The sequence below is a fragment of the Triticum urartu genome, chromosome 5 (assembly GCF_003073215.2).
Source record: "Triticum urartu cultivar G1812 chromosome 5, Tu2.1, whole genome shotgun sequence".
Classification (NCBI taxonomy): Eukaryota; Viridiplantae; Streptophyta; class Magnoliopsida; order Poales; family Poaceae; genus Triticum; species Triticum urartu.
In genome coordinates, this window is record NC_053026.1 from 289638649 (window position 1) to 289710737 (window position 72089).

The following is a 72089-nucleotide window of genomic DNA, read 5'->3' on the forward strand; positions in this document are numbered from 1 at the left end:
GGCCTTTGCGAAGCCTGCGGAATGCGGGCGATGCCTGTGGTGATGGAGTTGTCTGGACCATGTAGTCGTCGTCAAGTACCAGAGTGGTGACTTGAGGTGGTGGAGTACTGGGTGTGTCTTCATTACTTGGGGTCTCTTGTTGAGGGTGATCAGCCCACGAAGCATCCTGAACAATTGGTGTCATGGGACGACCAATGCTGATGAGTTCGCTGTTCATGAGAACAGGCGATGATACCAGTTGGTGCTCGATCTGAGGAAAGACTTCATCATCTTCTACATTGTCTTCAGCTGTGATGGGGTCAACAGCTAGTACTTCTTCATTTTCAAGAGCCTCTGTGGTAGTAGGCTCGTGAACTACAAGTTGACGCTCTTGGTTGGAGGAGGCAGGACGTGCAACTGAGATGGGCTCAACAATAAGTGGCTCTATGGCAGCAACACGCTCTTTCCGCGAAGACTTTGTCTTCGGCTTCTTCTTGGATGGAGCATCATCAGAAGCATCTTTGTGCTTGTGCTTCCTGGCATCAGCTTCAGCTGCCCTAGTCTTCTTCAGTTCTGAAGCTGCTGAGGGGACCTTAGGCTTCGAGCCTGTCATGCTGACAGGGAAGACAATGCTAGGTGCTTCCTGCCTTGGTGCTTCAGTGCGGGCCGCAGCAGACTTCTTCTTCTGTTTGGCAGCTATTCTGGGGTCGATACCAGGACGCCCCAGAGCCTTGTGCTTCTCATCCTCATTGTGTTCTTGAACACATTTCTCAGCGAAGTATTTCATCCGCTCTCTTGAACCTTCAGCTTCCTCGCGCTTCTTGTGAAACTGCTCCTTGAGCTCATTCATCATCACCTTGAAGCTTTGAACTTCTGCCACATAGAGCTTTGCTATGTTCTTGTTGAACTGCACCTTTTCATAATCAAGGCTAGTTCATTTGCAATGGCTCCATGAAATGTGACGCTAATGTCCACTGGCAGCTTAAGATCATCGATGCTTATGCTCTGGTCGTTGAACCATTCATCAATGAAGTTGTTCAAAATGTCAACGTCAAAGAGGGGCAGATCATTGAAGATCTCTGCCTCTTTCTTGCTCTTGGTCAGAAGATCAAGGCATCATCACCGAGCTTGTCATCGCTGGACAGATCAATGGTTTCATCTTCATTCGGCATAACGGCAACAGGTGTAAGTTCATGCCCAGAAATCTTCAGGGCCTTTTTCTTGGGCTTCTCCGTCTTCTTGGAGACACAAGAAAGATCTTCAGATTGCACACTGGGTTTAAGAGGTGGAGTGGCCAATGGCTTCATGCGTGAAGCTTTTGGTGCAGCAGAGGGCTTCGAAGCTTTTGACTTCTTTGGCTTCTACGACTTAGGTGGAGCTGGCGCTTCATCAGAATCTACTTAAGCTGTGTGATCCACAGTAGCCCCTGTATAGCAATATGAGTGATGAGGCCTTCGAGGTTGTAGAAGGGGCCGATTTCATTGGGATTGGCATCACGTGTGCCATCATCCCTTGGAGTAGATGGACCAGGGTTGAAATTGAGTCCCAGATCCTTCTTGTTCTTTGCAGCAGACTCCTTTGCAAACTGGAAATTGCGCTTGAAGAGATTGTCTTCACGACACCAGAACAAAGATGATGGGTCGGCATTTCCAGGCTGTGGCCCTTGGAGCATGCACGTATAGAAACCTTGATCAATGGCTTCGGGCTTGGACTTGGGCTGAAGACCTTTGTACACAATATCTCCCCAGGGGCCCTTGATGGCGTTCTTTTCAGCATATTCAAAAGTTACAAATCTGTATTTGTACCATTCCTCTGCCCAATATCTTTGAATCCATTGGATTCGGTTCTTGCATTCTCCATAGGTTTCCTCAGGATCTGTCTTGTACATTTCAAGGAGATATGGTGGCAGGTCCTTGGCTATATTCCCACGGCGTTGTCTGCCGCCCTTCTTAGTTGATTTCTTAGTGGTCATTGTATTCAAGCTGAAAGGCTTCAAGACTGTGAATGGCTTCCGTCTGCTAGTCAAACAGGAACAGGCTTCAGGAGAATGGATGCGTCACTGTAAGAATCCTAAAAACGAATGCAGACTATGAGAACCAAGGGATTCTCCCATGGACATGTACATGTGACAGCATTAGAGGTGCGAGGGAAGGGGAAGAGGTCATATGCATTCTTAGAAGATTTTGAAGATAAATCAGTTTGAAGACATTGACCTCATAGTGCGAAGACATTCACTTATTTGATGAGAGTTGGGTCCAGATTTGTACGAATCCAAGAATAAGCACGTGTGAGGAATCTAACTAGTTGTGAAGCATAAGTGAATATACTTGGCATGATATGAGATGCAGAACAAGATAGATCCAGATTTGCAAGTTTAGAAACCACTTCTGGTTGAAGTGGATGGTTCTGACGGATCAAAAGGGTAGTAAAAGTAAGATTTAATTACCACACGAAGAACTGCTAGACGAAGTTGAGAGGGAGGCCGAGCAGTTCAATCTCCCGTGCTTTAACTTGGTGGTGGAAGACACCTACGGCGGCGGTGGAGAGGACGAGGTCCGCGGCTGGCGTGAGGACGGCGTCGAAGAAGTCGCAACAGCTAAGCGCTTCATCTCCGGCGTCGTCGCGAGCTAGTGGAGGCGCTAGGGTTTATGCGAGGTGGCGAGGTGGAAGAAGAGATAATGGCCGCGGTGAGTTGAGTATTTATAAGGAAAGGAACAACACGACATAATTACGCAGGTCCCCTTGGCGGTTCACATCTGAAGGACACATGGCATGCATGCAACACATTGGAAGTTGTCCATGTTCCCACACACGCCTGGATTGTCGGGTGGTTGTTCCGGCTTCTCCGGGTTTCAGGCAATAAGGATATAGCATCAAATCAGATTCAATTTTTGTCTCTGTGTCTTCTGCTGACAAGGACCCAGAGAAGACAATCGACAGTTTCAATAGAATGCATATTATTTGGATAGATAGAATCTGAGGTAGAAGCATAGAGGGGGTTAGGGTCCAATCACAGTCACTTAGATCAAAAGATTCAAGCAAGAAGACATGGCTATAATTGAATGTTGTAGAGGACAGAACACAAATATATGTATATACCAGTATGAGACCAAATCAACATTGTGAAGATAAACATGACATCAAGTCAGTGTTGAAGACAAATCAAATGCGAAGACTATGCAAATGTGACGCCAATAAAAATACTTCAAGCAAGATTTTGGTGGTGGCGTTACCCACCGTATAGGAAGTATTAGACCCAGACACGACGCACAATTATCGTGGCGCTCTGAACTCAAATTCCATGTTAATGTATTCACACTTAGAGTGTATGTCTTCATTGATTGAAGATATACATTACTTCGTGTGTTGCCCATCTAAGTCATCAACCTGCATAAGCGTTAGGATGTGTCTCCAATCACAGGACATTTGAGGATTCTAAGATATTTAGCTCACACCGCAACTTGCAAAACCTTTTCTCATCCAAGGGCTTTGTGAAGATATCTGCCAATTGCTCTTCAGTGTTGACATGAATGATATCAATATCTTCCTTCATGACATGGTCTCTGAGAAAGTGATGACGAATTCCAATGTGCTTTGTCTTTGAGTGCTAAACTAGGTTGTTGGCAATCTTGATGGCGCTTTCATTGTCTGTAACATCCCAAATTTTCAATTTGGAATGTTATACATTAGATCATCATTGCTGTAACGCCCTCGATGCGGCTATATCTCCCACGTGTCGAAGCACGACTTAGAGGCATAACCGCATTGAAAGCAATGTCGCAAGTGAGGTAATCTTCACACAACCCGGGTAATACATAAGGGAAAGAGATGCATACTTGGCTTACAATCGCCACTTCACACAATACATGAATAAAGCATTACAACATCCAAATACAATCAAGGTCCGACTACGGAAACCAAATTAAAGAAGAATCCCCAAATGCGACAAGGTCCCCGATCGACCCCAACTGGGCTCCACTACTGATCAACTAGAACGAAACAACACAAAGGACAAGATCTTCATCGAGCTCCCCCTTGAACTTGGTTGCGTCACCTGCTCGGGAACATCGGCACCTGCAAACTGGTTTTGGAAGTATCTGTGAGTCACGGGGACTCAGCAATCTCACACCCTCGTGATCAATACTATTTAAGCTTATGGGTAAGGTAAAGGTATGAGGTGGAGCTGCAGCAAGCGACTAGCATATATGGTGGCTACATATGCAAATGAAAGCGAGAAGAGAAAGCAAAGCACGATCGAGAAACTATGATCAAGAAGTGATCCTAGAACAACCTACGTCAAGCATAACTCCAACACCGTGTTCACTTCCCGGACTCCGCCGGAAAGAGACCATCACGGCTACACATGCGGTTGATGTATTTTAATTAAGGTCAACTTCAGGTTTTCTACAACCAGATGTTAACAAATTCCCATCTGCCCATAACCACGGGCACGGCTTTCGAAAGTTCAAATCCTTGCAGGGGTGTCCCAACTTAGCCCATGACAAGCTCTCACGGTCAACGAAGGATATACCTTCTAGCGGGAAGACCCGATCAGCCTCGGAATCCCGGTTACAAGACATTTTGACAAGGTAAAACTAAACCAGCAACACCGCCCGAATGTGCCGACAAATCCCGATAGGAGCTGCACATATCTTTTTCTCAGGGCACACTCAGATTGTCTTAGGTACGGGTAGGCCAGCCCAGAGTTGCCCCTGGTGGCCACCGGCAGCTGACAGGTTGCACCAACACTCAGAGGAGCACTGGCCCGGGGGGTTTAAAATAAAGATGACCCTTGAGTCTGCAGAACCCAAGGGAAAGAAAAGGGGTAGGTGGCGAATGGTAAAACCAATGTTGGGCATTGCTGGAGGAGTTTTACTCAAGGCGAACTGTCAAGGGGTTCCCATTATTACCCAACCGCGTAAGGAACGCAAAATCCGGGAACCTAACACCGATATGACGGAAACTAGGGCGGCAAGAGTGGAACAAAACACCAGGCATAAGGCCGAGCCTTCCACCCTTTACCAAGTATATAGATACATTAAATTAATAAAAGGTATTGTGATATCCCAACAAGTAAACATGTTCCAACAAGGAACAAACTTCAATCTTCACCTGCAACTAACAACGCTACAAGAGGGGCTGAGCAAAGCGGTAGCATAGCCAAACAACGGTTTGCTAGGACAAGGTGGGTTAGAGGCTTGGTTTAACAACATGGGAGGCATGATAAGCAAGTGGTAGGCATCGTAGCATAGGCATAGCAAAAGAGCGAGCAACTAGCAAGCAAAGATAGAAGTGATTTCGAGGGTATGGTCATCTTGCCTGAAATCCCGCAAGGAAGAAGAACGAGTCCATGAAGAAGACAAACGGACGTAGACGAATAGATCCTCACAAACGCGACGTTACCGGAACCAACCCGAAGAAGCAACACCGGAAAAGAAGCACACACCATAGTAAACAACCACCACATAGACATGGCATGATGCGCAACCAAGTATGATGCATGTCCGGTTTAATGAAGCATGGCATGGCAGAAATGCACATACAATTCTACAAATTAAGTGGAGCACAATATGCAACGGAGTTGCATATTGAAGAAAACACCACATGACTTATTTAGTTCTCTCTCGTTTATGTACCCAACAAGATTAAATGTTGTTAGCATGGCAAGAGATGAACCATAAAGAAACTATCTAATCTAGGCAAGTTTAAATGAGGCCGGAACAACAAAACAACAAGTCCGGAAACTCCTCATATGCATATATTAGGTTTGGTACTGTTCTGCCCTAAACATAATTTTAGAGTTATTAAACATGAAAAACAAGTGCACCATGTTAAACTAGGCATTTTCCCACCCCATTTACATATAAAGTTTGTTACAAACCGAGTTACGGTTAAATAGTTATGAATTAAATCATTTTAGCATGGCATTTAACAAATTAATGCAAACAGCAAGTTAAACATTTTTAACATGGTTGAAAGTTGCATATTATGAAACTACACAAAATTCTAAGCATTTTTCATATATAATTTATTTAATTCTGATGCATGGTTAATTAGTTATTGAATGAATGAACATGAGGGGTTTTTCTGCAAATCTGTCACCCTCAGGATAAATAGACAAATCGTTCGTAGGAAAAAAATAGTGACTCGGGCCAAAACTGCGAGGGGCTGGGGAGCTGCTCACATCGGGCTTGACTGGGCCAGCTCGGATCTGGAAGGAAGCAGGCCGGCTTGGGGCGGTTGCTGGTGGCCCAGGAGGCGAAGGAGCTGGGCAGGCCACGGTCAACGCTCGAACGAGCGAGCCGCTGCTGCTCTCGTTTCGTTTCTGAAGAATAGAAACAACAGCAGGCCATGGCGATGCAGAAGACGAACGGCACGGCAACGGGGCTCCGGCTAGCTGAGGAGTCCGGCAACGAAGGGGATGGTCGGGACCCGATGGATCCGAGGAGACGAGGTGGCCGGAGTTGGAGCTCCATGGCGGCAGTTTCTTGAGACGGCGACGGTGGAGATGCCCGGGACCCTCCTGGTCCAGAACGAGCGAGGCAGGAGGACTCGGGCGCGCTTGGGGTCGAGCTCGTGCGCGAAGTCCTTGGCCACCGGAAGCTGTGTACGTTACAGGCTCGGGGAGGCATCGGGCGAGCTCCATCTCGTTGCAGGGGATGCAGGGGAGAGGTGGAGGCGTGGATTTGGTGAGGCGGCGAAGTTCCTTCGGCGGCCATGGCGCCTGGGTGCTCCCTGTTGCAGCAGTACGAGAGAAAGAGAGAGATGAGAGAGGGGAAAATGGGAGGAGCAAGGGAATAACTAAGCAGAGGGGAAGGGAGGTGCTCATCTCTTCCATGGAGCTCGGCTCGGGAACGAGGCCCTTGGCTGGCTCGGGCGATGGGTGATGCGGAGGCATTCGTCTGCGGGGTGGATCTGGTTGGTGGAGGTTTGGATCGAGAGAGATGCAGGGATTGGTTTGGCATGGAATCCGAGGAAGTGAGTGGCGGCGGTGGGATGGATCCCTAGGAATTAGGGATTTGGTCTTGGTTAGGCTAATATATATAGCAAGTGGGTTTGGTTAGGGGCTATATCGTCCCTCCGATCGCAATCGGACGATCACGAATGGAATAGCTAGGGGTTCCAAATAAGAAAATGGTGATGTTTTGTAGATGTTTGGGGATGATCCGGACACAACGATAACGACTGTCCGGTTCGGGTCCGGGGCAACTTCTCGGACGCGCGCGCGAGGAGGGTTGCGGGCTGATGAGAGAGGTTCGGTTGGGTCTGGCGGATTGTGAAGGGCGGGTTGGTCTGAGAGAAGAGGGGAGAGATGCAGCCCGGCACGGTTTTCGGAGACCGAAAACGTCCAACGATTGGCCGGCTATACTGCCACTATAGTTTAACGGTTGGGCTATCAGACGAACTCTGAATGTGATGAAACTTGACAGGCGGTCTATCTACACTATAATAAGACCGCACGCCAACTTTCAACCCAATCCGAGAACATCTTCCGGCCACTTATAAAATACTATTTCGGACATGCCGCGGGCGCGTGCAAGTGTGGTTGGGCTCAGAACGGACAACGGATGGCACTGGGGGAACCCGGACGGATGCAAGTTTTGAAAACATGATGATGCAATGCACATGATGGCATGACAAGATGCAACACGCAAGCAAAAGACAAGGCAACAACAGCAAATAAGCGGAGGACACCTGGCACATCGGTCTCGGGGCGTTACAACACTCCACCACTACGAGAGGATCTCGTCCCGAGATCTAGAATGGCAACGAAGGAACAAACGGAAGAGAAAAGAGGAGAGGTAAAACTAAGTTGCTTCATTGACAAACGAGTGAAACCAAAGAACCTTGAGAGGTTAAGCCACTTTGAGAGAATAATACAACTGAGATGAACGAAGTTGAAAGCACTCCGTTAAGCAAGAGGGACAAGAAGTGCAACTTTGAGCAGCACTCCGATTGAAAAGAGATGCAAGAAAAAGATAAGTAGAAAGAACTTTAAAAGGGGCACGACACTCTGGTTAAACGGATAAGGACGAAAAGAACACGATCCTGACAAAACAAGAAGATGGGATGCAGAGAGCAACATCACAATGCCTCCGGAACACAGGGAAACAAGATCTTGAGAGAGCACGGTTACAACAAATGCTAGAACGGAGTTGTTGGAAAACCAACAACGAAAAGAATAAATTTGATATGGTCTTATGGAATACATCTCAAATTATGAGGTGACAACCTGCCACTCACGGGAAAAAGAATTGGATTGATATGAACAAGGAGACGAGAAAATATTTCACCGGGAGGGTAAAAGAAGAACTTGGGTCCTTTATAAGCACCATGGATAGCAACAATCCTCAGGGAAGGCTTTTGGTGAAATATAACCCAAGATAATTCCAACGAAGAGGTTGATGGATTTAAAATATCTCATACTTGATAACTTGTGAAACATGAAATCATGAACTCAAATTGTCAAGAATGACATAATACCACCTCCGATGATACGCTAGAACGAATTGCACTCTGGATTGCAAAATGAAGAAACTTGAGCTCCTCTGAAAGGAAAGTTGATGAATGCTTCGAGAAGAAATTAAACCCTTGATGAACCATCATGTAGAACCTCCATGAAGAACTCCGGTAATAAAAGGATGATCAGAACGGAAAGAGAAGTTGAAAACACAAGCAAAGCCTTGCGACGATTTAGATGAATCTCCGTGGTGATATAATTGAAATAGCTTGGAGCTCCGGAAAAGAAAGATGAACAAAAGAAATCAAGAATTTTGATGAACCTCCAAAATAAGGAATTGAATTTACCCGATGGAACAAGAATAAGAATTACATTATGCTTAACCTTCACCAATTAAATTGATGACGAGCAAATGGATTTGGCATACTACTTATTCTCTTTGAAAATGATTAAGATAGATATAGCGTCAACTTGAGAAAGTCTTCAACGAACCACCGGTAGGATTGGAACATCGAATTAAATTGTTACGATAACAAAGGAAGAGAAAATCTTGAATGAACCACCGTAAGAATTGGAGATGAACGAAATAAATGGATGAATCACCGGGTAAGAATTGACAAATGAACGAAGATACATGAGAGAATTCAGATCCATGAGAACGGAGGGATCACGAACTGATTAGAGATCACTTGAATGAAGCACTGGTAAGATTAGGAGAACGATAACTAAAAGCTGGGAATGAATAATTATGAGATGATGGGCTCCGGAGAATCAAACTGAAAATACTCTGAATTACTCCGGATGGGTGAAAAGAATTATCACAAACGAAAACAATTATGAGAGGAAGGCAACAAGCTAGAATCACGAGTCTCTGAGAGTACGGACAAGATTTAGAGGTAAAACTCTTCTTCGGTCTTCAAATGTTGGGAATGACAACGAGAAACACCACCATGAAATGTTGAGACACTCCGGGATGAAAAATTAGAAATGTTGAAACAACGATGAAAAGAATTTGAGAGATTTTGGAGGAAAACACATTTGACCGATGATAAATCATACTTACGTCAAACTTTGACAAGAATTTAGGATAGCTCCGGGAAAATAAGAAGAGTCAGGTAAGATCCTGGAAAATGACCTGTGGGTTAGGGCCCACTCAAAAGGAACATCGTTGAAAAGATTTGAAGAGAGAAAGCACCGGTTGAATTAAATGACTTGAATGAGATAACAACCTCGAAAGATCTTGAATGAATGCAGAGTGGAAAACACAAATCTTCGAGATATCTTGAGCACTCCGGAACAAATGAATAGCGAGAAATGACTGAATATGAGGTGCACCGGCATGAGAAGGTATTTGCAATGAGGAAAGGATATAATTGGCAAAGCTTGAATTGAATTCATCAGATAAAAGAGAACGAAGAATGATGAACTAGAAGCTCCGTTAGCATCTTCCTGAGAATCACCGGATAAGAACATTGATGGAAAAGAATGGAGAGACTTCATATGAATAAAAGGATACTTGATTAAGAATTCCGAGTCCTCGAAGAAAAAGGGGTGGGTGGGCGGGAAAAACAAAGGCAGCTTGGGACGAATGAAACAAACAACGTCGAGAAGAAATGATAATTGATCTTGCTGATGGGGAGAAAGATGGGATCATCTCGAAGAGAAGCGCATCGGTTGGAAAAAAGGATTGACATGACAATCTTGATTATCAAGAAGGATTAGTATTCACATCGGGGTATGAGAACACCACTTAGGAACAGGTATGGAATCAACATTTGACTTCGAAACAACTCGAATACCACAACTCAAAACAAAATAAGGATTGGCTTGCGGAATAAGCCAGAACAAACATATGATAGAGATTTCGTCTGAAGTTTTCGTGGTGGGGCCTACACAGGCTCGATTGTACAACACCATCATGTATAAGGCAGTGCACATGACATACGAAGCGTCCCTGAGTCGGCATAGCCAAGGACTCTTTAAGACACAACGAGACCACTGTAAAACCAACCGTGAATAGGCGGACCACTAGACGTCGAACCCCAATTTCATATCATACATCTGCCGGAAAGATATCCTAAGAGCTACTTGAATTCCCACTTATAAACTCCCGAAATTTTCCGGTTATGCAATCAGGTGTTGGGGATACAGGGGAAGCATAATATCTCACCCAAAACTAGCAAATCCTACATCCAGCTGTATCCATCCTTCAACACATAACCAAGAAACCTTCAGAAATCGTCTACCTCAACCTTCGAAAAGCATCCGTTATACGAGTTATGGCAATACTCCCGAACTCCCGCCCCAGTACTGGGTGGCGTCGAGGTTATCTCACCAACAACTGCATAAAAGAGATTTTCGATGTCGGCAAAACTAAACTCAGGTATTCCAGAACTGCAACGATAAAATTGTGACGACAACACCTCGGAGCTCAACTCCCCGGGACACTGCCACAACCCCTAAATGTCAGGAGGCACCAAGAACAATGTTCTCGTCACAAAACCATCGGAACGATTCCAAGATACCCGCGTGATCCTAAATTTTTTTTGTGAAAATTTGAGAAGAGAAGAGTCAAAACTCTACGTCAGGATGCCTTACCAGAGCGATGAAGGGACTGGGGAGTAAAAAGAATTCCTAAACTCTCCGATATATAATTCCTAAATGACTCAAAACATTTTTCTAGACTCAACAACGGCTGCTAAAAACGATCAATCAGTGGGGGCTCCTAAGGTCGGGGAAGGCTCTGATTACCAACTTGTAACGCCCTCAATGCGGCTATATCTCCCACGTGTCGAAGCACGACTTAGAGGCATAACTGCATTGAAAGCAATGTCGCAAGTGAGGTAATCTTCACACAACCCATGTAATACATAAGGGAAAGAGATGCATAGTTGGCTTACAATCGCCACTTCACACAATACATGAATAAAGCATTACAACATCCAAATACAATCAAGGTCCGACTACGGAACCAAAATAAAAGAAGAACCCCCAAATGCGACAAGGTCCCCGATCGACCCCAACTGGGCTCCACTACTGATCAACTAGAACGAAACAACACAAAGGACAAGATCTTCATCGAGCTCCCCCTTGAACTTGGTTGCGTCACCTGCTCGGGAACATCGGCACCTGCAAACTGGTTTTGGAAGTATCTGTGAGTCACGGGGACTCAGCAATCTCACACCCTCGTGATCAATACTATTTAAGCTTATGGGTAAGGTAAAGGTATGAGGTGGAGCTGCAGCAAGCGACTAGCATATATGGTGGCTAACATACGCAAATGAAAGCGAGAAGAGAAAGCAAAGCACGATCGAGAAACTATGATCAAGAAGTGATCCTAGAACAACCTACGTCAAGCATAACTCCAACACCGTGTTCACTTCTCGGACTCCGTCGGAAAGAGACCATCACGGCTACACATGCGGTTGATGTATTTTAATGAAGGTCAACTTCAGGTTTTCTACAACCAAACGTTAACAAATTCCCATCTGCCCATAACCGTGGGCACGACTTTCGAAAGTTCAAATCCTTGCAGGGGTGTCCCAACTTAGCCCATGACAAGCTCTCACGGTCAACGAATGATATACCTTCTAGCAGGAAGACCCGATCAGCCTCGGAATCCTGGTTACAAGACATTTCGACAAGGTAAAACTAAACCAGCAACACCGCTCGAATGTGCCGACAAATCCCGATAGGAGCTGCACATATCTCTTTCTCAGGGCACACTCAGATTGTCTTAGGTACGGGTAGGCCAGCCCAGAGTTGCCCCTGGTGGCCACCGGCAGCTGACAGGTTGGACCAACACTCAAAGGAGCACTGGCCCGGGGGGGTTAAAATAAAGATGACCCTTGAGTCTGCAGAACCCAAGGGAAAGAAAAGGGGTAGGTGGCGAATGGTAAAACCAATGTTGGGCATTGCTGGAGGAGTTTTACTCAAGGCGAACTGTCAAGGGGTTCCCATTATTACCCAACCGCGTAAGGAACGCAAAATCCGGGAACCTAACACCGATATGATGGAAACTAGGGCGGCAAGAGTGGAACAAAACACCAGGCATAAGGCCGAGCCTTCCACCATTTACCAAGTATATAGATGCATTAAATTAATAAAAGGTATTGTGATATCCCAACAAGTAAACATGTTCCAACAAGGAACAACATCTCCATGTTCCAACAAGGAACAAACTTCAATCTTCACCTGCAACTAACAATGCTATAAGAGGGGCTGAGCAAAGCGGTAACATAGCCAAACAATGGTTTACTAGGACAAGGTGGGTTAGAGGCTTGGTTTAACAACATGGGAGGCATGATAAGCAAGTGGTAGGCATCGTAGCATAGGCATAGCAAAAGAGTGAGCAACTAGCAAGCAAAGATAGAAGTCATTTCGAGGGTATGGTCATCTTGCCCGAAATCCCACAAGGAAGAAGAACGAGTCCATGAAGAAGACAAACGGACGTAGACGAATAGATCCTCACAAACGTGACGTTACCGGAACCAACCCGAAGAAGCAACACCGAAAAAGAAGCACACAACATAGTAAACAACCACCACATAGACATGGCATGATGCGCAACCAAGTATGATGCATGTCCGGTTTAATGAAGCATGGCATGGCAGAAATGCACAAACAATTCTACAAATTAAGTGGAGCACAATATGCAACGGAGTTGCATATTGAAGAAAACACCACATGACTTATTTAGTTCTCTCTCGTTTATGTACCCAACAAGATTAAATGTTGTTAGCATGGTAAGAGATGAACCATAAAGAAACTATCTAATCTAGGCAAGTTTAAATGAGGCCGGAACAACAAAGCAACAAGTCCGGAAACTCCTCATATGCATATATTAGGTTTGGTACTGTTCTGTCCCAAACATAATTTTAGAGTTATTAAACATGAAAAACAAGTGCACCATGTTAAACTAGGCATTTTTCCACCCCATTTACATATAAAGTTTGTTACAAACCGAGTTACGGTTAAATAGTTATGAATTAAATCATTTTAGCATGGCATTTAACAAATTAATGCAAACAGCAAGTTAAACATTTTTAACATGGATGAAAGTTGCATATTATGAAACTACACAAAATTCTAAGCATTTTTCATATATAATTTATTTAATTCTGATGCATGGTTAATTAGTTATTGAATGAATGAACATGAGGGGTTTTTCTGCAAATCTGTCACCCTCAGGATAAATAGACAAATAGTTCGCAGGAAAAAAAATAGTGACTCGGGCCGAAACTGCGAGGGGCTGGGGAGCTGCTCACATCGGACTTGACTGGGCCAGCTCGGATCTGGAAGGAAGCAGGCCGGCTTGGGGCGGTTGCTGGTGGCCCAGGAGGCGAAGGAGCTGGGCAGGCCACGGTCAATGCTCGAACGAGCGAGCCGCTGCTGCTCTCGTTTCGTTTCTGAAGAACAGAAACAGCAGCAGGCCATGGCGATGCAGAAGACGGACGGCGCGGCAACGGGGCTCCGGCTAGCTGAGGAGTCCGGCAACGAAGGGGATGGTCGGGACCCGACGGATCTGAGGAGACGAGGTGGCCGGAGTTGGAGCTCCATGGCGGCAGTTTCTTGAGACGGCGACGGTGGAGATTCCTGGGACCCTCCTGGTCCAGAACGAGCAAGGCAGGAGGACTCGGGCGCGCTTGGGGTCGAGCTCGTGCGCGAAGTCCTTGGCCACCGGAAGCTGGGTACGTCACAGGCTCGGGGAGGCATCGGGCGAGCTCCATCTCGTTGCAGGGGATGCAGGGGAGAGGTGGAGGCGTGGATTTGGTGAGGCGGCGAAGTTCCTTCAGCGGCCATGGCGCCTGGGTGCTCCCTGTTGCAGCAGTACGAGAGAAAGAGAGAGATGAGAGAGGGGAAAATGGGAGGAGCAAGGGAATAACGAAGCTGAGGGGAAGGGAGGTGCTCATCTCTTCCATGGAGCTTGGCTCGGGAACGAGGCCCTCGGCTGGCTCGGGCGATGGGTGATGCGGAGGCATTCGTCTGCGGGGTGGATCTAGTTGGTGGAGGTTTGGATCGAGAGAGATGCAGGGATTGGTTTGGCATGGAATCCGAGGAAGTGAGTGGCGGCGGTGGGATGGATCCCTAGGAATTAGGGATTTGGTCTAGGTTAGGCTAATATATATAGCAAGTGGGTTTGGTTAGGGGCTATTTTGTCCCTCCAATCGCAATCGGACGATCGCGAATAAAATAGCTAGGGGGTTCCAAATAAGAAAATGGTGATGTTTTGTAGATGTTTGGGGATGATCCGGACACAACGATAACGACTGTCCGGTTCGGGTCCGGGGCAACTTTTCGGACGCGCGTGCGAGGAGGGTCGCGGGCTGATGAGAGAGGTTCGGTTGGGTCTGGCGGATTGTGAAGAGCGGGTTGGTCTGAGAGAAGAGGGAAGAGATGCAGCCCGGCACGGTTTTCGGAGACTGAAAACGTCCGACGATTGGCCGGCTATACTGCCACTATAGTTTAACGGTTGGGCTATCAGACGAACTCTGAATGCGATGAAACTTGACAGGCGGTCTATCTACACTATAATAAGACCGCACGCCAACTTTCAACCCAATCCGAGAACATCTTCCGGTCACTTATAAAATACTATTTCAGACATGCCGCGGGTGCGTGCAAGTGTGGTTGGGCTCAGAACGGACAACGTATGGCACTGGGGGAACCCGGACGGATGCAAGTTTTGAAAACATGATGATGCAATGCACATGATGGCATGACAAGATGCAACACGCAAGCAAAAGACAAGGTAAGAACAGCAAATAAGCGGAGGACACCTGGCACATCGGTCTCGGGGCGTTACAATTGCATATCATAATTTATTTGTTTTTGGTTTTGATCCTAGAAATTCTACGCAACTCAAGGACCCACGGAGAGAGTTGGGGATTTCGTTATTTTCATATTTGAGTTTTCTCAAATTTTGAGAATAAGATCATTTGATTTTAATTATTTTATCGTCAATTATTTCTATTACAAAAATATGAGAGAGGGAATAAAATAACTTTCCCAAAATAAAAAAATATTGAGGATTTATTAATAAAATCAAATAAGATTTTATTTCGGAGTTTTTCGTTATTTTATTTGAATTTAGGAAAAATATGCGTTTTTCAAAATTGCATTTAGGTCCCAAATAAATGTTCACCTGGTGCGGCTTGATTTTAGAAGCCCAGGAAAATTTATTTCGGGATTTTTGGAGTCCGCTTAGTATTTGTTTTTCTGCGCGGAATAATTTAAAAAAAACGAAACCGACCTACGGGCTGTGTTAGGCCCAGACTCCTCTGGGGCCGGCCTTTAAAAGCCGGGGTACCCGACCCCGCAGCCCACCGACCGCCGCCACCGCCCGAACCCTAGCGCCGCCCGCCGCCACGCCGCCGCCGCCGCTGCGTCGCCGTGCCGCCGACCGCCGCCGCCGCCGGAGTTCTCGCCGAAGTTGCCGGTAGATTTTTTTTAGACGCCGGTTTTTTTCCTGAAAAACCGTTCGGTTTTTCCGGCGGTTTTGTCGTTTTTTTAGTTTTGGTTTTTTTAAAATAGATCAGTTTTTCCGATTTATTTAATTAGCGAGCGTTCATTCGTTCGTTCTAGCGAACGTTCGTCGTTTTTCTTTTTCTCGGATTAAATCCGCGATTTTTCTGATCGCGATTCCTGATCCGATTTTCATTTTAGTATAACTTTTCGCTCGTTTATCAGAATCAGGCGATTCAAGCGCCTGGAGTTTCGTCTCGAAACTCTCTATCCGTTTAACCAACTTACACAAGTTTTCTCCACTGTAAAATTTCCCTAGATCCAGAATAGTAAATGAAGCCTGTTTCTTTTGCCGTTTGACTTTCGTTGCTTCGTTTGATTTGATTCTTTTTGCAAACCGGAGTTCTTAAGTTGAACCTTCTGGTTAGATCTCTTCTTTGAGTTTTACCCGTCCATTAGATGAATACTTATTTTATGCTTGTTTGTTTGTCTGCGATAGAATACCCGGAGTGTGCCGCCTGTTACTTCGAATCTCTAGGTTTCGCGGATCATCAGCAAGGCAAGTAACACTTTGATCATACCTTCTACTACCCAGTTTTATTGCATTAGATCAATCCTCAAACATTGCATGATTAGGATCTAATTAAATTGTGGGATGGGAAGTAGTTGAGGTAGTACCTATTACCTGTTTATTATTAAACCTTTGGGAGTTACTTCTACGTTTGCCTATTGTGCCATGCTATGCTAGTAGGCGTGGATTGGGTGAGTGATATCCATGACAGATGTGAGTTTGTTAATTAATGGTTTATCTAAGGTGACAACTTAAACACACATCTGGGTGGATTGAGGTACCTGGGTATTCCAGGATTTCCTGTTTTTTATGGACCGCCACCCAGGCCCAAAGGGATCATGAGATTTTTCATACTAGAAACTTCCGTGTGCAGCCACAAGCTATTATGGGCTCTAGCATAGTTGATTAAGTCGTGCGAACTCTTACAGGGTAGACTAGCAGATGTAGGGGAAAGTAGGTGTAACGGTCTATCCATTGTAAGGTGTTAGCGCTTCTGAAAGACTGTGTCTCGGTCATCCGTCTTCTCAAACACCAAGTAGTGCGAGAAACCAAACGGAGGCGATCAAGTCTTGTGGGGAAAAGTGCGCAAACCTCTGCAGAGTGTATAAACTAATCATGGTTAGTCGTGTCCCCGGTTATGGACATCTTGAGTATCTAGTACTTGGATTATCATGTGAATCTCAACATGTTACTCTAAAATTTAAGTTGTTGGGTTTTGTTTAATGATGATGCTTAATTGGGATTGAGGATGTTGTCAACCATTCTCAATGTTTAACAACTACCATGATAGTTAAATAAAATTTATTCCTTTACAGTAGGGAAAAATTGGCTTTACGCAAAACTGTAACCATAGAGCTTTCCACCAGCCAAATATGCATATAGTATAGCTGTTTCATTCCATTACTCTCTATGTGTTACCTTGCCAACATATTCCATGTGCTGACCCGTTTCGGGCTGCAACGTTAATGTTGCAGACTTTTCAGACGACGATTAAGGAGTTTTTAGGTCGTGGTTCTATAGTCAGTGATGCCGTTGGAGTTGATGGACTCACTTATCTTCCAAGCCTTCCGCTGTTATCGTTATTAGATGGCCTTAAGCCATATTTATTGTAATAAGTTCTCTATTGAGACACTCGATGTAATAAGTGTGTGATTGCTACTCTATTATAAATCCTTCAAGTACTGTGTGGTGTCAGCATTACTGATCAAAGGATGACACCTGAGCACAGAGATCAGACTGTTTGAGGTCTGGTCGCTACATTGTCGCAGTAGAGTGGTACTTGCTTCAGATGGATGCCATAGTCCTTGAGAGTTTGCTTCATCCATAGAAGCTGAGCGCAGCAAGATCCAGAAGCAATGTATTCAGATTCAGCAGTGGAGAGAGACACACAGTTCCGCTTCTTTGAAGACCAACAGACAAGAGATCGTACGAGAAAGTGACATGTGCCTGATTTAGACTTGCGATCAACCTTGTCACCAGCATAATCAGCATCTGAGAATCCAACTAGATCAAACTCTGAGCCCTTTGGATACCATAATCCTAGTGTTGGGGTGTAAGCCAAATATCGAAGAATTCGCTTCACAGCTAAGTGATGCGACTCCTTTGGTGCCGCTTGGAATCGGGCACACATGCAAACGCTAAGCATGATATCTGGCCTAGATGCACATAAATAGAATAAAGAACCAATCATGGAGTGGTATACCTTTTGATCGAACTCTTTACCATTGTCGTCGGGGCCCAGATGACTTTTGGTTGGCATTGGCGTCGTGTACCCCTTGCAGTCTTGCATTTCAAACTTCTTCAGGCAATCCTTGAGGTATTTCTCTTGAGAAATGAAGATGTCGTTGCTCTGATAACGAATTTGAAGACCAAGGAAGAACTTCAGCTCACCCATCATGGACATCTGATATTGCTCTTGCATCATGTGTCCAAATTCATCATTGTATCTTTTGTCGGTGCAGCCGAAGATAATGTCATCGACATAGATCTGGCACACAAACAGTTCACCATCGTATGTCTTCGTGAAGAGAGTGGGATCCAAGGAACCAGGTTTGAAGCCTTTGCTCTTCGGGAAGTCTTTGAGTGTGTCATACCAAGCACGAGGGGCTTGTTTGAGGCCATACAGTGCCTTGTTGAGCTTGTATACCATATCAGGATGTTTTGGATCTTCAATCCTAGGTGGTTGTGCAACATACACTTCTTCTTCAATCTTGCCGTTGAGAAAGGCAGTCTTTACACCCATTTGATCCAGAAGGATGTTGTGATGGTTGGCATAGGCTAGTAGTATGCGAATGGCTTCAAGCCTAGCCACCGGAGCAAATGTTTCATCAAAGTCAATCCCTTCAACTTGAGTGTGTCCTTAAGCAACGAGACGAGCTTTGTTTCTGACAACTTGACCATGCTCATCTTGTTTGTTGTGATAGATCCATTTGGTGCCTATGATATTATGCTTCTGTGGGTCAGGACGCTTAACCAATTCCCACAAATTGTTCAGCTCGAAATGTTGAAGCTCTTATTGCATCGCTTGAATCCATTCAGGTTCCATGAAGGCTTCAGCAACTTTCTTGGGTTCAGATATAGAGACAAATGCAAAGTACCCATAGAAATTTGCTAACTGTGTTGCTCTTGAATGAGTGAGTGGACCAGGTGCATTGATGCTATCAACTATCTTCTCAATATGTACTTCATTTGCAATATGAGGATGAACTGGACGAAGATTTTGCCCTTGCTGATCATTGTCTTCATCTTCAGCATTGGCTTCAGGCTGAGCAGAGTCTTCTGGTTGATTTGGTGCAGAAATGATAAGTTCCTCTTCAGCCTGTGCCTCTGAAGGTATGATTTCTCCAGTACCCATAAGCTTGATGGATTCACTTGGTGATACTTCATCTAGCACATTTGGCAGGTGCTCTCTTTGCGAGCAGTTAGTTTCATCAAACCGCACATCCACAGTTTCAACCACTTTATAGTGAAAGAGGTTGAAGACTCTGTAGGAGTGCGAATCCTTTCCACAACCAAGCATAAAACCTTTATGTGCTTTTGGTGCAAATTTTGAAGTGTGATGTGGATCCTTGATCCAGCACCTGGCACCAAATACTCTGAAGTAACTGACATTTAGCTTCTTACCAGTTGGTAGCTCATATGATGTCTTCTTTAGAAGTTTGTGAAGATAAACACGGTTGATGACATGGCATGCAGTATCAATAGCTTCAGGACAGAACTTCCTTGGAGTCTTGTACTCATCAAGCATCGTCCAAGCCATCTCAATGAGTGTCCTGTTCTTGCGCTCCACGATGCCATTCTGCTGAGGTGTGTATGGAGAAGAGAACTCATGAGTGATGCCCAATGTATCAAGATAGGTGTCGAGGCCGATGTTCTTGAACTCTGTGCCATTGTCACTTCTGATGTGCTTGATCTTGATGCCATAGTTCGTCATGGCACGATTGGCAAATCGTCTGAAGACATCCTGCACTTCAGTCTTGTAGAGAATTATATGCACCCAGGTGTATCTTGAATAATAATCAACAATGACGAAGCCATAGAGACAAGCAGTGGTAGTAAGAGTGGAGTAATGAGTAGGGTCGAATAGGTCCATGTGAAGCAGCTCGAATGGACGTGATGTCATCATGATTGTCTTCGAGGGATGCTTGGACCTAGTCATCTTCCTAGCTTCGCAGGCACCGCACAGATGATCCTTTTTGAACTTGACGCCCTCGATGCCTATGACATGCTTCTTCTTCGCGAGAGTGTACAAGTTCCTCTTGCCAGCATGCCCTAGCCTCCGATGCCAGAGCCAGCACTCTGAAGCTTTTGCTAGAAGACATACGGCCAACTATGGTCCTGCTGAGAAATCTACCATGTACAACTCATCTTTTCGGTACCCTTAAAAGACTAGAGATTTGTCAGACTCCATAAGCACAAGGCAACGATATTTGCCAAAAATCACAATCATGTTCAAGTCACAAAGCATTGAGACAGACATTAAGTTGAAACCAAGGGATTCAACAAGCATCACTTTATCCATGTGCTGATCCTTTGAGATTGCAACTCTACCTAGACCCAATACCTTGCTTTTACTAGTGTCAGCAAATGTGATGTGACTCTTGTCATATGGATGTAAGGTTGAGTCCATGAGAAGACTTCGATCACCAGTCATGTGGTTAGTGCATCCACTGTCCATAATCCATTCTGAAGCCTGTGGTGTCATACCCTACAGTGCAGTTAGGGGGATAGGCTTCACCAAGGGTATTGTGAAGCATAAACATTTGACAAATGAGTGGATTATGAAATCTAGATCCAGGTTAGGACTGATAGGATGATTGGCAAGCGATTCGGGAACAAAATACATAGTAAGACCATTTGGGCATTTTATCTTGCGCTCCACAAGATGCTTTAGGTCCCCAGCAATAACATCTGACGCCTTTGATTTCCGGCTTGAGACCCTTCCCTGCAAAAGAGAGTTAAGTTTTCTTAACCACCCACATTTTCAGGGGTGGCTTCGGAGCAATGAGTCTAAGTGCAGCATCTGAGAACTTTGGCTTTGGAGCCCTAGAAAATAGTCTTGCAGGAGGTGAATAATACTCATAAGAATAAGCAGAGTAGTTCTTGGTCTTATGAACATGGCGGTTTGATGAAACACGCTCATATTCATAGGCCTGAGTATGGTTTCCCTACAAAACATTTGTGTTAGGGTGACTCTGGTGAGTCCTCTGTCTGTATGAAGCCTTTGGACCATATGAAGCCTTTGGTCTGGGGTTTGTCTTCTTCCCAGGTGGTGTCATGATGACATTCACCTGAAGATTTTCAAGACAACTCTTGGGCACCCAGATCTTCTTCAAAGGTGGTCTATTCCTGCAGTTAGTACCAATATACCTGGCAAACACTTCACCATTCTGATTCTTAAACAGTTTATAGTTTGCATCAAAGAATTCATCAATGATAATCGGGTTAGCACAAGTGAAGCCAGATAAGGTAGATGGATCCACTAAAGGTCCCTTTGCAGCAACCCATGTGGTTTTGGGGTACTGCTCAGGCTTCCAGTAAGAACCATCAACATTCATTGTCCTCTCGAACCCAACTCCCTCTTTCCTAGGGTTTCGGTTCAGAATCTGTTTCTTGAGGACATCACATAGTGTCTGATGCCCTTTGAGACTTTTGTACATTCCTGTCTCAAGCAATGTCTTCAACCTGGCATTCTCATCATCAATAGTAGTGGTATCCTTAGCAGAGGGGTTAGTTACCACATCAGTAGTTGAAGATATTGCAACAGTAGCAGCAGTAGAACATTCAGCAACAGAAGTAGCGTTATCACGCTCAAGGCATTTTAGACATGGTGGTTCAAATCCTTCCTGAGCGGAACTGATCTATTGAGCGTGGAGTGAGTCATTCTCTTTTTGAAGATCTTCATGAGCCGTGCTCAAGTTCTCAAGCTCTTGCTTCCTTTGAACATAATCATAGGAGGGCTTTTCATGAGTAGTTGAGATCGTTTCATGACGACTTTCAAGTTCTTCGTACTTAACATGAAGATTTTTAATGTCTTCGATTAAGGACTAAGATCGGGTCATTTCCGTGTCCAGCAGGTCATCGCTTTTATCCAGCAATTTTTGAATATGTTCATAGCATTCTGTTGCTGTGTTGCAATTTTAGCAAGTGTTTTGTAGCTAGGTTTAGATTCACATTCATAGTCATCTTCACTTGATGTTTGCTACCTCTTGAGCACTGCGTTGGTTTCCCTTGAAGAGGAAAGGGTGATGCAGTAAAGCAGCGTAAGTATTTCCCTCAGTTTTTGAGAACCAAGGTATCAATCCAGTAGGAGACCACGCGCGAGTCGCCTCGTACCTACACAAACAAATAAGAACCTCGCAACCAATGCGATAAAGGGGTTGTCAATCCCTTCACGGCCACTTGCAAGAGTGAGATCTAATAGAGATAATAATAATAATAATAAGATAATATTTTTGGTATTTTTATGATATAGATTGAAAGTAAAGATTGCAAAATAAAATAGATTGGAAACTTATATGATGGAGAATAGACTCGGGGGCCATAGGTTTCACTAGTGGCTTCTCTCAAGATAGCATAAGTATTTTGGTGGGTGAACAAATTACTATCGAGCAATTGATAGAAAAGCGAATAATTATGAGAATATCTAGGTATGATCATGTATATAGGCATCACGTCCGTGACAAGTAGACGGACTCCTGCCTGCATCTACTACGATTACTCCACACATCGACCGCTATCCAGCATGCATCTAGAGTATTAAGTTCATAAGAATAGAGTAACGCCTTAAGCAAGATGACATGATGTAGAGGGATAAACTCATGCAATATGATATAAACCCCATCTTTTTATCCTCGATGGCAACAATACAATACGTGTCATTTCCCTTTCTGTCACTAGGATCGAGCACCGCAAGATTGAACCCAAAGCTAAGCACTTCTCCCATTGCAAGAAAGATTAATCTAGTAGGCCAAACCAAACTAATAATTCAAAGAGGCTTGCAAAGATAAACCAATCATACATAAAATAATTCAGAGAAGATTCAAATATTGTTCATGGATAAACTTGATCGTAAACCCACAATTCATTGGATCTCGACAAACACACCGCAAAAGAACATTACATCGAATAGATCTCTAAGAGAATCGAGGAGAACTTTGTATTGACATCCAAAGAGAGAGAAGAAGCCATCTAGCTACTAGCTATGGACCCGAAGGTCTGAAGTAAACTACTCACACATCATCGGAGGGGCCATGGAGTTGATGTAGAGGCCCTCCATGATCAATGCCTCCTCCGGCGGAGCTCCGGAAAAGGCCCCAAGATGGGATCGCTTGGGTACAGAAGGTTGCAGCGGTGGAAATAGGGTTTCGTGGTGCTCCTGGATGTTTGCGGGGTATATGGATATATATAGGAGGAAGAAGTACGTCGGTGGAGCAATGAGGGGCCCACGAGGGTGGAGGGCGCGCCCCCCTACCTCATGGCCTCCTCGATTGTTTCTTGATGTCCACTCCAAGTCTCCTGGATCATGTTTGTTCCAAAAATAATGCTCCCGAAGGTTTCATTCCGTTTGGACTCCATTTGATATTCCTTTTCTGTGAAACACTAAAATAGGCAAAAAATACCAATTTGGGCTGGGCCTCCGATTAATAGGTTAGTCCCAAAAATAATATAAAAGTGTAAAATAAAGCCCGTTATCATCCAAAACAGATAATGTAATAGCATGGAATAATAAAATATTATAGATACGTTGGAGATGTATCAATGTTTCATAGCAAGCATCGCGTGAGTTTACCTTGGCACCACGTGCCATGAAGCAGTAGGTGGGTGCAGAGTCATCCTCATCATTAGCATCAGCGTTGGTGACGAGGTCATTGTCTTGAGTGTTGAATATGGACTTGGCGACATATGCTGAAGCTAGAGCCAGGCTTGCCACGCCTAAATCAGATTCCTCTTCAGACTCCATCTCCACCTCCTCAGATGCATACTCCTCCTCTGAATCCATCTCCTTGCCAACAAACGCACGAGCCTTACTGGATGAGCTCTTCTTGTGTGTTGAAGACTTCGACGAAGACTTGGAAGAAGACTTTGACGATTTCTTCTTCTTCTTCTTGTCATCAGAATCATATTCCTTGATCTTCTTATTCTTGTTGTTCTCATTGTCCCATTGAGGACATTCAGAGATGTAGTGACCATGTTTCTTGCACTTGTGGCACGTTCTCTTCTTGTAGTCATAGGAGGAAGCTTCATCATTTCTTGAGCTGGATCTTGAAGACTATCTGGAGCCTTTCTTCTTGGTGAACCTCTGGAACTTCTTCACTAGCATGGCAAGTTCCTTTCCGATGTCTTCAGGATCCTCAGAACTGCAGTCAGATTCTTCTTCAAATGAGGAAACAACCTTTGCCTTCAAAGCACGAGTTCGGCCATAGTTGGGACCATAGATATCTCTTTTCTTAGATAACTAGAACTCATGTGTGTTCAGCCTCTCAAGTATGTCAGATGGATCGAGAGTCTTGAAGTCAGGGCATTCTTGAATCATCAGGGCCAGGGTGTCAAATGAGCTGCCGAGTGATCTCAAGAGTGTCTTGACGATTTCATGCTTGGTGATCTCAGTGGCGCCGAGTGCATGAAGCTCATTTGTGATGTTAGTGAGGCGATCAAATGTCAGCTGAACATTCTCATTGTCATTTATCTTGAAGCGGTTGAAGAGGTTGCGAAGAATACTGATCCTTGAGTCTCTCTGGGTTGAGACGCCTTCGTTGACCTTGGAGAGCCAGTCCCAGACTAGTTTTGCACTTTCCAGAGCACTCACACGACCATACTGTCCTTTGGTCAGATGACCACAGATGATGTTCTTGGCACTAGAATCTAGTTGAATGAACTTCTTGACATCAGCAGGGTGACACCTTCACCGGCCTTGGGAACACCGTTCTTGACGACATACCAGAGGTCGACATCAATGGCTTCAAGATGCATGCGCATCTTCTTCTTCCGGTAGGGGTAATCATTGCCATCGAAGACAGGGCACGCAACTGAGACTTTGATTATCCCTGTAGTCGACATAGCTAAAACTCCAGGTGGTTAAACCGAATCACACAGAACAAGGGAGCACCTCGCTCTGATACCAATTAAAAGTGCTAGTTATCGACTAGAGGGGGGTGAATAGGTGATTTTTATGAAAGTCTTCAAAACACAGGGGCTTTGAAGACAAACAGTAGAAATGAACCTATTGATATGCAGCGGAAGGTAGACTACACTAGACAAGCCATAGTCAGGTAAGCAATGAAGTGAAAGCACGAAGACTATCAACATCTAGGTAGTATGGATCAGGATGGAAGATGGTATGAAACCAAACAACTACAGTCTTCACACAATGAAGTCAATCTGATCATGCAAGCAGGCAGTGACTTCACGAAGACAAACTGTAAGTAAAGAGAGGTAAAGGATAGAGCCGATTGCTTGGCAAGGACAAGGATTTGTTGGACCAGTTCCAGTTGTTGCGACAACCGTACGTCTGGTTAGGGAGGCCGAGATTCAACTCAGAAGACCGCGTCTTCACCTTATTCCCCTTGAGCTAAGGACACACAGTCCTCGCCCAATCACTCTGGTAAGTCTTCAAGGTAGACTTCCAAACCTTCACAGACTTTGTTCACCGGCGATCCACAATGACTCTTGGATGCTCAGAACGTGATGCCTAACCAGCTGGAGGATTCATAGTCCTGAAGTGTAACAAGTCTTCAGATCACGCAGACAAAAAGACTTCAGTGATGCCTAACACTCTTTAGCTCTGGGTGTTTAGGGCTTTGTCCTTGCAAGGATTTCTCTCTCAAAAGCTTCGGAGGTGGGTTGCTCTCAAACGACAAAAGCTGTGCACTAACTCTGAGCAGCCACCAATTTATAGTCTAGTGGGTGGGCTATTTATAGCCAGGAGGAAACCCGACCTGATTTGTCCAAAATGAACCTGGGTCACTAAGGAACTGACACGTGTCCAACGGTCAGATTTCAAACACACACGTGATACGTCCATTTTGCATCATGCTTTTATATTGATATTTATTGCATTATGGGATGTTATTACACATTATACTACAATATGTATGCCTTTTCTATCTTATTTTACAAGGTTTACATGAAGAGGGAGAATGCCGACAGCTGTAGTTCTGGACTGGAAAAGGAGCAAATATTAGAAACCTATTCGGCACAACTCCAAAAGTCTTTGAAAGTGCTAGTTATCGACTAGAGGGGGGTGAATAGGCAATTTTTATGGAAGTCTTCAAAACACGGGGGCTTTGAAGACAAACAGTAGAAATGAACCTATTGATATGCAGCGGAAGGTAGACTACACTAGACAAGCCATAGTCAAGTAAGCAATGAAGTGAAAGCACGAAGACTATCAGCAGCTAGGTAGTATGGATCAGGATGGAAGATAGTATGAAGCCAAACAACTACAGTCTTCACACAATGAAGTCAATCAGATCATGCAAGCAGGCAATGACTTCATGAAGACAAACTATAAGTAAAGAGAGGTAAAGGATAGAACCGGTTGCTTGGGGAGGACAAGGATTTGTTGGACCAGTTCCAATTGCTGTGACAACTGTACGTCTGCTTAGGGAGGCTGAGATTCAACTCAGAAGATCGCGTCTTCACCTTATTCCCCTTGAGGTAAGGACACATAGTCCTCGCCTAATCACTCTGGTAAGTCTTCAAGGTAGACTTCCAAACCATCACAAACTTCGTTCAACGGCGATCCACAATGACTCTTGGATGCTCAGAACGTGACGCCTAACCGGTTGGAGGATTCACAGTCCTCAAGTGTAACAAGTCTTCAGATCACGCAGACAAAAAGACTTCAGTGATGCCTAACACTCTTTGGCTCTGGGTGTTTAGGGCTTTGTCCTCGCAAGGATTTCTCTCTCAAAAGCTTCGGAGGTGGGTTGCTCTCAAACGACAAAAGCCGTGCACTAACTCTGAGCAGCTACCAATTTATGGTGTAGGGTGTGGGCTATTTATAGCCAGGAGGCAACCCGACCTGATTTGTCCAAAATGACCCTGGGTCACTAAGGAACTGACATGTGTCCAACGATCAGATTTCAAACACACGTGGCAGCTTGACTTGGGCTACAAGTAAAGCTGACTCATCCAGCTCTGGATAAGATTTGCTCTCATTGTATTCACTCGAAGACATAGGATTTAGTTGAGCATCACTTCAGTCACACTGACTTTGTTTACTTGGACCCCACTTAACAGTACGGTGGTTCCTATGACTCAACAAAGAAGAAAATGAAACTATGAAACAACTATGTCTTCGCACTCCATAGTCTTCATATGAATGTCTTCTCATGTCATAATCTTCATCATGAAAGTCTTCACGAACCACCATTGTCTTCAATGTCTTCACACATTTTTAGGGGTCATCTCTGGTAGGTAAACCGAATCAATGAGGGACTACTACCTGTGTTATCCTGCAATTCTCACAAACACATTAGTCCCTCAACCAAGTTTGTCGTCAATACTCCAAAACAAACTAGGGGTGGCACTAGATGCACTTACAGTCTTGAAACATCACAGAGAATTTTTTTGGAATATACAAAATATATTGGGCGAAGAAAGCACCAGAGGGGGGCCACCTGCCATCCACAAGGGTGGGGGCGCGCCCTATCCCCCTGGCCGCTCCCCCTGCCTTGTGGGCCACTGTAGCGACCAGACCTCAAACGGTCCAATATCTGTGCTCAGGTGTCATCCCTGGATCAGTAATGTTGACACCACACAGTACTTGAAGGATTTATAACAGAGTAGCAATCACACACTTGTTACAACGAGTGTCTCAAAAGAGAACTTATTACAATAAGTATGGATTAAGGCCATCTAATAACGATAACAGCAGAAGGCTTGGAAGATAAGTGAGTCCATCAACTCCAACGACATCACTGAGTATAGAACCACGACCTAAAAGGCACCTTACTCGTCGTCTGAAAAGTTTGCAACATGAATGTTGCAGCCCGAAACGGGTCAGCACATGGAATATGCTGGCAATATAACACATAGAGAGCAATGAAAGGAATAAGACTATACTATATGCATATTTGGCTGGTGGAAAGCTCTATGGTTACAGTTTTGCGTAAAGCCAATTTTTCCCTACTGCAAAGGAAATAATTTTATTTAACTATCATGGTGGTTGTTAAACATTGAGAGTGTAGACACGCTCTCAATCCCAATTAAACATCATCATTAAAAACCCAACAAAATTGATTAGAGTAACATGATGAGATTCACATGATAATCCAAGTACTAGATACTCAAGATGTCCATAACCGGGGACACGGCTAACCATGATTAGTTTATACACTCTGCAGAGGTTCGCGCACTTTTCCCCACAAGACTCGGTCTCCTCCGTTGGGATTCTCGCACTACATGGTGTTTGAGAAACGGATGACCGAGACATAGTCTTTCATAAGCGCTAGCACCTTATGATCGGGTAGACCGTTACACCTACTTTCCCCTACATCTCCTAGTCTACCACTGTAAGAGTTCGCACGACTTACTCAACTATGCTAGAGCCCATAGTAGCTTGTGGCTGCACACGGAAGTTTCTAGCATGAATAATCTCATGATCCCTTTGAGCCTGGGTGGCGTTCCAAAAGAAAAACAGGCAATCGCTGGAATACCCAGGTGCCTCAATCCACCCAGATGTGTATTTAAGTTGCCACCTTAGATTATCCGCAAAACCTAGCGATTCAAAGTAGCAAGCGGCACACTCCGGGAACTCTATCGCAAACAAACAAGCATACAATAAGTACTCAACTAATGCAAAGGTAAAACTCAAATAAGAGATCTAACCAGAAAGTTCAACTTAAGAACTCCGGTTGGCAAAAAGAACCAAATCGAACGAAGCAATGAAAGACAAATGACAAAAGAAACAGGCTTCGATTACTATTCTAGATCTAGGTCAAAATTTACAGAAGCAAATACTTGTTTGAGTTGGTTAAACGGAAAGAGGGTTTCGAGATGAAACTCCAGGCGCTTGAATCGCCTGATTCCGATAAACGAGCGAAAAGTTATACTAGAACGAAAATCGGATCAGGAATCACGATCGGAAAAATCACGGATTTAATCTGAGAAAAAGAAAAACGACGAACAGATTAACGAATGAACGTTCGTTATCTGGATCTAAACGATGAACACTTTCATTAAAACGAACGAGCGAGCAAACGCTCGCTAATTAACTAAACCGAAAAAACGATCTAACGAAAAAAACAGATCTAAGTTTAAAAAAAACGATCGGTTTTCTTCATGAAAACCGAGGCAACGGCGGCTACCTCGGCGGCTCTGGCGAACGATGGCGGGGCGGCGCGACTCCAGCGAACGACGGCGGCGGCGGCGGGTGGCGGCGGGGGGTGGTGGCGTGGGGCGGCGGCGGCGCGACGCGGCTAGGGTTAGGGTTTGGGGTGGGGCGCGGTTGGGCTGTTCGGGCCTCGGGGCGGCGCTAGTTAAAGGCCTTGGCCAGGGAGTCCTGGCCGGATACGGCCCGTAGGTCGGTTCAGACTTTTTTTTTAATAATTACGCTCAGAAAAAAACAAAAGGAATACTAAACGGACTCCAAAAATCCCGAAATAAATTTTCCCCGGCTTCTAAAATCAAGCCGCACAGGATGAACATTTATTTGGGGCCTAAATGCAATTTTGAAAAATGCGTATTTTTCCTAAACTCAAATAAAATAGCAAATAAATCCAAATAAAATCTTATTTGATTTTTTATTAAATCCTCAATATTTCTTTATTTTTGGGAAAGTCATTTTATTCCCTCTCTCATATTTTGATGATAGAAATATTTGAAGATAAAATAAATAAAATCAGATGATCCTATTTTCAAAGTTTGAGAAAACTCAAATATGAAAATAATGAAATCCCCAACTCTCTCTGAGGGTCCTTGAGTTGCGTGAAATTTCTAGGATCAACCAAAATGCAATAAAATATGATATGCAATGATGCTCTATTGTATAACATTCCAAATTGAAAATTTGGGATGTTACAAACCTACCCCCCTTAAGATGAATCTCGCCCTCGAGATTCGGGTTGGCTAGAAAATAGGTGAGGGTAGTCCTTCAACAGATCTTCTTCTCGTTCCCAGGTGGCTTCATCCTCCGTGTGGTGGCTCCACTGAACTTTGCAAAACTTGATAACCTTGCTGTGGGTGTCTCGGCTGGCATACTCAAGTATCTTGACTGGTTTCTCCTCATAGGTCAAATCACTGTCCAACTGAATCGCTTCCAGCGACACTGTGTCTCTCAGTGGTATATCAGCCATCTCTGCGTGGCACTTCTTTAACTGGGAAACGTGGAACACGTCGTGAACTCCTGACAATCCTTCGGGCAGTTCCAACTTGTAGGCTACTTCTCCCATACGCTCCAAAACCTTGTATGGTCCTACAAAACGTGGCGCTAACTTTCCCTTAACTCCAAAGCGCTTCACACCTCGAAGTGGAGATACTCAAAGATAAACTCGGTCTCCGACTTCGTAAACTGCCTCCTTGCGTTTAGAATCTGCGTAGCTCTTCTGCCTGGACTGGGCTACCTTGAGCCTATCGCGAATCAATTTCACCTTCTGTTCAGACTCCTTAATCAGATCCGGTCCAAACAACTGTCGGTCTCCAACTTCATCCCACGACAATGGGGTCCTGCACCTCCTTCCGTACAAGGCTTCGAAAGGGGCCATCTTCAAACTAGATTGATAATTGTTGTTATAAGAGAACTCTGCGTATGGCAAATTCTCGTCCCAACTAGATCCGTAATCTAGCGCGCAAGCTCTCAGCATATCCTCCAAAATCTGATTGACTCTGTCGGTCTGTCCATCTGTCTGCGGATGGAAAGCTGTACTGAACTCTAGCCTGGTACCCAAAGTTTCATGCAACTGATTCCAGAACTTTGAGGTAAACTGGGTTCCTCTATCTAATACAATGCTCCTTGGAACTCCATGCAAACATACGATCTTGGTCATGTATATCTTTGCCAACTTGGCACTGGTATAGGTAGTCTTCACTGGGATGAAATGAGCTACCTTTGTCAAATGATCGACTACAACCCATATTGAGTCATAGCCTGGACGTGTTCTGGGCAATCCTGTGATAAAATCCATGCCTAGCTTATCCCACTTCCATTTGGGTATTGGCAATGGCTGTAGCAATCCCGCTGGCTTCTGATGCTCTGCCTTTATTCTCTGACAAACATCACAAACTGCTACATACTCCGCAATATCCTTCTTCATTCCGGTCCACCAGAATGTATCCTTCAAATCCAAATACATCTTGGTATTTCCTGGGTGAATCGAATATGGTGAATCATGGGCCTCTTGCAGAATCAACTTCCTGATCTCCGGGTCGTTGGGCACATAAATACGGTCTTCAAACCATAAGGTATTGTGCTCATCCTCACGAAATCCTTTAGCTTTTCCTTTGCTCATTTTCTCCTTAATAGAAGCAATCTCCTTGTCAGTCCTTTGAGCTTCTCTGATCTTATCCATCAGAGTAGACTGAATCTCCAATGTAAATCTCCCGTCATTAGGGTGTTGACATGGCTCTTACGGCTCAGCGCATCTGCTACTACGTTAGCCTTTCCAGGGTGATAATGCAATCTCATATCATAATCCTTGATGAGTTCCAACCATCTCCTTTGCCTGAGATTCAACTCCTTCTGCGTGAAAATATACTTCAGACTCTTGTGATCCGTGTACACCTCACAATGATTTCCAATGAGAAAGTGTCTCCAAGTCTTCAATGCATGCACTACGGCTGCTAACTCCAAATCATGCGTAGCATAATTCAACTCATGAGGCTTATGCTGTCGTGAGGCATATGAAACAACTCTTCCTTCCTGCATAAGCACTGCTCCAAGTCCTCAACGTGAAGCGTTGCAATACACCTCATAATCCTTGGTCTGATCTAGCAAAATCAACACTAGTGATGTAACCAAACGTTTCTTCAACTCCTGGAAACTGGCCTCGCATTCCTCGGTCCATATGAACTTAGTATCCTTCTTCAACAACTCCGTCATAGGCTTTGCAATCTTCGAGAAATTTTCAATGAATCTCCGGTAGTATCCTGCAAGTCCAAGAAAACTCCGGATCTCTCTAACTGTGGTTGGGGCTTCCCAATTTGTCATAGTGTCAACCTTGGTGGGATCTACCGCTATACCTTCTCTAGATATAACGTGTCCGAGAAATCCAACTTCCTTCAACCAAAACTCACATTTGCTAAACTTGGCATATAATTGATGTTCTCTGAGCTTACCCAGTACCAAACACAAATGCTCCTTATGCTCCTCTTCATTCTTCGAGTAAACTAGGATATCATCAATGAACACTACGACGAACTTATCCAAAAACTCCATAAACACTTTGTTCATCATGTTCATAAAATATGCGGGTGCGTTAGTCAGTCCAAACGACATGACCGTATACTCGTACAACCCATACCTGGTGGTAAAAGTTGTCTTAGGTATATCCTGTTCTCGAATCTTCAACTGATGGTATCCTGATCACAGATCCATCTTGGAAAATACCTTAGCTCCTTGCAATCGATCAAACAGATCATTGATCATCAGTAGTGGGTTCTTGTTCTTGATGGTTACTTCATTCAATCCTGGATAATCAACAACCATCCTTCTTCTCCACTAGAAGTACTGGCGATCCCCAAGGCGAAGAACTTGGGCGAATATAACCTTTATCCAGTAACTCCTTAATCTGCTTCTTAATCTCCACCAAATCCTTTGCAGGCATCCTATATGGTCTCTTAGATATTGGCCCTATGCCTGGCAAAAGCTCAATCAAAAACTCAATATCTCTATCCGGTGGCATGCCTAGCAACTCTTCTGGAAATACATCAGGGAAATCCTTCACTACTGGTACTTCCTCCACCACAACTCCTGTTAAGCAATTTACTTGAGTCCTTTTTGGCACATGCCGGGATACATACTTGATCCTTCTTGCTTCTGGGGTGGTAAGCAAAATCGACTTACTGGCGCAATCGATGTTTCCTCCATACATCGACAGCCAATCCATACCTAGAATTACATCCAAACCTTGTGATTCCAAAATGTTTAAATTCGAGGGAAACACATGCCTACCTATACTCATTGGCACTTGAAAACATCCCTTACTAGCCATATACTCCGCTCCTGGTGAGCTCACTAACATAGGTGTTATAAGAACTTTAGTGGGCAGGTTATACTTATCCACAAATCCCCTTGATATGTATGAATGCGATGCACCGGTATCGAAAAGAACGAGTGCAGTAAATGACTTAACCAAAAACTTACCGATGACTGCATCCAACTGCTCTTCAACCTCCTCCATGTTAACGTGGTTCACCTGTCCCCTATTGAAAGGGTTCGGCTTCTTCCCAGAGCTTCCATTTCCATTTCCATACTGTGATTCAGGACATTCATTGGCATAATGTCCGGTCTTCTGGCACTTAAAGCAAGTGACTTGGCTCGGGTCTCTCTTGGCTGGGGTTGATGGGTTGGTGCGGTTCTGGCCGTTGCTTCCTCCATTCCCATTACCATTCTTGGTGCCATTGTGGTTGTGCGAGCTACCTCCTCCATGGGTATGCTGAAAATGTCCTCCTGGTCTAGGGGTAAAACGTGGCTTCTGCTGAGCTCCTGAATTGTACTTCCCTTGTCCATACTTCCTCTTGCGATTCTCAATATGCTGCTGCTTCCCTTCAATCATGAGAGCACGATCTACCAACTCCTGGTAGTTGTTGAAGGTTGCTACCATCAACTGCATACTCAACTCATCATTCAGTCCTTCCAGAAACTTCTCCTGCTTAGCTGCATCCGTAGCAACGTCATCTGGGCATAACGTGCTAGCTTACTAAAGTCCTCCACATACTGGCCAATTGTCCGTCCTCCTTGGCGCAAGTTGCGAAACTCTCGCTTCTTCATGGCCATAGCTCCTGCTGAAACATGGGCAGTACGGAAAGCCTGCTGAAACTGGTCCCGTGTGACAATATCGATAGGGAAAGTGGCTGTGAAATTCTCCCACGATGATGCTGTTGGTCCTTCAAGCTGATGTGCGGCAAACTTCACCTTTTCCGCATCTGTGCATCATGCTGTGGTCAACTCCCTTGCTGTCTTGCGGAGCCAATCATCTGCTACTATCGGCTCGGTGCTACTAGAAAACACCGGCGGATTTAGCCTAAGAAAATGGGCTAAGTGATCAACAGGTGGTGGTGGTGGTGGGTTGTTGTTGTTACCCTGATTCTAATTCTGGACTAGCAACTGCATCAATGTGTTCTGCTGCTGGATCAACTGGGTGAGCTCCGGTGGGAAGGTAAATCCGGGGTCACGTCTCGGAGGCATCTGAGGTTTTAGAAAAGATGAGATTTAAGAATAGAGAGGGGTCTAGAGAGAAAACACTACCCATATGCACATGAGGCAAAAGCAAACAATTCACTTCATTCAATCAAACAAGGGCATACAATCAAGCTAACTATCGCAAAAAGTGCTTGGACTACTATATTTACATGGTGGACTACTACTACTAGTGGGGTGGTCTACTAGAAATATTCTTTGGTTGCAGACTCCATGATATTTGCTCCAGCTTCATCAACATAGTCATCATCACTATCATTTGGATCCGAGTCGGTGTCGTCGATGATGATGTAGTCTTCCGGGCGAATCTCCTTGGGTTCTTCGTCTTCATCTACTGGTGTAGGGCCTCCCATAAATATTCCAATCTTCTTGATTAGATTGTCATTCTTCTCCACTAATACTTCGATTTCCTCTTCATAATCCTCACGTGTAGCCTTGAGTTCTTCCTCCAGTTCCTTGATTCTTGTCCTTGCCTTCTTCAGGTCTATCATGTCGGCGCACATCTGGTTCTCCTGACATCGAATGTGTTGGTTTAACTCCTGGATAAAAGCTGCAATTGATCTATCCTTGCTGGTGTTGATCATCTCCCAGTGCTCATCTCGGCGCCCACAAATCTGGTAGATAGTATCCTTGAGATCATTGCGGTAAACTTCTCCAATGCATCCCATGGCGATGTGAGCTGCCATGCTCTTTCCTAGACTCCGGGTTGGTGCATCAAAGGAAAACTCTATGGGCTCAGTGACTGGCATGAATGTCCTTCCAGGAACTTGAGCTTGAATCATCCAGCGCTCCTCTTCAGGTAAAGTGGCGTTGTAGGTTTCGGTGAAGCTTGGTACTCCTATGTTCAGATATCTAGTGACTTCCTTCAAGTGACGTCCAAAGGGTGTATCTTCATCTGGTTGCATGAACTTGTTCCTTGCATCCGCCATCCTAAAAGAGTAGAAAAGATGAGGAGTCAGAATGAAAAGAGAGTGAGTAGTGATCTAGGGTTTTAGCTTAGTGGTCATGTCCTACAGTCAGCGTGTGCTCTGATACCATCTTGTAGCGACCAGACCTCAAACGGTCCAATCTCTGTGCTCAGGTGTCATCCCTGGATCAGTAATGCTGACACCACACAATACTTGAAGGATTTATAACAGAGTAGCAATCACACACTTATTACAATGAGTGTCTCAAAAGAGAACTTATTACAATAAATATGGCTTAAGGCCATCTAATAACGATAACAGCGGAAGGCTTGGAAGATAAGTGAGTCCATCAACTCCAACGGCATCACTGAGTATAGAACCACGACCTAAAAGGCACCTTACTCGTCGTCTGAAAAGTCTGCAACATGAACGTTGCAGCCCAAAACGGGTCAGCACATGGAATATGCTGGCAATATAACACATAGAGAGCAATGAAAGGAATAAGACTATACTATATGCATATTTGGCTGGTGGAAAGCTCTATGGTTACAGTTTTGCGTAAAGCCAATTTTTCCCTACTACAAAGGAAATAATTTTATTTAAATATCATGGTGGTTGTCAAACATTGAGAGTGTAGACACGCTCTCAATCCCAATTAAACATCATCATTAAAAACCCAACAAAATTGATTAGAGTAACATGATGAGATTCACATGATAATCCAAGTACTAGATACTCAAGATGTCCATAACCGGGGACACGGCTAACCATGATTAGTTTATACACTCTGCAGAGGTTTGCGCACTTTTCCCCACAAGACTCGGTCTCCTCCGTTGGGATTACTACAAGACTCCCAAAGGTTTGATAATATCAGGTAATGGGTACTATCTCATCTACTTCCCAAACCCACAATTTAATTAGATCCTAATCATGCAATGTGTGAGGGTTGATCTAATGCAATAAAAACTGGGTAGTAGGAAGTATGATCGAAGTGTTACTTGCCTTGCTGATGATCCGCAAAACCTAGCGATTCGAAGTAGCAAGCGGCGCACTCCGGGTACTCTATCGCAAACAAACAAGCATACAATAAGTACTCAACTAATGCACATGTAAAACTCAAATAAGAGATCTAACCAGAAAGTTCAACTTAAGAACTCCGGTTGGCAAAAAGAACCAAATCGAACGAAGCAACGAAAGACAAACGACAAAAGAAACAGGCTTCGATTACTATTCTGGATCTAGATCAAATTTTACAGAAGCAAAAACTTGTTTGAGTTGGTTAAACGGAAAGAGGGTTTCGAGATGAAACTCCAGGCGCTTCAATCGCCTGATTCCGATGAATATGCGAAAAGTTATACTAGAACGAAAATCGGATCAGGAATCGCGATCGGAAAAATCGCGGATTTAATCCGAGAAAAAGAAAAATGATGAATAGATTAACGAACGAACGTTCGTTATCTGGATCTAAACGATGAACACGTTCGTTAAAACGAACGAACGAGTGAACTCTCGCTAATTAACTAAACCAAAAAAACCAATCTAACGAAAATAAAACAGATCTAAGTTTTTTTTTAAAAACCGATCGGTTTTCTTTGTGAAAACCGAGGCAACGGCGGCTACCTCGGTGGCTCCGACGAACGACGGCGGGGCAGTGCGACTCCGGCGAACGACGGCGGCGGCGGCGGCGGGTGGCGGCGCGGGGCGGCGACGGCGGGTGGCGCGGCGCGGCGGCGGCGGTGCGCCGCAGCTAGGGTTAGGGTTTGGGGCAGGGCGCGGTTGGGCTGTTTGGGCCTCGGGGTGGCGCTAGTTAAAGGCCTCGGCCAGGGAGTCCTGGCCGGATACGGCCCGTAGCTCGGTTCGGACTTTTTTTAAATAATTACGCTCAGAAAAAAAACAAAAGGAATACTAAACGGACTCCAAAAATTCTGAAATAAATTTTCCCCGGCTTCTAAAATCAAGCCGCAAAGGATGAACATTTAATTTGGGCCTAAATGCAATTTTTAAAAACGCGCATTTTTCCTAAACTCAAATAAAATAGCAAATAAATCGAAATAAAATCTTATTTGATTTTTTATTAAATCCTAAATATTTCTTTATTTTTGGGAAAGTCATTTTATTCCCTCTCTCATATTTTGATAATAGAAATATTTGAAGATAAAATAAATAAAATCAAATGATCCTATTTTCAAAGTTTGAGAAAACTCAAATATGAAAATAACGAAATCCCCAACTCTCTCCGAGGGTCCTTCTGTCGGATTTCGGGTCTCGGCAGACCCTTGAGATTCGAACACTGGGGTGCGCGCGGAGATTTCGCCTTCTACCTACCTGCACCCCTCCGCCTCGCTAGGATCTAAGCTATGGAAAGAACAGCATAAGAGACACAGGGTTTATACTGGTTCGGGCCACTGTTGTGGTGTAATACCCTATTCCAGTGTGTGGTGTGGTGGATTGCCTCTTGGGATGATGATGATGAGCAATACAAGGAAGAACAGCCTCACGAGGGTCTGTTCTTGGCTGGGGGGATGAACTGCTAGGAGGAGTTCAGTCGCCCTTCTCTCACTCTCTCTGTGTGATGCTACTCGATCCGATCCTAGCTAGTTTCTCTCTTGGCTTCTAGATTCTCCCTTCTTCATTGCCCCTCTACCCTGGGAGTGGCTAGTCCTATTTATAGGCAAAGGCCCTGGGCCTCTTCCCAAATATTGAGCGGGAAGGGCGCCAACAATTGGCCATTTTGAAGGGGAACATCTGGTACACTTATCCTGACTAAAGTTGGTCCTCGCCTGCCAAAGGCTCTGGTGGTGACGCTGGCTTGGGCTCCACAATGACTTCCTCCCTACCATTGGACTGGTCTTGGTCTTGTTGCACCGAAACGGGTGCCTTTGCTTGATGCTCTCGCCTGCGCTTGCTCCCTTTGCACCAAAGAGGAAAGGAGGACACTGCGTGGCTGGCGCCCGCCTGGCGCCTTTGGTCGTCATGGCTTGTGTCACGGGCACCTCGTGAGGTACCCCGCCTTGATCTCTCCGCCTCCTCGCGAGCCAGCCTGATGAGGCCGTGCCTGAGGAAGCTTTGTGTCGTCCGCCCCGCGAGGCTTGGCCCCTCGCGAGGGTCTTGGGTCTGTGTTGATGAAGATGGGCCGCGCTGGGCCCCCTTTTGAGCCACGCCGCAGGCCGCAGGCAGGCAAGTCTGGGGACCCCCGTTCCCAGAACGCCGACAGTAGCCCCCGGGCCCAAGGCGCGCCCGGACTTGGCCGTGCAGGGAGGCAAAAGGGCAAGAGTGAAGCACCGCGGGCCCTAACAGCCTGCGGCCTTGGGCGCCGCGTGGCGGTTGATTGGACGTGGGCGTATCCACTTCCCCACGGTGCCTCGGCAACTGCACGGATTGGACAAGTCCCTGCATGCAAAGCGGGTCATGATTACCTGCGATCGTGGAGGTCGGCAGTTGGCCTTCGCCGTCCATAAGTACGGAACGGCGCGCGCTCTTCCAGTCCATCCCTTCTTGCTTCTCCTTCTTCCCGGTCCTTGCTCCGTCTTGCTGCGATGGCTCCGATCCGCCGGTTCTCGGCGGTAGAGAAGGGAAAGGCTCCCCGAGAGGAACCAGACCCGCTCCCACCGAAGAAACGGCTCGCCCTCCGCGGCCGGGACGAGGGGGCCCATCAGGTGGTGTCGAGGCCCTGGTGCGAGCGGCCACCGCCAGGGTTCCCGCTTCCCTTGTATTCTCACATCGAGGGCTCTGAAGTGGTCGATGCCGATCACCACGGGCGGCGCCGCCGTCGGCGCCGACGGGTCACGAAGGTGTGGGTCGTCCCCCCTGGGGTCCACACCGAGGGCTCCTCCCGAGAGTTCGTGCTCCATGCCGCCATGCCTCCTCAGTCTTGGATTCACATTCCTCCCTTCTTCGCCTCCATCATCCCGCAGGGAGAACTCCTGGAGCTTTGGCTGTAGCACGCCGGCTGCAGCGCCCTCGCGACCGAGGCAGAGGTCGCGGTCGTTGCCCCGGGCGAGGTCTTCATGACTCGAGGCTGGGGCGAAATCGCCCGGGTTTGCAGGACAAGAGGCGCCTTCGCGATCCACTTGGAGTACGACGGTGCTTCAGTGATGTTCTTCAAGGTCTTCGATGCGAACGGGCGCCGGCTGGAGTGCTGCCCCGGGAGAGGTGGTCGGGACCCTGCTACGGCGAGGACTGGGCCCGCCGACCGCTCCGTTGGTGGCTGCTCAGGCGGCGGAGGTGTTGGAGGGTCCAGCGACTCCGGCGAGCTCTTCGCGACTCCGGAGACGAGCGACGACAGCTACGAGCCCCCGAGCCGGCGCCGCTCCTGGAGCAGGGCGGGCTCGTCAGGCCGTCACCGACTTTGATCTGGATGGGGTTGGTGCCGGTGCTTGATGGCCCGCTGTTGACGATGGCGTCTTTTGCAGGGGCGCGTGTAGTTAGCGTCCTTTTAGGATCTGTTCCCTGCAAGGAATCAAAGACGCGTCCCGTGGGGGCTTGTAAGGGGCCTGTGATCCTGTTTGTTAATATAACCCTTGTCATAGAATTGTGCGAGTTGCTAATTCCGTCTTAGCTTAGTTCTCCCTTTCGAACCTCACGAGGGCTTGGTGCTCTGCGCCGACAGGTCCCAGTCCCAAGGCGGCTTCAGCCGTCGCTGGTATGCCAGGTCGCGATGCCGTGGTCAAGGCCAGGAGGTGAGCGACCCGGGGTCCGGTAAGAGCCCCTGAGTCGCGATGCTCAGGAGGTCCCCTTTGGCGCTCAAGCAGCCGTCGTTCGGTGAGAAAGGAGAGCGGTGTCGCTAACACGGGATTGCATTAGGTGCGGGGATGGTGCCACGGTAGCTGGTGCTTCCAGGTGGTGACTTATTTCGAGAATCAGGGACCGCTCTCTGGTGTGTCACCGGGTCCGTGCATCGGCAGGCGTGAGGTTGCTCGATGAGGTCCTCGCGTGTCCCTCCCCTCTTGCCTTTGCTCCCCTTTCTGCTCTACGTCCTCGGGTCCCGGCCCTCGAGCGAGTCTCAGCCGTCGCTGGTATGCCAGGTCGCGATGCCGTGGACAAGGCCAGAAGTTGAGGGCTGGAGAGCCAGTAGGAGCCCTGAGTCGCGATGCTCAGGCACCCCCCCTTTAACGTGCAAGCAGTTCGCGCAGATGAGAGTGAAGGAGACACCGCAAGGGCCTCGCCTGACGCAGCTCCTTTAGGAGATCCTGTAGACCCATCATAGAAAGAACGAGGGGTTTCCATGACAATTGACAGTCAGCCATTGGTTGCTTCCGAGGGGCGATGAGGCACTGAAGGCTTGACGAGGTGGCGCCATGCGGGGCTGCCGCAGCTAGAGCTCAGCCATTCAGGTTTGTCGGCGTTGCAGGGACGGACCCATGCGCAAGCGTCGTGCCATTTGGGAGCAGCTCCGTCAGTTGGCGTCAGTTGAGCGGGCAACTAGGTCAAACACATTAGCCGCGAAGGAGTGGATTCATTCAAATAGATGCTGGGAAGGCGGACGTCACTAGGTCAGGCCCGAGCGACTTGGGGATGATGCAGCCCGTGGGGCGCCCCCAACAAAGTAAGCTAACAACATGAAATAAAAGGGATACATGCCGCAGGGACGGACCCACGCAGCCTGGGAATAATGCAGCCCTGGGGGGCGCTCCCAGCTGGAAATGAAACTTGAAAGATGTCACCTGATGATGTTGAGGACGAAGGAGTGTTGGTGTAGCAGACTCGGTGGGCTGCGGAAGCCGATCCTCACGAGCCCCCAGGCCCAGGGGCTTCGGGAGGCTCCGGAGGTGCTGGTGGCTCCTCGCGGACCATCTCCATCTCCGCCAGGGCTGCGGAACGCCTGGCCTCTTGAGCCTCCATGATGCCCCTCATGAGGCGCTGGTACGTGGCAGCCGCGTTCGGCAAGCCGTAAGGCATGCGAACATAGCTGTGGGATGGACCTTCGCAGCGCCCCACTCGCGAGGGCCAGAGGCGCTCCAGAGAGGCGACTCGATTGAGCCCTGGTATGTCGATGCAGACGCGCAGCCCACCATCCTCGCCTGGATGGGGAGCCACAGCTGGTAGGCGGCGGCCGCCTTTCATGACTCTTGACTCCTGTAGCTCCTGAATGGCCTTGCTGACACGAACTCCTGAGGGTCTGGCCCTCCTTGCCTTACTCCTTCTTGAGGGAAACGTGCTTCGAAACACGCCTCCATGTGGTGCCCAAGCGCCTCCCTCGTGACCTTAGCTAGGTCGGTGGCCCTCCAGGGGAGAGCCCCCGAGCCCTGCCTGAGGAGAGCGCCGGGCACGCTTTCCTATGCGATGGAAGGAGGTTCCCCCTGGGCAGGCACGGGCCCTGAGGGGCCTGCCTCCTGAGGGGCCGGGCCGGACAATGTCTTCTTCTTCTTGGGGGCGCTCTCGGGAAGCCTCCTGCTTCCGCGATCCGGGTCTTCCAGTGATGCGGCCTGAAAGGCTCGTTCCAGGGAACACACCGCGTCCTTCTCTTCACAGGGCACCGTGATGACTCCGCCACTTCCTGGCATCTTGAGGACGTTGAAGCCGTGGTGAGTTACGGCCATGAACTTGGCCAGCGCTGGGTACCCAAGGATGGCGTTGTACGGCAGGCGAATGTGAGCGACCTCGAAGTCGATGAGCTCGGTGCGGTAGTTGTCGCGTGCCCTGAAGATGACAGGGAGGCGGACCTGCCCAATTGGGACCGTGGAACCGTCGGTGACTCCGGAGAAAGGCTTGGTTGGCTGAAGCTGGTTGTAGGGCACTTGGAGATTGTTGAATGTTTCCACGGACAGGACGTTGAGCCCTGCCCCGCCATCGATGAGGGTCCTGATAACCACCACATTGCTGATGATTGTGGCACAAAGCATCGGGAGGACTCCGGCTATGGCCGCACACTTGAGCTGAGCTGAATGTGATGGCGCACGCCGACCACCTGAAAGGGCGCGTGGCTTCGAGCTTGGGGAGGACTGCATTCACTTCACAGGCGAACTGCTTGAAGATGCGTTGAGAGGCTGGGCCTTGAGCCCCGCCCAGGATGCAGGCGATCGCGTGCGGCTCCTGGAAGCCCCCAGCCCCCTCGTCCTGATGGCGGTCCTCGTTTCTCCTTGGCTGCGGCGGCAGCGGAGGGAGGCCTGCGTTGCCTTGCGGGCGATCCTCGCGAGGCTGATCCCTCTAGTCTCCCTCGCGAGGCGGGTCTTGCCAGCGATCCTCGCGAGGTCGATCGCGCCACCCTTGGCGCGGGCAACGGTCTTCCCAGCGTCCTGCGTTCCTTCCTCCTCCTCGACCGTAGCCCCGGTCACCGTGGTCGAGGCCACGGCCGATCCTTCCTTCTCGCACGGCTCGGAGCTCTGGACATTCGTTGGTGTTGTGGGTGTGGAGGTCGTGGTACACACAGTACTGACTGCCCTTGGAAGATTCGGGCTGATCTCTGCCCCGCTTGGTGTCTGGTTCTGCCGCGAGCACGGCAGCCCCCTTGCGCTTCACATCCTTGGCCTTGGGCTTCTTCTCTTCTGGGTCCGCGATAGGCAGCTCGAGGAGGGAGAGACGCCCTTCCTCAGCCCTGGCGCACTTGGTTGCCAAGTTGAACAACTCCAAGGAAGTGCACAGGTCTTCATGCATCGCCAGCTCCTCCTTCATCTTGACATCGCGCACGCCGTCGGAGAAGGCTGGGATGATGGCCTCCTCGGTCACCTTGGGAATCTTGAGGCATGCGTTGTTGAAGCGCTGGATGTACTTCTGCAGGGTCTCTCCGGGTTGTTGCTTGATGCGGCGCATGTCGCTCACGGCGGGTGGCCGGTCGCGAGTACCTTGGAAGTTGGCGATGAAGCGGGTGCGCATCTTGTCCCAGGAGGAGATCGTGCCTGGAGCCAGGTTCAGGAGCCAGGTGCGGGCCCCGTCCTTGAGCGCCATGGGAAACCAGTTCGCCATGACCTTCTCGTCTCCGTTGGTAGCTTCGATGCCCAGCTCATAGAGCTGGAGGAACTCCGCAGGGTCGGCCGTGCCGTCGTAACGAGGAGGCAGGTCTGGCTTGAACTTGCCGGGCCACGCGACGCTGCGTAGCTCGGTGGTGAAGGCACGGCAGCCTGCTGTGGCCACGGGAGGCCTTGGGTGATGGAGAGCTTGGTCTTGCATGTCCCCACGCGCTGCAGCTGGGAGCAGCGCGGGGTCTTGACGTGCGGGAGCAGGAGCATGGTCGCGACGTGCTGGAGCAGGGAGTGCCCGGGCAACTTCTTCCGGGCGAGGGACTTCTTGGCAGCTCTGATCTTGCCGCGCTAGCACCTGACGGAGTGGGTTCCGCCCAGGGCCACGCGCCTTGGAGCCATGGCGCCTTCTTATGGAGGAGGTGGTTGGGGCGCCCCCGGAGCTTCGTCGCCCGCGCGGGGCGGGGTGCGGTGCAGCGGAATGGACGGCCCAGGAGAGCCCCCTGCGGCGCGGACGAGCTCGGCGACGCGGTCGAGCCATTCTTCATAGACGTCGTCGACGAGACGGTAGCGCAGGAGCTCGTTTGCCGCGATGAGCGCAGCTTGAGCCTCCATGGGTGCGCGGAGTGTGCGGGACAAAGAACCAGCTGGGGTGAGCGAGGGAGTAGCGGTGCGGCCGTCTTGCCGCACTGACGGATGCTGATACGACACTTGCTACTCGTTCCCCGCCGGGCCGGTGGCGGCGTTGACGGCAGGTGATGGGGAACGGCGAGGACGCCCGCCGACAGGAGCCGTCTGGGCGACGTGGAAAGCGAGAGCGGCCCGGCGCTCGGCGCGGGCCCAACGAGCGTCAGACATGGACGCGATGGTCGGAGGAGAACGGGGTGGTGGAAGACGAATTCTGGCGCACCCCTACCTGGCGCGCCAAATGTCGGATTTCGGGTTCCGGCAGACCCTTGAGGTTCGAACACTGGGGTGCGCGCGGAGATTTCGCCTTCTACCTACCTGCACCCCTCCGCCTCGCTAAGATCTAAGCTATGGAAAGAACAGCACAAGAGACACAGGGTTTATACTGGTTCGGGCCACCATTGTGGTGTAATACCCTACTCCAGTGTGTGGTGTGGTGGATTGCCTCTTGGGCTGATGATGATGTGCAATACAAGGAAGAACAGCCTCGCGAGGGTCTGTTCTTGGCTGGGGGGATGAACTGCTAGGAGGAGTTCAGTCGCCCTTCTCTCACTCTCTCTGTTTGACGCTACTCGATCCGATCCTAGCTAGTTTCTCTCTTGGCTTCTAGATTCTCCCTTCTTCATTGCCCCTCTACCCTGTGAGTGGCTAGTCCTATTTATAGGCAAAGGCCCTGGGCCTCTTCCCAAATATTGAGCGGTAAGGGCGCCAACAATTGGCCATTTTGAAGGGGAACATCTGGTACACTTATCCTGACTAAAGTTGGTCCTCGCCTGCCAAAGGCTCTGGTGGTGACGCTGGCTTGGGCTCCACAATGACTTCCTCCCTGCCGTTGGACTGGTCTTGGTCTCGTTGCACTGAAACGGGTGCCTTTGCTTAATGCTCTCGCCTGCGCTTGCTCCCTTTGCACCAAAGAGGAAAGGAGGACACTGCGCGGCTGGCGCCCGCCTGGCGCCTTTGGTCGTCATGGCTTGCATCACGGGCACCTCGTGAGGTACCCTTCCTTGATCTCTCCGCCTCCTCGCGAGCCAGCCTGATGAGGCCCTGCCTGAGGAAGCTCCGTGTCGTCCACCCCGCGAGGCTTGGCCCCTCGCGAGGGTCTTGGGTCTGTGTTGATGAAGATGGGCCGCGCTGGGCCCCCTTTTGAGCCACGCCGCAGGCCGCAGGTAGGCAAGTCTGGGGACCCCCGTTCCCAGAACGCCGACACCTTGAGTTGCGTGAAATTTCTAGGATCAACCAAAATGCAATAAAATATGATATGCAATGATGCTCTATGGTATAACATTCCAAATTGAAAATTTTGGATGTTACAGCCACCTGGCAGGCTGTCGATGCCCATCTTCAGCTATATGGTGTGTTTTGGCCTGGAAAAAAATCAGAAGGAAGCTTTCGGGGCGAAGCACCACCGTCTCGAGGTGGAACTTGGGCAGAACCAATCTAGGGCTCCGGCGGAGCTGTTTTGCCGGGGAAACTTCCCTCCGGGAGGGGGAAATCGAAGCCATCGTCATCACCAACTATCCTCTCATTGAGAGGGGGTCAATCTCCATCAACACCTTCACTAGCACTGTCAGTGTCAAAACTGGCGGATCTCGGGTAGGGGGTCCCGAACTGTGCGTCTAGGCGGATGGTAACATGAGACGAGGGACACGATGTTTTTACCCAGGTTCAGGCCCTCTTGATGGAGGTAAAACCCTACGTCCTACTTGATTGATATAGATGATATGGGTATTACAAGAGTAGATCTACCATGAGATCAAGGAGGCTAAACCCTAGAAGCTAGCCTATGGTATGATTGTTGTTCCTACGGACTAAAACCCTCCGGTTTAAATAGACACCGGAGAGGGCTAGGGTTACACAGAGTCGGTTACAATGGTAGGAGATCTACATATCCATATCGCCAAGCTTGCCTTCCACGCCAAGGAAAGTCCCTTCCGGACACGGGACGAAGTCTTCAATCTTGTATCTTCATAGTCCAGGAGTCCGGCCGAAGGTATAGTCCAGCTATTCGGACACCCCCTAACCCAGGACTCCCTCAGTAGCCCCCGAACCAGGCTTCAATGACGACGAGTCCGGCGCGCAGATTGTCTTTGGCATTGCAAGGCGTGTTCGCCTCCAAATTTCGTGTACCTGTTGAATAATGTCCGGTTTCTTGTAAATGTAGCGCTCCTTGGCTTCTACGCCCAATAATGGCCATCTTCCATGTGTCAAACGAATACGAAAAGTCAGGGTATTTTTACATTTACACCCCTAGCCGCGTGAATGAGCTGCCTATTTAAGGGGACGAGGATTTAGATCCAAACCACACCTTCTCCCCTCCGCGAGTATTCATCAGAGCGTATCCGACAGAGGTCCATTCTATCATGGCCGGCCGCCGCAGCTCCTCCTCTCGCCCTTCCAGCCCTCAGCCTGGAGATTGGGACAGATGCTCCATCCCGCACAGCGAGCTAGTGACGCTCCAGACCAAGGGATTTCTCCCCCCGGCCTATATGGTCCCGGTTCGAGCTGGACTTGCCACCTATAATGGCGGAAAGCAAGCGGAGAGCGCCCCCAATCCCTCCAAAGGAGAGCGGGTATGCCTTGTCCCTTACTTAATAAGAGGGCTCGGATTTCCAATTCATCCGTTTCTCCCTGGGCTCCTAGAGTTCTATGGCCTCCAGCTGCACAACCTCACGCCTGCCTCCATATTGCATATTGCGGGCTTCGTAGCCCTTTGCGAGCTGTTTTTGGGCTGCGAGGCTCATTATGCGCTGTGGAAAAGGCTATTCTGCCTTGTGCCCCGTTCTCAGAAGGGGTCAATATATCAAGTGGGCAGAGCCGAAGTGTGGCGCATCGCCGGGACCGGATATCTATCCGGAACCCCAAAGAAGGCGTCCGAGGACTGGCCTTCAGAATGGTTTTATATAGAGGATGTCCCACTGCTGGATCCTGTCCGGATCGGCATCCCTGAGTTCGACAGTGCTCCCCTAAAGAAGCGCCTAAGCTGGTGTCCACGGATCCCTCAGAGGGAAAGTGACAAGGACGTTCTTTACCTGATGGGCCGGATAAGATTGTTAGCTCATTCCGGACTGACCATGATCTGGGTCATGGCCGCATGCATCATGCAAGGCGTGCAGCCGCTTCAGTATAGAGGCCACCCCATGTGGGACTTCAACAGGGAGGACGACGCCACCCGCCATGGCCGTAAGGGGCCGGATTCGGCTCCCGCTCTAATAAAGATCTTGTCCGCTTTGTACAAGGGAGAAGAGGAGGAATTTCTCCGCGTCAACCCATAGGGTGGATTTTGTATGTACAATCCCCCAAGTTGGGTAAGTGGACACTTTTACTTGCCCATCCATTTTATCTTCCCATCATTAAATATTCAGTCTAACGACTTCAACATAGGAACTGTGCCAGGCTGTTAAAGAAATAAACAGCCCTCCTCCACAACCCGAGGATCCGGGACGGTCCCTCGACCCGGCCTCTCAAGAGGATCCGGACTTATCTGTGGAGCTGATTGATGGGGTGTTTCATCAATTGAGCAAGGATAACACCTTGGTGGCCATTACAGCCGATTACCCCGGGCTACTCCCAGCCTCACACGTAACTGAGACCGAAGTCCCGGCACTTTGAAAAGGGATCTATCCTCGCGTGTTTTCGATTGCCGTGTGACAACCGTGTTTTGCACGGGAGGCCGAGCCTACGGCGACTAGCCAACGAGGGGCGGCAAGGCCCCGCGGCTGAAAAGAAGTGTGGTCTGGACTAAGACGCCAGCGCAAAGGTATAGTGCGCCATCTTATTCCCAAGTGTTATTCCTTCAAGGCGTATTAACGCTTGTGCTCTCTTCAGGACGAAGAGGCCTCGCCGGACTATATCTGGAGAGGTTGCCAATCGCGCCTCCACCAGCAGGCTCCAAAGCCTGGTCCGGAAGCGGAGGCGAGCACAAGGCGCGCACCGGACGCTCCTCCGACAGAGGATGCGGATAGGCTGTCTGCCACCAATTCCGAGGTGGAGAGTGCCATGAACCACAGGCGTCGCCGGACAGTTCTTCGCGACCCTTGTTTCTCCCAAGAGGCATTGGATGCCTTCAATTCGGGAGATGCATACCTCCGTGCCGCTCAAAATGGTCTAGCCAGAGCCATGGAGCAATATGTAAAAGACATACGGGTAAGAAAATTTTGGTAATTAAATATATACCAATAGCCCCCGAGACTTGAAAAAGTTAGAATAACTGATTTAAGGATCATTTGTTATGCAGGTTCTTACACAAAAGAATACCCTACTGTCCCAGGAGCTGGAAGAGTGCAAAGCCCAACTTGAGGCCGCACTAGTCGCGGCAGGGGAGCCCACGGAGACCCCCTCTGGTAATATATGCTTCGAAAGATAAGTATTTTGCGAAGTGCGGCGTGGGTGCAAATCTGACAAATGAAATTGCAGATGGTTCCGGATTAAATCCGGAAAAGCAACAACTCCTACGCCAGCTGAAGGCTGGTGAGAGTGTGCTGACAAAGGTGAGGCGGGAGAAGAACGATCTCCAAGATGCCAACACCAAGCTGGGCGTTGAACTGAAGGATGTTCGTGCCCAGCTGTTGGACTCCGTTAAGGAGAATCAGCGGCTTCGACGCGGCATATTTAGTAAGTGCTTAAACAAACTTTGAAAAAAAGAGTTCGGCGAGGAAATCGACTAGCAGAGTAATGTCTGTAGGTATGCTAACAGGTCGTCCTGGAGAGGAAATGCCCGGTTCTACGGGTGACCTTCTTCCCGAGCTCTCACAACTGCACGAGCGAGTTCGCCAGGTGATGCAAGGCGTCGCCCATGCCTTGTGGCCATCCGTCTCCATGCCCGGAGGCCTTGGAGAGCTTGTAGAGAAGCTGAAGGGAGCGCGGTGGCGCTTCTCATTGTGGAAGATGTCGGCCTGCCGTCAAGGCGCCAGGGAGGCCTGGGCCATGGTGAAGACGCGGTACACGAAGGCTGACCCAAACCGCATGGCCGAGGTCGGACCCGTGGGGCCGATGGGAAGGAGATCCCTGTGAGCTTAGTATACGGCCAAGTAGAATTGGCCGCAAAGTATTCCCAATAGGACTGTAAGCTAGACAGCCTGTTAGATGGTATTGAAGAGGAATCCAATCAGTGAGATTGACTATGTAATTTTAATTGACATGTGTAATGCCTTCTAGCCGGATTGTAGATCGTTTGTCATGGCCGACCTTTTCGCTTCAACCTCGGGACCTGACGGTCCGGAGTGTGTCCGAATACCCTCGCGGTTATATAAGAACCGGGGTATGCATGGAGACCAGGCGTAGGGGTCATTAGTGCTTGAACAGACAAGTGCCCAACTAGTTATGTTATATTACATGGTTAGTAAGAAACATCTTCCAGGGAGAATAGTTCCGTTAGGGGTTCCTTTCCCTGGGAGGCATGCCCTAAAGTGCATGTCCATTCTGCGAAAAGAGACGTAGGAAAAACATCTGGGGGCGTATAGATAAATAAGTGAAAAAAAGATCATCTTTAGTTCACCGACCAAATATTCCCTTAAGAACGCTAGCTTTCGGCTTCAGTCTGAGGTACACATCCGGCTGACCCGGCAGTAACAATCGCAGAGGTGCTCCCTTTACCACCTAGCCGAACAATCGGGAACGTAGGGGTAAGCACAGGAGCCAGGCAACCCAGCTTGGCCAAAACTTAAGTCATATCGATGCATATAATGGTGAATAAAAGGTACATGTGGAAGTGTGACACATGTGTTGGGCATGAAGCCCGTATAAATAAGCTTCTGTTTAAAGAACCCCCAGGTTTAATGAGCGCGGATAGCGCGTCACTTTATGAGCCTTTAAAGGCTATAAGAGAGAGAGGGAGGAGAAGGAGAGAAATGTAAGACAGAAAGTATATAAAAAATGGACAGAGGAAGGAGACGAACACAGAGTCCGGCGCCAGGCATAGAATCTTCGGAGATGGGCTGCATTCCATGGGTTCGGCTCGAGTCGGTTATCCGATGCATCTCGCAGGCGGTACGCTCCACCAGTCAGGACTTGGTCAATTATGAAGGGACCTTCCCACTTGGGCTTGAGTTTGTCCTTTTTCTTGTCCGGCAGGCGTAGAACTAATTCGCCAACGTTGTAATTTTTGGCCCGTACTTCTCTGCTTTGGTATCTTTGAGCCTGCTGTTGATAGAATGCGGAACGGGCTTTTGCCACGTCACGCTCTTCCTCCAAGGCGTCCAAATTGTCCTGCCGATCGAGCTCGGCTTCTCTTTCTTCGTACATGTGCACTCGAGGTGAGTCATGAATTATGTCGCAGGGCAAAACTGCCTCTGCGCCGTACACCATGAAGAATGGTGTGTATCCGGTGGTACGATTCGGTGTGGTCCGCAGCCCCCAGAGTACGGAGTCGAGCTCCTCTACCCAGTGCATATTAGATTCCTTAAGGGACCGCACTAATCTGGGTTTGATGCCGCTCATGATAAGACCATTTGCACGTTCGACCTAGCCGTTAGTTTGTGGGTGATAGACGGAAGCATAATCGAGCTTGATGCCCATGTTTTTGCACCAGAGTTTTACCTCGTCGGCCGTAAAGTTCATGCCATTATCAGTGATGATGCTATGGGGGATGCCGTAACGGTGTACAACCCCGGATATAAAGTCTATCACCGGTCTGGATTCGGCCATCTTAACAGGATTGGCTTCTATCCATTTGGTGAACTTATCCACCATGACCAGTAAGTATTTTTTCTTGTGGGTTCCGCCTTTAAGGGGTCCAACCATGTCAAGCCCCTAGACCACGAAGGGCCAAGTGATGGGGATAGTTTGGAGGGCGGTGGGTGGCATATGGCTTTGGTTTGCAAAAAGCTGGCAACCGACGCATCGTTGGACTAAGTCCTGGGCGTCTGCCTAGGCCGTCGGCCAATAAAATCCTGTACGGAAGGCCTTGCTTACAAGGGACCGAGCTGCAGCGTGATGACCGCTGAGTCCGGCATGAATTTCAGCTAGGAGGTTCGCCCTTCCTCTTCAGAGATGCACCTTTGAAGGACTCCGGTAGTGCTTTTCTTATAAAGGTCTCCCTCATGGACTTTATAGGCTTTAGATCGCCGCACTATGCAGCGTGCCTCATTTTGGTCCTCGGGGAGTTCCTGCCTAGTGAGGTAGGCGAGGAATGGTTCTGTCCATGGGGCAATGACGGCCATTATTACGTGGGCTGAAGGTGTTATTTCATTGGCAGAGCCTCCAATTAGTTCAGAGTGTTCGGTGTCGGGCAGTGCGGTTGGCTCCGGGCTGTTATTGCCGGGTTCCCCTTCCCATACTACGGATGGCTTGAACAACCTTTCCAAGAAGATGTTGGGGGGGGGGACTACATCGCGTTTTGCGCCGATGCGTGCCAGGACATCTGCCGCCTGATTATTTTCCCAGGCTATATGGTGAAATTCGAGCCCTTCGAACCGAGCTGACATTTTTAGGACGGCGTTGTGATAAGCTGCCATTTTTTGATCCTTGGCATCAAAGTCTCCATTTATTTGGGATATTGCGAGGTTCGAGTCCCCGCGCACCTCTAGGTGTTGAATGCCCATGGATACTGCCATCCGGAGACCATGTAAAAGGGCCTCATATTCGGCTGCATTGTTGGAGTCTGTGTACATTATCTGGAGTACGTATTGAACTGTGTCTCCTGTGGGGGACGTCAAAACGATGCCAGCCCCTAGACCGGCCAACATTTTGGAGCCGTCGAAGTGCATGACCCAATTTGAATATGTGCCGTACTCTTTAGGGAGTTCGGCCTCCGTCCATTCTGCGACGAAGTCGGCCAAAACTTGCGACTTGATAGCTCGCCGTGGCTTGTAAGTTATGTCGAACGGGAGGAGCTCAATGGCCCATTTTGCAATCCGGCCCGTCGCGTCACGGTTGTTTATAATATTGTTAAGTGGCACTTCCGAGGCTACTGTTATTGAACACTCTTGAAAGTAGTGTCGCAGCTTCTGGGGTGCCATAAATACCGCGTACGCAATCTTTTGATAATGCGGGTACCGTGACTTGCACGGAGTAAGGACAGTGGACACATAGTAGACCGGCTTTTGAAGGGGGAATTTGTGTCCGACAGTTTCTCATTCGACGACGAGCACTGCGCTTACGACCTGATGGGTTGCTGCAATGTATAATAGCATTGGTTCGCCAATGTTTGGCCCGGCCAGGACTGGGTTTGTTGCCAAGATGGCTTTTATTTCGTCGAGTCCGGCCGTGGCTGCATCCATCCACTCGAAGTGGTCGGTGCGCCGAAGGAGGCGGTAAAGGGGTAGGGCCTTTTCTCCCAAGCAGGAGATAAAGCGGCTTAGAGCCGCCACGCATCCGGTTAATCTTGGCTGGATTTGCTTCAATTCCTCTACCGGATACAATGAAGCCCAAGAGCTTTCCAGCTGGAACACCGAAAACGCATTTTTCCGGGTTGAGCTTGATGTCGTATGTTCGGAGGTTATCGAATGTTAGCCTCAAGTCGTCTACTAGAGATTCGACATGTCTTGTTTTTAACGACCACATGATCTACGTATGCCTCCACTGTTTTGCCGATCTGGTTTGCCAGACATGTCTGAATCATGCGCTGATATGTTGCGCCGGCGTTTTTGAGCCCGAAGGGCATTGTGTTGAAGCAGAATGGGCCGTATGGTGTGATGAATGCCGTTGCGGCTTGGTCTGACTCTGCCATCTTTATTTGATGGTAGCCGGAGTATGCGTCGAGGAAACACAACGAATCATGTCCTGCGGTAGCGTCGATAATTTGATCGATGCGGGGGAGAGGGAAGGGATCCTTTGGGCAAGCCTTGTTAAGGTCTTTAAAATCAACGCACAGGCGCCAGGATTTGTCCTTCTTTGGTACCATCACCAGGTTTGCTAGCCAGTCCGGGTGTTTTATATCTTTGATGAATCCGGCCTCCAATAGCTTGGCTAGTTCCTCTCCCATGGCCTGTCTCTTAGGTTTAGAAAAACGCCGAAGAGCCTGTTTGACTGGCTTGAACCCTTTTAGGATATTTAAGCTGTGTTCGGCCAGGCTGCGTGGGATTCCTGGCATGTCTGAAGGGTGCCAGGAGAAAATGTCCCAGTTCTCTCGTAGGAACTCTCGCAGTGCGGCATCTACATCAGGGTTTAACTGTGCCCCGATGGAAGCTGTTTTATTGGGGTCCGTTGGATGGACCTGGAATTTGACTATTTCGTCCACCGGTTTAAAGGAGGTGGACTTGGATCTTTTGTCGAGTATCACATCGTCCGTATTCACCATGGAGCGCAGCGCAGTCAGTTCCTCAGCCGCTAGGGCTTCGGATAGCGCCTCGAGGGCCAGTCCGGCTGTCTTGTTTTTGGCGCGGAGTGCTATGTCCGGATCACTAGCGAGAGTGATGATTCCGTTAGGCCCGAGCATCTTGAGCTTCATGTACCCGTAATGGGGTATTTCTTGGAAGATTGTAAACACTTCCCGCCCTAGCAGAGCGTGATATCCGCTACTGAACGGGGCCACTTGGAACGTGACCTCTTCGGACCTATAATTATCCGGCGTGCCGAACACCACATCTAGTGTAATTTTTCCTGTATAGCGCGCTTCCCAACTGGGGATTATTCCTCTAAAGGTTGTGCTGCTTCGCTCAATGCGGTTCCAGTCTATTTCCATTTTGTGAAGGGTTTCCTCATAAATGAGGTTCAATCCGCTGCCGCCATCCATGAGTACCTTGGTAAGACGAAAGTCGTCCACTATTGGACTGAGGACCAATGCGGCTGGTGCTCGGGCTGTTCGGAATTTAGGTTCATCACTGGCGTTAAAAGTAATAGCCGTGTCACTCCATGGGTTTATTGTTGCTACTTGGTAGACTTCGGCAAAGCTGCGGAGTGTTCTTTTTCGCATATTATTTGATGCGAAAGTCTCGAAGACTGTTAATACCGTACTGGTGTCTCTAGGGTGGCTTTCTGTGGCTTCTGGAATTAGAAGATCTTTGCCAATTTTTGCCACCTGCCGGAGTATCCAACATGCTCTAAGGCTGTGAGTTGGTGTGGCGCCCTCTGCACTGTGAATTTTACAGGGTCCATTAAGCCATCCTTCCAGTACAGTTCCGTGCCCTATAGAGGGCTTTTTCTTTTTGGTATTGAACCCGGGTGTCTGGCGATGATGCACCCTTTTATTTTGGACTGGGTTTGTATTCAGGGCCAGATTGTCCCAAAATTTTATTTCGGTTTTCCAGGCGCTTTCCATCGCACAGTACTTTCGTACTATGGACGCCAAGTCAGCGAAGCGTGTAATATCACGGCGACTTATGGCATTAAGGATTCCCTTGTCCATGCAATTATTGCAGAAGAATCAAATTGCGTCTTCCTCGCGGCAGTCCTTTATCCTGTTCATAACCAGGAGGAATCTGGCCCAGTAATGATGTACTATTTCTTTGGGCTCTTGCCTAATTTGGGATAGATCGCTTATGTATGAGTGGGTGGGTGGAATCAAATCCGAAACCTCACCCAATCTGAGACCCAGGGGCCAAGGAGTTTCTGAACTCGGAAGTTTGGATTCTTGGATGCTGTCCAATGAATCTAGCCCGTCGCCTGACTTTAAGTTCAGGTCTTGAGTGATGTCCTCCATGTAAGTGCATCTAGTGCCACCCCTAGTTGGTTTTGGAGTATTGACGACAAACCTAGTTGAGGGACTAATGTGTTTGTGAGAATTGCGGGATAACACAGGTAGAAGTTCCTCAATGATTCGGTTTCACTACCAGAGATGACCCCTAAAAATGTACGAAGACATTGAATACAATGGTGGTTTATGAAGATATTCATATTGAAGACAATGACATGAGAAGACTCCCTATGAAGCTTATGGAACTCGAAGACTTAGTTCCTTCGTAGTTTTATTTCATTCATGTTGTGTCATAGGAACCACCGTACTGTTAAGTGGGGTCCAAGAGAACCAGTCAGAATGACTGAAGTGATGCCTAATTCAAATCCTATGTCTTCGAGCGAAGACTATGAGAGCAAAACTCGTCCAGAGTCGGACAAGTCAGCTTTACTTGCAGCTCAAGTAAAGTTGCCATGAGAGTTCGAAATCTGACCGTTGGAACACGTGTCAGTTCCTTAGTGACCCAGGGTCATTTCGGACAAATCAGGTCGGGTTGCCAAGTGGCTATAAATAGCCCGCCCCCACAACCATAAACGGTTGGCTGCTCAGATTTCAGTGCACGGATTTTGTCGTTTGAGAGCAACCCACCTCGAAGCCTTTGAGAGAAAATTCCAAGTGAGGAGAAAAGCCCTAACCACCTAGAGCCAGAGTAAATTGGGCATCACTTAAGTCTTCTTGTCTGTGTGATCTGAAGACTTATTACACTTGAGGACTGTGAATCCTCCAGACGGTTAGGCGTCGCGTTCAGAGCATCCAAGAGACATTGTGGATTGCCAGTGAATGAAGTCTGTGAAGGTTTGGGAGTCTACCTTGAAGACTTACCAGAGTGATTGGGCGAGGACTAAGTGACCTTAGCTCAAGGAGAAAACGGTGAGGACTGGGTGTCCTGAGCTGCGTGTTCAGGACTGGGTGTCCTTTGGTTTAAATACCTAGCCGCTCCAACCAGACGTACAGTTGTCACAGCAACTGGAACTGGTCCAACAAATCATTGTCTTCAACGTGTCACTGGTTTCATCTTCACTTCCTTTGACTTACTGTTATTCATTGTGAAGCCATTGCATGCTTGCTCTATCTTTTGTCTTCACAACGTAACTGTATGAGTTGTTTGGCTTCATAACTTCTTCCTACCTGATCCTTATTACACTGAAGCTGTTTGTCACTGTGCTTTCACTCTATTGAATGCATGACCATGGCTGGCATAGTGTAATCTAACTTCCGCTGCATAGTAATAGGCATAATCTTCACTGTTTGTCTTCATAACTCCCAAGTTTTGAAGACTTTCATAAAAATCGCCTATTCACCCCCCCTCTAGTCGATATAACACACTTTCTCTCCCCTCCGCGGGTATCCGGCTTGGAGGGATCGGGAATCCGGACATAGCTAGTCCATAAGATAGATGAAGGGTCGCTGCACTGTCCTTCTACCACGGCAACGTGATGGGTGAACTGGGGAGAGTTAATCTCTCTCAGATCGGGTTTAGGCCCAATCTGGTCATAATCCGTAGCGACTCCCAGGGCGGCGAAGCGATCCAAGAGCTCGTTTAGGGAAGAGAGCTCCATTGGATCTAGCTGCTCGGCGAATTCCGAGCTGACGTGAAGATTGCTTTCGATGACCCGAGAGGTCATCGTCGGCGCAGCAGCCGAATGGGCGGTCATAAGGAAACCACCTAGCCTGAGAGTTTGGCCGGCAGCCAACGCTCCCTTAGCAACGGTGCCGTCTTTAAAGGCGGGATGAGGCATCCTTCCTGATGGCGACGGCACAGAGGAACTCACAATGAAAGCACCAATGTCGGTGTCAAAACTGGTGGATCTCAGGTAGGGGGTCCCGAACTGTGCGTCTAGGCGGATGGTAATAGGAGACGAGGGACACAATATTTTTACCCAGGTTCGGGCCCTCTTGATGGAGGTAAAACCCTACGTCTTGCTTGATTGATATTGATGATATGGGTATTACAAGAGTAGATCTACCACGAGATCAAGGAGGCTAAACCCTAGAAGCTAGCCTATGGTATGATTGTTGTTCCTACGGACTAAAACCCTCCGGTTTATATAGACACCGGAGAGGGCTAGGGTTACATAGAGTCGGTTACAATGGTAGGAGATCTACATATCTGTATCGCCAAGCTTGCCTTCCACGCCAAGGAAAGACCCTTCCGGACACGGGACGAAGTCTTCAATCTTGTATCTTCATAGTCCAGGAGTCCGGCCGAAGGTATAGTCCGGCTATTCGGACACCCCCTAACCCAGGACTCCCTCAAGCACCATCTCCTCTCAAACCCTAGTTCATCTCTTGTATCCGATCTTTGTCTCAAAACCTCAGATTGGTACCTGTGGGTTGCTAGTACTGTTGATTACTCCTTGTAGTTGATGCTAGTTGGTTTATTCGATGGATCCTCTCGGTGTTACGGTATCCATCATCGTCTGACCAGACATATTGTGATTTGATCACAGCGATGCCGGAACACGGGAACGAGAAAAGAGAACAAAACTGGTAACAGGAAAATTGGCACAATGAACAAGTTGTTGATTCATGGGGATGCCACTAAATCTCACCGCAGGTTTTTATACCATATCACGAAGCAACAGGAAAACATTCAATAACCACAAGTTCATTTGAATATTTATTCGTGTGGGTATAGTGATCAAAATGGATGACCATGGTTCTGTTATTGATCATTGATTGGAAAGAGTTTCGGTCATAAATATATTTCACCGAACCTACAGGGTCACTCACTTAAGGTTCATCTATCTATTGATTACTATACAGGGAGTCAAAGAGAAAGTCAAAGCTTCGGAAAAAACGAAAAAGTTTCAAAGAGAAAGCATGAAATGTTTCGGAGTAATCAGAAATGTTTCGGAGAGAAAAAAATCATCCTACCAGAAATGTTTTGGAACGGCTCCAAAATTAGTTTAGGGGGTGCTGGAAATATTGTGGACCTTCGAGATTTTTTTGGATAAAACGGTAAGGGAAAAATATTTCATGAAAATATCTCATGAACAACAGGATGAATAGTGGCAACACTATTAGGGGAAAATATCTGGTGAATAGTGGGATGAACAGTGGAAACACTAATAAAGGAAAATATCTCATGAATAGTGGGAAAATATCTGAGGGCTTTTTGGTATTTTCCACCAAGCCTCTACCCCTTGCTTACCTTATAAATAAAGGTGGAGAGGGCTCTTCATTTCATCCAAGTTTCTCTTAACACAAGCCATGCAATGATCTGGCTTTATTTCTCTCACTCCACAAAATAGTTTCGTAGTGTCGGAAGGTTGTCTAGTCTCCGGTAGGACCTAGTCCTGGACGACAAAGCCCTATTGAATAGTTGACACCGGATGTGTGCAACCTGGTTGAGAAGTCGTAGTTTCAATCTTAGTTCAAGGAACACATCGAGGTTTTGTCTGAGAACCTCCCAAAGGGCTGTCCGAGGAAGAACATCCTCGGGGTTGGGAGGGTGTAAAATCCTAGCTGCCGGGATCTGTCCCTTTCTGCATCTCATATCATTCCAAAGGTATTCACTTATGCTTCATAACTAGTTAGATTCCTCACTTGTACCTATTCATGGATTCGTACAAATCTGGAACCAACTCTCTTCAAATAAGTGAATGTCTTCGCACTATGAGGTCAATGTCTTCAAACTGATTTATCTTCAAAATCTTCTAAGGATGCAGATGACCTCTTCCCTTCCCTCGCATCTCTAATGTTGTCACAGGTACATGTCCGTGGGAGAATCCCTAAGTTCTCATAGTTTGCATTCATTTGCAGAGTTCTTGCAGCATCATATTCACTCTCCCGAAGCCGGTTCTTGTCTAACCAGTAGACAGAAGCCTTTCACAGTTCTGAAGCCTATCTGCTTGAATATCATGGCCACTGAGAAGTCGGCCAGGAAAGGTGGCAGGCAGCACCGTGGCAATACAGCTCTAGATCTGCCTCCAGATCTGTATGAACTATACAAGACAGATCCTGAGGAGAACTGCAACCAGCGCAAGACCCGGATCCAATGGATCAGAAGATATTGGGCAGAACTGTGGTTCAAGTACAATTTCGTCACTGCGGAATATGCAGAGAAGAATGCCATCAAGCGCCCGTGGGGCGATATTCTCTACAGGAATTTGCAGCCAAAGTCGAAGCCGGAAGCTATTGCTCAAGGTTTCTATCCTTGCATGGTCAGAGGACCGCAACCTGAAAAAGCCGACCCATCATCTTTGGTATGGTGTCGTGACGAGAATTTCTTCAAGTGCAACTATCATTTTGCCAAGGAGTGAGCTACGAAGAACAGGAACGAACTCGGACTTAACTTCAACCCTGGTCCGTCTGCTCCAAGGCCGAATGGCACACATGACGCAAGTCCCAATGTCATCGGCCCCTTCACAAGCCTCGATGGGCTCCTCTCCCACATTGCTGCTTAGAGGGCCATCATGGATCAATCTGCTGATGACGCTGACTCTAAAGAAGTGCCAGCACCACCAAAGCAAAAGAGGAAACCAAAGGCTTCAAAGCCCTCTGCTGCACCAACCGCTTCAACTATGAAGCCATTGGCCACTGCACCTCCTGAACCCAGTGTGCAGTCTGAATACCTGTCTCGCATGTCCAAGAGGACCAAGAAGCCCAAGAAAGTTTCTGGGAATGACTTGACTCCTGCTGCCATTCTGCGCAACGAGGAAGACACCATTGATCTGTCCAGCGATGAAGATCTTGGTGATGAAGCTCTAGAAATGTTGATCAAGAGCAAGCAAGAGGCGGAGATCTTTAATGATCTGCCTTCTTTGATGTTGATATCTTGAACAACTTCATCGATGAATGGTTTGATGACCAGAGCATCAGTATTGATGACCTTCAGCTGCCCGTGGACATCAACGTCACATTCCATGGAGCCATTGCCAATGAATTGGCCTTGGCTCGGAAAAGAGTCGAGCTCAAGACCAAGATTGATCATGAGAAGGCGCATTTCAAGAAGCGCATGGCCAAGCTCAGCGTGGCTGATGGGTGAAGATTGATCGTGAGAAGGCGCATTTCAAGAAGCACATTTGAATGTTGAGGTTCATAGCCTCTCAAGACAACAACTACTTTACCTTTTTGTAAGTGCATCTAGTGCCACCTCTAGTTGGTTATGGAGTATTGACGACAAACTTTGTTAAGGGACTAATGTGTTTGTGAGAATTGCAGGATAACACAGGTAGTAGTCCCATATTGATTCGATTTACCTACTAGAGATGACCCCTAAAAATGTGTGAAGACAATGGTGGTTCGTGAAGACTTTCACGATTAAGATTATGACATGTGAAGACATTCATATGAAGACTATGGAGTGCGAAGACATAGCTGTTTTGTAGTTTCCTTTTCTTCTTTGTTGAGTCATTGGAACCACCATACTGTTAAGTGGGGTCCAAGTGAACAAAGTCAGAGTGACAGAAGTGATGCTCAACAAAATCCTATGTCTTCGAGCGAAGACAATGAGAGCAAATCTTATCCAGAGCTGAATGAGTCAGCTTTACTTGTAGCCCAAGTCAAGCTGCCGCGTGTGTTTGAAATCCGACTGTTGGGCACGTGTCAGTTCCTTAGTGACCCAGGGTCATTTCGGACAAATCAAGTCGGGTTGCCTCCTGGCTATAAATAGCCCACCCCCTACACCATAAATTGGTGGCTGCTCAGAATTAGTGCACGGCTTTTGTCGGTTGAGAGTAACCCACCTCCGAAGCATTTGGGAGAGAGAGAGATCCTTGCGAGGACAAAGCCCTAAACACCCAGAGCCAAAAAGTGTTAGTCATCACTGAAGTCTTTCTGTCTGCATGACCTGAAGACTTGTTACACTTGAGGACTGTGAATCCTCCAGCCGGTTAGGCATTGCGTTCTGAGGATCCAAGAGTCATTGTGGATCATCGGTGGACGAAGTCTGTGAAGGTTTGGAAGTCTACCTTGAAGACTTACCAGAGTGATTGGGCAAGGACTGGGTGTCCTTAGCTCAAGGGGAATAAGGTGAAGACGCGGTCTTCTAAGTTAAATCTCAGCCTCCCTAACCAGACATACAATTGTCATAGCAACTGGAACTGGTCTACCAAATCGTTGTCTTCACCAAGCAACTGGTTCTATCCTTCACTTCCCTTTACTTTACAGTTTGTCTTCGTGAAGTCATTTCTTGCTTGTATGATCTAATTGACTTCACTGAGTGAAGATTATTTACTGTTTGGTTTCATACTATCCTCCATCCTGATCTATACTACCTAGCTGCTGATAGTCTTCGTGCTTTCACTTCATTGCATACTTGACTATGGCTTGTATAGTGTAGTCTACCTTTCGCTGCATATCAATAGTTTCATTTCTATTGTTTGTCTTCAAAGACCTCATGGTTTGAATACTTGCATAAAAATCGCCTATTCACCCCCTCCCTCTAGTCGATAACTAGCACTTTCAACTGGTATCAGAGCAAGGTGCTCCCTTGTTCTATGTGATTTGGTTTAACCACCTGGAGTTTTAGCTATGTCGACTGCAGGGATAATCAAGGTCTCCGCTGCGTGCCCTGTCTTTGTTGGCACTGATTACCCCTACTGGAAGAACAAGATGTGCATGCATCTCGAAGCCTTTGACGTCGACCTCTGGTATGTCGTCAAGAATGGCATTCCCAGTGTTGGTGAAGGTGTCACCACTGCTGATGTCAAGACGTTCATTCAACTGGATTTGACTGCCAAGAACATCATCTGTGGTCATCTGACCAAAGGACAGTACGGCCGTTTGAGTGCACTGGAAACTGCAAAGCTAGTCTTGGACTGGCCTTCCAAGGTCAACTAGCTGGTGTCTCAACTCAGAGAGATTCAAGGATTGATGTTCTTCGCAACCTCTTCAACCGCTTCAAAAGAAACAACAATGAGAATGTCCAGATCACATTCGATCGCCTCACTAATATCACAAATGAGCTTCGAGCACTTGGCGCCACTGAGATCACCAAGCACGAAATCGTCAAGAAGCTCCTGAGATCACTTGACAGCTCATTCGACACTTTGGCCTTGTTGATTCAAGAATGTCCTGACTTCAAGACTCTCGATCCGTCTGGCATGCTTGAGAGGCTCAACACACATGAGTTTCAATTATCCGAGAAGAGAGATATCTATGGCCCCAACTATGGCCGAACCTGAGCTTTGAAGGCAAAGGTTGTGTCCTCATCTGAAGAAGAATTTGACTGCAGTTCTAGGGATCCTGAATACATTGGGAGGGAGCTAGCTATGCTCGTGAAGAAGTTCCAGGAGTTCTCCAAGAAGAAAGATTTCAGAAAGTCTTCAAGATCCAGCTCAAGAAATGATGAAGCTTCTTCTCGTGACTACAAGAAGAGAACATGCTACAAATGCAAGAAACCCGGTCACTACATATCTGAGTGTCCTCAATGGGACAATGAGACCAAGAAGAACAAGAAGAAGAAGAAGAAGAAGAGCAAATAATATGATTCTGATGACAAGAAGAAGAAAAAATCCTCAAAGTCTTCATCAAAGCCTTCATCATACAAGAAGAGCTCATCAAGCAAGGCTCGTGCGTTTGTTGGCAAGGAGATGGATCCAGAGGAGGGGTCTTCTTTTGAGGAGGCGGAGGTGGAGTCAGAGGAGGAGTCAGATTCAGGCGTGGCGAGCCTGGATCTAGCTTCAGCCTATGTCGCCAAGTCCATCTTCAACACTGAAGACAATGACATCATCGCCAATGCTGATGTTGATGATGAGGATGACTCTGCTCCTACCTACTGCTTCATGGCACGTGGTGCTAGGGTAAACTCACGCGATGCTTACTTTCAAACATATAGTGAAGATGACTCTAAATGTGAATCTAAACCTAGCTACAAAACTGAAGGAAATATGCCCTGAAGGCAATAATAAAGTTGTTATTTATATTTCCTTATATCATGATAAATGTTTATTATTCATGCTAGAATTGTATTAACCGGAAACTAAGTACATGTGTGAAAATACATAGACAAACAGAGTGTCCCTTGTATGCCTCTACTTGACTAGCTTGTTAATCAAAGATGGTTAAGTTTCCTAGCCATGGACATGTGTTGTCATTTGATGAATGGGATCACATCATTAGAGAATGATGTGATGGACTAGACCCATCCGTTAGCTTAGCACTATGATCGTTTAGTTTATTGCTATTGCTTTCTTCATGACTTATACATGTTCCTATGACTATGAGATTATGCAACTCCCGAATACCGGAGGAACACCTTGTGTGCTATCAAACGTCACAACGTAACTGGGTGATTATAAAGATGCTCTACAGGTGTCTCCGATGGTGTTTGTTTAGTTGGCATAGATCGAGATTAGGATTTTTCACTTCGTGTATCGGAGAGGTATCTCTGGGCCCTCCCGGTAATGCACAATGCTACCTCTTGAGCATGCGTTGGTTTTCCCTTGAAGAGGAAAGGGTGATGCAGCAAAGTAGCATAAGTATTTCCCTCAGTTTTTTAGCACCAAGGTATCAATCTAGTAGGAGATAACATGCAAGTCACCTAGTACCTGCACAAACAATCAAGAACTTTGCAACCAACGCGATAAAAGGGGTTGTCAATCCCTTCACGGGCACTTGCAAAAGTGAGATCTGATAATGATAATAAGATAAATATTTTTGGTATTTTTGTTGTATATATTGAAAAGTAAAGATTACAAAATAAAATAAATAGTAAACTAGAATTGTAGATCAGAAACTTATATGATATAAAATAGACCCGGGGGCCATAGGTTTCACTAGTGGCTTCTCTCATGATAGCATGTATTATGGTGGGTCACTACTAGGGAAAAGCTTATAGGCAGACGCTCACTCGTAGCGAGGGTTTATATCCCTCGCTACTGCTACTTACTAGTAGCGCGTGTTTTTACACCTCGCTACTACTAAGTTGATAGTAGTAGTGCGGTTTTATACCCCCCACTACTACTAAGTATGAGGTAGGTGAAGTCCCCATCTCCTCGGCCAAATCACTCCTCTCTCCCTCACTCTCCCCCTCTCTCCCACCCCCTTCTCCTCCCAACCATGATTCCCATCCTCACCCACCGCCGCTGCCGATCTCACACCTCGGCACCTTCCCCAAATTCAGTGACCTCCTCTCCCTGTCGGGGCCGCCGGTTCCGACACGGAGGGTGGCGGCGGCATCCAGAGGGACGGCAACGAGGGTTCCGTGGAGATGGCCAAGGACGATGGCGGTGAGAGCTCTGCTTCCAGCGATGCGCGCCGCTGACTCATCTCCCACCATGCGATGCGCACATCGCGTCCTCTGTTTCGGCCTCGGGGTCGCTGACTGGCTTGCGTGTTTGACGGGCCCTGCAGATTCTGATGCGGGGGAGGACGACGAGGAGGAGGAGCGGCAGCAGAAGTAGCAGGACGAGCACGAGCAGCTTCATCTAGGTTTCGAGCATAGGCTCCAACTTCGGCGGCCACCAGTGAGTTCCTCCTCCTACTCCTCTATATCTCTCTCTTCCTCATTCAAATAATTTTCTCTTCTTTTGTAGCAGCAGGAGATGAGAGGTGCGGGAACGAGTTGGGTAGGGAGCCACCATCACGAAGGAAAATTTCATCCCCTCCAGGACGAGCAGTAGCCATGGTTGGAGAGGATGATGAAGATCGGCAGCAGCAACCATCGATGGAATTTTTTTAATTCCCAATTAGTTAGTAGTAGTGCGGGGCCTTGACCCGCGCTACAACTAAGTAGTAGTAGCGCGGGCGTCAACCACGCTACTACTATCAGAAGTAGCAGTAGCGAGGGTTATACACGCGCTACGGCTACAAGTTAGCTGCGGCGCCGTATTAGTAGCGCAGGCACCCACGCTACTGATACACCCAAAACACGCGCTACTGCTAGGCTTTTCCCTAGTGGTGGGTGAACAAATTACTGCCGAGCAATTGATAGAAAAGTGCATAGTTATGAGAATATCTAGGCATGATCATGAACATAGGCATCACGTCCGTGTTAAGTAGACCAAAACGATTCTGCATCTACTACTATTACTCCACACATCTACCGCTATCCAGCATGCATCTAGAGTATTAAGTTCATAAGAACAGAGTAATGCTTTAGGCAAGATGACATGATGTAGAGGGATAAACTCAAGCAATATGATATAAACCCCATCTTTTTATCCTCGATGGCAACAATACAATACGTGACTTGCTGCCCCTACTATCACTGGGAAAGGACACCGCAAGATTGAACCCAAAGCTAACCACTTCTCCCATTGCAAGAAAGATCAATCTAGTAGGCCAAACTAAACCGATAATTCGAAGAGACTTGCAAAGATATCAAATCATGCATATAAGAATTCAGAGAATAACCAAATATTATTCATAGATAAACTTGATCATAAACCCACAATTCATTGGATCTTGGAAAACACACCGCAAAAGAATATTACATCGAATAGATCTCCAAGAATAACGAGGAGAACTTTGTATCGAGAACCAAAGAGAGAGAAGAAGCCATCTAGCTAATAACTATGGACCCGAAGGTCTGTGGTAAACTATGCACGCATCATCAGAGAGGCTATGGTGTTGATGTAGAAGCCCTCCATGATCGATTCCCCCTCCGACAGATCGCCGGAAAAGGTCCCCAGATGGGATCTCACGGGCACAGAAGGTTGCGGTGGTGGAAAAGTGGTTTTGTGGATCCCTGGATGTTTTTAGGGTATAAGAGTATATATAGGCGAAAGAAGTACGTCGGTGGTGCTACGAGGGGCCCACGAGGGTGGGGGCGCGCCTACCCCCTGGGCGCGCCCTCCTACCTCTTGGCCGCCTCGTTGCATCTCTGACTTCCACTCCAAGTATCCTGGATGATGTTTGTTCCAAGAAAGATCCTTGCAAAGGTTTCGTTCTGTTTGGATTCCATTTGATATTCCTTTTCTGCCAAACACTGAAATTGGCAAAAAAACAGAAACCGACACTGGGCCTCCGGTTAATAGGTTAGTCCCAAAATAATATAAAAGTGCATATTAAAGCCCATTAAACATCCAAAACAGATAATATAATAGCATGGAACAATAAAAAATTATAGATATGTTGGAGACGTATCAGCATCCCCAAGCTTAATTCCTGCTCGTCCTCGAGTAGGTAAATGATAAAAATAGAATTTTTGATGTGGAATGCTTCCTAACATAATTTTCAATGTAATTTTCTTTATTGTGGCATGAATATTCAGATCTGAAAGATTCAAGACAAAAGTTTAATATTGACATAAAAATAATAATAATTCAAGCATACTAACCAAGCAATTATGTCTTCTCAAAATAACATAGCCAAAGAAAGCTCATCCCTACAAAATCATATAGTTTGGCCATGCTTCATTTTCGTCACACAAAATGCTCCCATCATGCACAACCCCGATGACAAGCCAAGCAATTGTTTCATACGCAATACATGAGCGCGAGCCATGGACATAGCACTATAGGTGGAATAGAATATGATGATGGAGGTTGTGTGGAGAAGACAAAAAAGGAGAAGGTCTCACATCGATGCAGCTATTCATCGGGCTATGGATATTCCCATCAATTGATGTCAATGCGAGGAGCAGGGATTGCTATGCAACGGATGCACTAGAGCTATAAATGTATGAAAACTCAACAAAAGAAACTAAGTGGGTGTGCATCCAACTTGCTTGCTCACGAAGACCTAGGGCATTTTGAGGAAGCCCATTGTTGGAATATACAAGCCAAGTTCTATAATGAAAATTCCCACTAGTATAAGAAAGTGACAAAATAAGAGACTCTCTATCATGAAGATCATGGTGCTACTTTGAAGCACAAGTGTGGAAAAAGGATAGTAACATTGCCCCTTCTATCTTTTTCTCTCATTTTTTGGGCCTTCTCTTTTTTTATTTGGCCTTTATCTATTTTTTTCCTCGCATGGGACAATGCTCTAATAATGATGATCATCACACTTCTATTTATTTACAATTCAAAATTTACAACTCGATACTAGAACAAAATATGACTCTATATGAATGCCTCTGGCAGTGTACCAGGATGTGCAATGATTCAAGAGTGACATATATATATAAATTATGAGCGGTGGCTTTGCCACAAATACGATGTCAACTACATGATCATGCAAGGCGATATGATAATGATGAAGCGTGTCATAATAAATGGAACGGTGGAAAGTTGCATGGCAATATATCTCAGAATGGCTATGGAAATGCTATAATAGGTAGGTATGGTGGCTGTTTTGAGGAAGATATAAGGAGGCTTATGTGTGATAGAGCGTATCATATCACGGGGTTTGGATGCACCGGCGAAGTTTGCACCAACTCTCGAGGTGGGAAAGGGCAATGCACGGTACCGAAGAGGCTAGCAATGATGGAAGGATGAGAGTGCGTATTATCCATGGACTCAACATTAGTCATAAAGAACTCACATACTTATTGCAAAAATCTACAAGTCATCAAAAACCAAGCACTACGCGCATACTCCTAGGGGGTAGATTGGTAGGAAAAGACCATCGCTCGTGCCCAACCGCCACTCATAAGGAGGGCAATCAAAGAAACACCTCATGCTTCAAATTTGTTACACAATGGTTACCATATGTGTATGCTACGGGACTTGCAAACCTCAACACAAGTATTTCTCAAATTTACAAATACTCAACTAGCATGACTCTAATATCACCATCTTCATATCTCAAAACAATCATCAAGTATCAAACTTCTCATAGTGTTCAATGCACACTATATGAAAGTTTTTATTATACCCATCTTGGATGCCTATCATATTATGACTAATTTCATAACCAAAGCAAATTACCATGCTGTTCTAAAATACTATCAAAGTAATATAAGTGAAGCATGAGAGATCAATAATTTCTATAAAATAAAACCACCATCGTGCTCTAAAAAGATATAAGTGAAGCACTAGAGCAAAATTATCTAGCTCAAAAGATATAAGTAAAGCACATAGAGTATTCTAATAAATTCCGATTCATGTGTGTCTCTCCCAAATGGTGTGTACAGCAAGGATGATTGTGGTAAACTAAAAATCAAAGACTCAAATCATACAAGATGCTCCAAGCAAAACACATATCATGTGGTGAATAAAAATATAGCGTCAAGTAAAGTTAATGATAGATGAAGACGAAAGAGGGGATGCCTTCCGGGGCATCCCCAAGCTTAGGCTTTTGTTTGTCCTTGAATTTTACCTTGGGGTGCCTTGTTCATCCCCAAGCTTAGGCTCTTGCCACTCCTTGTTCCAAAATCCATCAAATCTTTACCCAAAACTTGAAAACTTCACAACACAAAACTCATCAGAAAATCATGAACCCTGTTAGTATAAGAAAACAAATCACCACTTTAAGGTATTGTAATGAACTCATTATTTATTTATATTGGTGTTAAACCTACTGTATTCCAACTTCTCTATGGTTCATACCCCCCAATACTAGCCATAGATTCATCAAAATAAGCAAACAACACGCGAAAAACAGAATCTGTCAAAAACAGAACTGTCTGTAGCAATCTAGAGGTTTCAAATACTTCTGTAACTCCAAAAATTCTGAAAAATTAGCACGACCTAAATAATTTGTATATTGATATACTGCAGTTGGAATTAATTTTTTATCGCTCTCTGGTAAAAAATAAAAATTATTATAGTGAGCGCATACTTTATGTTTTTTATCAGCAAGATCAAACAACAATCACCCAAGAAGATCCTAAAGGCTTTACTTGGCACAAACACTAATTAAAACATAAAAAACACAATCATAAAAGAGAATAGATGATTTATTTATTACTAAACAGGAACAAAAGTAAAGAACAAAAATAAAATTGGGTTGCCTCCCAACAAGCGCTATCGTTTAACGCCCCTAGCTAGGCATAAAAGCAAGAATATATCTAAGTATTGTCATCTTTGGTATTTATCTTTTTAATAGGGTTATGCTCGGATCCGGGAGGTTCCTTACGTTTCCCTTCATACTCGGAGATCTTTAGATCTAGAGCATCCAACCGCTTATTGCAAAGAGTGATCAACATATTTATGCGGTGAAGGTTCCCACTAACATTTTTAAGAGGCTCAAGAGATTTTTGCAAAATTTTAGTTACTTCGCATATTTTCTCAAAAAATTGGGTTCCTTCTTGAGTATGATGGAGTCCCTTTTGTGGGGGTAGTACTCCTATTATTCCCTCTATAATCTCATACACAATACTGGGACCAACATCAATAAAACTCCCTTTAGTGGCAAATCCAAGAGTTGTCTATGAGACATGGTTAGACCAACATAAAAATTGCGAAGTAAAATCTTGAAATCTCCCCCTATAGTGCAATTACGATAGGACTCTATCATCCTGTACCAAGCATCTTTTAAGTTTTCTCCTTGTCTTTGTTTGAAGTGAAGAACTTCAAAATCGGGAGACAAAGGAACAGATGGAGGGTTCGCCATGAAGACGAAACAAACGATCTAACACATGGACACACAAGAGGCAAGCGAAAAGAGGGGAACGGAAAAAGGGGCGAATAAAACAGCAAAGGTGAAGTGGGGGAGAGGAAAATGAGAGGCAAATGGCAAATAATGTAATGTGAGGGAGACGAGTTTGTGATGGGTACTTGGTATGTCTTGACTTGAGCGTAGATCTCCCCGGCAACGACGCCAGAAATCCTTCTTGCTACCTCTTGAGCATGCGTTGGTTTTCCTTTGAAGAGGAAAGGGTGATGCAGCAACGTAGCGTAAGTATTTCCCTCAGTTTTTGAGAACCAAGGTATCAATCCAGTAGGAGATAACACGCAAGTCACCTAGTCCCTGCACAAACAATCAAGAACCTTGCAACCAACGCGATAAAGGGGTTGTCAATCCCTTCACGGCCACTTGCAAAAGTGAGATCTAATAATGATAATAAGATAAATATTTTTGGTATTTTTGTTTTATAGATTGAAAAGTAAAGATTGCAAAATAAAATAAATAGTAAACTAGAATTGTAGATCGGAAACTTATATGATATAAAATAGACTCAGGGGCCATAGGTTTCACTAGTGGCTTCTCTCATGATAGCATGTATTACGGTGGGTGAACAAATTATTGTCGAGCAATTGATACAAAAGCGCATAGTTATGAGAATATCTAGGCATGATCATGAACATAGGCATCACGTCCGTGTTAAGTAGACCAAAACGATTCTGCATCTACTACTATTACTCCACACATAGACCGCTATCCAACAAGCATCTACAGTATTAAGTTCATAAGAACAAAGTAATGCTTTAGGCAAGATGACATGATGTAGAGGGATAAACTCAAGCAATATGATATAAACCCCATATTTTTATCCTCGATGGCAACAATACAATATGTGCCTCGCTGCCCCTACTGTCACTGGGAAAGGACACCGCAAGATTGAACTCAAAGCTAACCACTTCTCCCATTGCAAGAAAGATCAATCTAGTAGGCCAAACTAAACCGATAATTCGAAGAGACTTGCAAAGATATCAAATCATGCATATAAGAATTCAGAGAAGAACCAAATATTGTGCACAGATAAACTTGATCATAAACCCACAATTCATCGGATCTCGGCAAACACACCGCAAAAGAATATTACATCGAATAGATCTCCAAGAACATCGAGGGGAACTTTGTATTGAGAACCAAAGAGAGAGAAGAAGCCATCTAGCTAATAACTATGGACCCGAAGGTCTGTGGTAAACTACTCACACATCATCGGAGAGGCTATGGTGTTGATGTAGAAGCCCTCCGTGATCGATTCCCCCTCCGTCAGATCACCGAAAAAGGTACCCAAATGGGATCTCACGGGTACAGAAGGTTGCAGCGGTGGAAAAGTGGTTGTGTGGCTCCCCTGGATGTTTTTAGGGTATAAGAGTATATATATAAGTGAAAGAAGTACGTGGGTGGAGCTACGAAGGGCCCACGATGGTGGGGGCGCTACTACCCCCCTGGGCGCGCCCTCCTACCTCGTGGCTGCCTCGTTGTGTCTCTGACTTCCACTCCAAGTCTCCTGGATGCCATTTGTTCCAAGAAAGATCCTTGCAAAGGTTTCGTTCCGTTTGGATTCCATTTGATATTCCTTTTCTGCGAAACACTGAAATAGGCAAAAACAGAAACTGGCACTGGGCCTCCGGTTAATAGGTTAGTCCCAAAAATAATATAAAAGTGCATATTAAAGCCCTTAAACATCCAAAACAGATAATATAATAGCATGGAACAATAAAAAATTATAGATACGTTGGAGACGTATCACACATCACTATGAGCCTTGCAAGAAATGTGACTAATGAGTTAGTCACGGGATGAAGCATTACAGAACGAGTAAAGAGACTTGCCAGTGACGAGATTGAACTAGGTATAATGATACTGACGATCGAATCCCAGGCAAGTAACATACGAAGGACAAAGAGAACAAAGTATGTTGTTATGCGGCTTGACCGATAAAGATCTTCGTAGAATATGTAGGAACCAATATGAGCATCCAGGTTCCGCTATTGGTTATTGACCGGAGATGAGTCTCGATCATGTCTACATAGTTCTCGAACCCGTAGGGTCCGCACGCTTAACGTTCGATGACGATATGTATTATGAGTTATGTGATTTGATGTACCAAAGATTGTTCGGAGTCCCGAATGAGATATATGTATTATGATGAGGAGTCTCAAAATGGTCGAGACATAAAGATTGATATATTGGAAGGTTATGTTTGGACTCCAGAAAGGTTTCACATAAGTTCGGGCATTTTCCGGAGTACCCGTGGGGTTACCGGAACCCCCCGGGGGGTTAATGGGCCTTCATGGGCCCTAGTGGAAGAGAGGAGGCGCGCACCCCCCAAGCCCAATCCAAATTGGGTTAGGGTTTGGGGGGCCCTTTCCTTCTCTCTCTCTTCCTCTTCCTTCTTCTCCTACTTGGACTACGAAAGGGGGAAAACCTACTCCTACTAGGAGTAGGAATCGCCCCCCCTTGGGCGCGCCCCTTGAGGCCGGCCATACTCCCCCCCTCCTTTATATACGGGGGAGGGGGCACCCCATAGACACACAAGTTGATCTTTAGCCGTGTGCGGTGCCCCCCTCCACAGTTTCCCACCTCGGTCATATTGTCGTAGTGCTTAGGCGAAGCCCTGCGTCGGTAACTTCATCATCACCGTCAACACGCCGTTGTGCTGACGGAACTCACCCTCGGCCTCAGCTAGATCAAGAGTACGAGGGATGTCACCGAGACGAACATGTGCAGATCGCAGAGGTGTTGTGCGTTCGGTACTTGATCGGTTGAATCGCGAAGACGCTCGACTACATCAACCGCGTTACTTAACGCTTCCGCTTTCGGTTTACGAGGGTACGTAGACACACTCTCCCCTCTCATTGATATGCATCTCCTAGATAGATCTTGCGTGATCGTAGGAAGTTTTTTGAAATACCGCGTTCTCCAACAGTGGCATCCAAGTCGGGTCTATGCGTAGATGTTATATGCACGAGTAGAACACAAAGAGTTGTGGGCGATAATAGTCATACGTCTTACCAGCATGTCATACTTTGATTCGGCGGTATTGTTAGATGAAGTGGCCTAGACCGACATTACATGAACGCGTTCATGAGACTGGTTCTACCGACGTGCTTTGCACACAGGGGGCAAGTGGGTGTCTATTTCTCCGGCTTTAGTTGAATCAAGTGTGACTATGGCCGGTCCTTGTTGAAGGTTAAACCATCACAC